Consider the following 72,089-nt stretch of genomic DNA (forward strand, 5'->3'; position numbering starts at 1 on the left):
CCTCTCCCACATACTCTCTACGCTTGCTCACCCACTTGGGATCTTAGAAAATAAGAAGGGTTAAGACTCAGCAATTTATAAAAACATAGAATAACGGAAAAATTAGAGGTGGGTTACGGAGCATAGACGAAATGAGCCACGGGTGAGTAAAGTGTCAAAAATAAAACCACGGGTGGGTAAATTAAATTCGGGCTAAACCACATGTGGATAATCTGTAACTATCCCAAAATAAAATAAAATAGAAGTGTGCTCTATTTTTTAAGGAACAACACATAAGAAAATTTTAAAATGGATCATAAAAGAGTTCAATTGTTTTAAATGTTATATATAGCTAAATTTCCACGGAATATCTAGCTTTATTTATTAAGAAACTAGCCATGGTCCTGCGCGATGCACGGATAATACTTTAAACTGTTATGTGAAAAACTTATATAGAATATTCAAAATATTTTAAAGTAATAACATGAGGTAATGTTGCAATAACATGAAGAGACATTTGTTAAATTAATGATTTAATACAAAATTAAGGGGATGGAGAATTTAAACTATAAAGAAGAAGTTACATAAATTAGAAATTAGTTATTATGTGGTGTAATATCTTCTCAAAAAAAAAAATGTGGTGTAATAAGTTGATTGTTTGTTTAATCATTTATTTTTTTGCTGAAATTTTTAATTGTGGGGCCCAATGATTTGAGGCCCTGGCCCGTTTATTCATTGGGGCCCAAGGCCCGAGTCGAGGAAGGTCATAGCCCAGGCTCGGTAATACGAGTCCAAAATAGTCTTGGGGCACAGCCGAGGACGATTTAGTCCTCGGCATGTCCGAGGTCTCACTGAAAGGAAGGGCAAAAACGGTGTAAGAGCAGCTTGGAAAAAATCTAAAAATATCTAGGTCAATAGAGAAGGATACGCTGGAAAGTGTAAACGATCAGGGAAAGCTGCCCTTACTGCCATTTAATACTCTGCACCTGACAGAACCATACTCTCCAGCTTTTACAACCACCCCCAACCACTCTGGATATGAGCTGATGGGATAAGTATCAGTCCTGGGAAAGTCGATCCTACACGTGGACGAAGGATAAGGAACATATGCTAGTATAAAAGGAAAGGTGGGCAATCCAGAAGGGCGGCGGGAAAAATGGCCAAAAATCAGAGCCTCCCAGCCCGCCTCCAGGAGAAAGACTCCTAGGGCGAAAACGACTTAATCATGTATGAACACCACGAAAAACCCACCGTTTGGTGACCAAGGCCTAGCCTTTCAAACCCACGCTCTATAAATGATATTGTTTGGGCCTTTTTACGTATAAACTCAACACTGTTACGGGTCGTTACGAATCGTGTCCTTACATTAATCATAATATTTTTTTTTTCTACATTGGCTTGGAGTTAGCATAAAAAATTTGTAATTTCATGTAAATGTTTATTTTTTTATTTTTTATTTTTTTGAGAAAAAAGTAAATGTTTAGTTGGCTTATGGAAATATCATCTAAAATTTATGATGTCACGTTTATGTTATTGAAGTATGATAGTGGTAAGTTAAACACTCAGTGAAAATAGTGATATCCTATTAATAGAATTCTATTATAATCCAAATATGTAAAGAAGTTGAGGTGTAAAGCTAAATGAAAAATTACTCTTACAAAGCGCCACATGACAGAATCGCATAGTTTCTCACATGATGTTTTTTCTTTCATATATTATTTTAAGAAAAAAACCATATAAAATTCTTATATATATATATATATATATATATATAATTAGTGCATACTTATAGATAATTAATGTGTATTCACTTCATTGACACATTCAATGAATTAAAAGTTTTACATAAATGTAAACTTTGAGAAGGTGGAAACTTAAATGAGAGAAACTCAACAAATGTGCCACTTGGCAAAACCTCATGTTCTCCCACATGAGGTCTCTGCTTTTATATATATATATATATATATATATATTGATGATTGATTGATGATTTGCCATCCAGAACTTTTTGCTAAATCCCTTTAGATCTTTACTTCCTCCCTGCTCATTTTCTTGGCCCTGACCATACAATAAGCTCGGCAAAATTTGCTCAACAGCATCTTTTCAGAAAAATATTAGATAAATAGCATGCGGCTGAAAGTATTTAGTAAGTTGGACTGTTTTTGGAACTCGAGTTCCAACCCAAAATCAAGCTTCCAAACTTGATTTACTCTTGGATAACACCTGATGTGGATTTAAAAAAAATAATAGTAAAAAAAATAAAAAAATAAAAACGTGGAACTCAAGTTTAGTAAACTCGAGTTCCATTTTTAAAAAATAACAGATACACTCGAGTTCCATCTGGGTTTTTTTTTTTTAAAGCATGGAACTCGAGTTCCACGTGGGTTTTTTTTTTTTTTTTTTTTAATTTAATTCCATGTTAGGTGTTATACAAGAGTAACTCGAGTTTGGGAAACTCGATTTTTTGTTGGAACTTGAGTTTGACAAACTCGAGTTCCAAAAACAATCCAACTTACCAAATAAGTTCAAACGCATACTAGTCACTGAATTTTTTCCAAAAAATGTACTATTTACCAAATTTTGGCCAATAAGCTCAGTTATACATATTTACATTTTAAGTTTTTGGAAAGTCAGGTATTATAATATTGAAAAGGCAGTTTTCATATAAAGTTATGAACATCTGGCTTTTTACATAAATGGGTCTCATACCCTCTTCTCTTTCAGATCACTTGATAGAAATTAAAAAGAGAAAAAAAAAAATCTACCTTTTATATAATTAATGACGTGTTCCGGATATTATAAATTATCTTTTTCTTTTCTTACAATAAGATTTCAACATAGAAGAAATAAAAATAGATTAATTCCTTAATCTATTTGAACCTTGGACCAAAGTGCATAAGCGCTAAAGATTTAATGACAAAAGATTCATTGGACAAGTGTTAGGTCCTGATGATGATAATAATAATAACTAGTCGCTAACCCGTGCGATGCACGGGAAAATTATTAGAAAATAATAAAGCATGCATATATTAAAAGACAATTTAAGTTCATGTGTGCTTGCAAGGGATACATACCTAAATAGTTCTTGCGGTAGAAATAAAAGCCTTATCTTTGAGATAAAGAACTGATGTAAACAAACTAACCTTACATAAAAAAAAAAAAAATAAAACTGATGTCACGGGAAATTCAGCCACATAGTAGTAATATATAAATCTCTTAAAACCTAAACCTAAACCTAAACGTAAGGACTAAATATTTATGCGCATTCTCTTGCTTTCCTGATGTATTTGGTTAAAAACATAAAACTGATGTCACGGAAAATTTAGCCACATAGTAGTAATATATAAATCTCTTAAAATCTAAACCTAAACCTAAACCTAAACGTAAGGACTAAATATATAAACAAACTAACCTTACAAAATCAGAACTTTATAAGCTAAAATCTATACCGTGAGTTGTAGATCTTGAATGCTATACCGTGCGTTTAAGGCTTCCTACATCTGGAGAGAGAGAGAGTTTGCAGAAATCAAAGAAAATCTCTCTATAGCTTAAGAAACACAATATAATAAAATCAAAGTGATAAAATTTTTAGAGGACAAAATATTATAGATAATTTAAAAGAATTTTGGTTTAATTCTTGAACACCGCAACTCCATAAAATTCATACTAATAATAATATTTTATGATAGTGCAGTTAGAATTTTGGTTTAATTCTTGAACACTGAATTGGAAATTGATTATATGAGTATTCAATAGTGAACAAAGTACTATGTATTAATTAATATATAAACAAAACTAACCTTACAAAAGCTGAACTTTATAAACTAAAATCTATACCGTGCATTGTAGATCTTGAATGCTTTAGGGCTTCCTACGTCGAGAGAGAGAGAGAGTTTGCAGAAACCGTGGCTTTATATTTCTTAACTTAAGAGAGGGGTAAGGTTGCTAGGGTTTTGATGAGTTATAATTTTTATTTATTTTTTATTTTTTAAATATTGTGCTGACGTGGAAAATTGTGGTGCCAGCAAAGGCTTCAGTTTTATATATATAACTAGTCGCTAACCCATGCGATGCACGGGAAAACTATTAGAAAATAATAAAGCATGCATATATTAAAAGACAATTTAAGTTCATGTGTGCTTGCAAGGGATACATACCTAAATAGTTCTTGCGGTAGAAATAAAAGCCTTATCTTTAAGATAAAGAACTGATGTAAACAAACTAACCTTACATGAAACAAATTAAAAAAAAAAAAAAAAAAAAAAAAAAAAAAACATAAAACTGATGTCACGGGAAATTCAGCCACATAGTAGTAATATATAAATCTCTTAAAACCTAAACCTAAACATAAGGACTAAATATATAAACAAACTAACCTTACAAAAGCTGAACTTTATAAGCTAAAATCTATACTTTGAGTTGTAGATCTTGAATGTTATACCGTGCGTTTAGGGCTTCCTACATCTGGAGAGAGAGAGAGTTTGCAGAAACCAAAGAAAATCTATTTATAACTTAAGAAACACAATATACTAAAATCAAAGAGATAAAATTTTTAGAGGACAAAATATTATAGATAAAATATTTTGGTTTAATTCTTGAACACTGCAACTCCATAAAATTTATATTAATAATAATATTTTATTATAGCGCAGTTAGAATTTTGGTTTAATTCTTGAACACTGAATTGGAAATTAATTATATGAGTATTCAATGGTGAACAAAGTACTATGTATTAATTAATATATAAACAAAACTAACCTTACAAAAGCTGAACTTTATAAGCTAAAATCTATACCGTGCATTGTAGATCTTGAATGCTTTAGGGCTTCCTACGTCTGGAGAGAGAGAGTTTGCAGAAACCGTGGCTTTATATTTCTTAACTTGAGAGAGGGGTAAGGTTGCTAGGGTTTTGTAGATCTTGAATGCTTTAGGGCTTCCTACGTCTGGAGAAAGAGAGAGTTTGCAGAAACCGTGGCTTTATATTTCTTAACTTGAGAGAGGGGTAAAGTTGCTAGGGTTTTGAGGAGTTATAATTTTTATTTATTTTTTAAATATTGTGCTGACGTGGAAAATTGTGGTGCCAGCAAAGGCTTCAGTTTTATATATATATATATATATATAGATAATATATATATAGATAATAATAGTGAAGGTGATTATTATGCTACAATGAAAAGAGACAAATGCACAAAAACAGATCCCTTGCGAATAAATATTGACCAAAAGAAGCAGAAGCATCAAATATTCTAATTGCATTGAAATACCAAATTATGCCTGCAATAAAAATGAGACATCTGCCTGGAAACAGAGATGTAGTTGTCGGACAATACTATAACAATTATTCACTTATATATATATATATATATATATATGCCTCTCAAGAGGACAAAAGTATTCAACTGCCAAAAGCCATGGATTCATCCAAGCACTTTTTCTTTTTTATTCTTCATCTTCTCTTCATCACAGTGCCATCAATACAAGCAGCCCCAGCAGAGTCAAAGCTCTTCAGAGATGAAAGATTAACTCAAGCTAATGGAGAAAAATTAATAATTAATTATAAAATACCTAGTGTTCACATATGTAATGATGGAGTTTGCTTTGAAAGCTCCTGAAGCAATTTCTGTCAAAGAAAACTCTTTATTAATTACTAAAGTAATTTCTGTATGCCATTTTTGGAAAATTACTCTGTCAATTAAACTTAAGAAATTCTGTCTATTGCCATCATCATCATCATCATCATCAAATTTTCTATCTGTGGGGTTAGAAAATTCTTTTAAATTTATTATTTCTGCAATATTTCGCTCATTTATGTCTGTGGAATTTTCTACTATAATTTCTTTAATTTCCTTTTTTCCCATTTTTGCTTCTGTCATTAAGTCTTGTAGAGCTACTGATTTTATTTCTACACCATCTTGTTTTATTTTCATTTTTTCCCTTTCTTTCTTGTCTTTTTCTTTCTTTTTACAATCCGTAACATGGTGTCCATATTTTCTACACCTAATACAAGCAATAGGTATTTCTATAGAGTCTTTCAATTTTAATAAGTATCTCCTGTATACCAATTGTATTCAGGGATACAACCCCAATCATGAATAAGGACTAAAATGTGTGCTGGCTGAGCTTCCATATAATAGCTATTATCCCAGGCTGGAAGAGTACTCCAGATTAGTATTTTCATATAATTAAGTCCTCCAATCTGTGCGGCTGCTTCTCGGATGACATTGAGAAATAAACTGATCTAATTTGCAGAAGTTATGGTTAATTTGCTGATAAACCTTGCTTCTAGCATTTCAGATAGCCACAAAGGATCACAAATTGCTGGATCTTCTATCTCTGTATTGATAAGTGATCCCGGATAGAGATTGTATCTGTCTCCTAGTTGACTACTTTTACTACACTATCTCTTTCTATTTCTTTAGTATCTAACTTCCTACGTATTATTTCATTATTTTGTCTTTCATACAATTCTTTTGAACTATCATTATTATATCTAGGACTATTATTTGTTTTTTCTAAACTATCATCTTTTTTCTCTTTCTTTGTCATGTTTCTTTGTTTTACTATGTTTTTTCCTATATCTAATTCTTTACGTAGAGTTTCATCTTTTGAATTGGTTTGTTGACTTTCTATTCTTTCTATCATTTTTTTCATCTCTTTTACCATTCCTTTTTTTATTATTTATTTATTATTATCTGTCAGCCATAATAGCACCATATGATGATGACTCTAGTCAGCCATATTACTTGGCTTTGTGGCGGAAGTATGGGTATCTAATAGACTATGTCAACTTTCAGTTCTATGCCTATGAGAAGGGGACAACTCTTCCTGAGTTTATTACACACTTTGAGACCCAGAACACCAATTACAAAGGTGGTAAAGTCTTGGTGAGCTTTGGTACGGATGGAAGTGGGGGTCTATCTCCTGATAATGGATTCTTTGAGGTTTGTAGCCAGCTTCAATCTCAAGGTAAACTTCATGGCATTTTTATTTGGTCTGCTGATGACTCCAAGAAGACCAATTTTTATTATGAAAGCAATCACAAACCTTTTTGGCAGCTCAAAATGATGGCCTCTAGTGCAGGATAAACAAGGGAAAAATAGGCCATGGCCTCAAGGGTTACTCCTCATGTGTTATTGTTGCAACCTTGTTTAATTTAGGTTATTTGATCATGGAAGGTATTAGTATAAATTAAGGGTCATGATTAAATTTCATTGCTTTGTACTCATCAAAAAAAAAAAAAAAAAAATTCATGGTTTTGTCTTTATATAAATAGAAAATTATGCAGTTACTGTAATAGCTTGTTTTTTACTATCAATAAAAAATTTTGTATTTATCTGGAAAGTTATATTAAGGACCTATGGACCCATGGTCTGCTTGATTAAATACCCAAGAAGAGGTTTAATTTACAATTGAAAGTAAATTTTTGTCTTATTACTGTCCTGACAACATCATTTGGTACTAGAGTTAGTCATACTGTGTCAATTGTGAAAAATCTAAGATTGACCCTATGTGTTAACTATCAGATTAATAACACATTAATTATTGCTTAAATCCAGAGTTAACAACTCACCAATTAATACATCACAGTAATCACCACAACCCAAAAGGCAATAAAGATCCAAAAAACACATTGATTTGGTGATGAAGTGGAAAAGTTTTGAAAAACTCTTCAAAAGAAAAACCACTCCGAGAAAACCAAACCTGTTAGAAATTTCATTATAGAAGAAACAAATGCAATCAATCTATACTTACATAACCTTTTACAGACTAGACTCAACTCAAAACCTCAGCAAGCAACCCATTTGCCTACTGCCGCAGTAGCTCCAAAACTCGGGAATCCTTCTCTAGAACTTCCTCCATGAACAATTTCGTCCACATCAACCCGAAACTCCAATGCTCCGAGGAACTCTCTGGTCTGTGGTTTGAAAAAACACTTACAAGGAGAAACTCTATAAGAAACTCTAAAGGAGTAACGCAAGGGAGATGATTTTTGAAGTTTAGTCTAAAGAAAATTACTAGCACGGCTGCCTCCCACCTCAAAAGCCATGCATCAAAGGATGTTCAAAGGTAGGTAAAAGTTTAGGTTAAATAAATCTTCAATTAGAATTAGAACTAAAAAATCCGTTATCTCACTTGAGTGAAGGTCGCACAAAGTCTTTGCCTGCTTTTGATGTTCACATGAACAAGGCCTGAGTTCGCTCAAGTGAGCCTTCTGAACTTTGTAATCTTCAAGTAGCTTTTTAGTGAAAACAACACCTAACTAAATTGCAATGATTAGAACCCTCATTAACACATGTTTTGATACATGGAATTTTCCAACACTAAGAAATAGGTATCAGACGTCAACCGCAACTTAAAAGCCAAGAGTTCATTGGCTTAACCAAGCAGAAGAGATGTTCTAAATGTAATGATGATGGAACTGCATAGAGACCTGAACAGGTAAGAGTTGAAGACAATATATTATCATACTAAGTGGCCCTCACAAATATAAATCTGGGTAAATTCTAGTCTGCTAGGCCAAACAGTTGGTCTATTCAAAAGTAAATAAGCCTGTAGAAAATCAAGAGGTGACAATAACTGAATTGAAATCATCTCCTGCATTTCATGTTACTACAATACTTACTGAATCAGGCAATAACATTAAAGCAAAACTAATGACATGGTACTTGTTTTGCCAAAACTGTGGAATTCCCATGGTATGAGGCAACACACACAATGGGAGGACCAAAAGACAACCCATAGACTACAAATTTAGACTCTTAAAGATTTCCCAATGATTGCCTAAAAACCAATAATTTACTCTGGACTCTGGAGATGTGAATTATCACATTGCCAATTACAAAAATTATTTCAAGAACCAGTACGCCATTAAGCAAGCAATTCTTACCATAAAAGATGATCCAAAGAATGCAAATGATATAGCAGTATCTGCATGTAGAGGTGATACCACTCCATACATGTTCCTTCCACTGATCAAGTTATGCCATAAAGAACATAATTCAATTGTATTTTCAATCCAGAGAGCACCCCCACCCATCGTCTCCCAACTTGGGAGGAAAAAGAGGTTGATATGCAGAGAGTGAATTCACACAGAAGAGACGTGCCCCTTCCATTTGCACTCCTTCACCGGCAACCTCTCCATTTTGCAGTGAGTTTCTAATCTGCTTGTTTAGATCTACTGAGTCTTGTTGTGCTTGTGAGCATTCCTAACTGGAATATTATAAAGGTCATACTTATTGCACAAAACTCCCACTTTTCCGGGTTCTTGGATAGGTCATGTTAGGCAACCTTATCCCTAATAATTTTTGGAGAGGCTTATTCCCGGACTCAAACCCTCAACCTCTTGCTTTTGGTGGAAGCACTTGTCATCGCATCAAGGCCGAACCTCTTTATCTGTTCTAAATTAGATTCAGGTTACTTTTATCTTATGGACTATTCATAAATTTTTATCCCCTTTTCTGTAATCAATTTCTGCTGCTATGGTCTCATCTCTTCTATTATAAGTTGTAGCGGTCCCCCATTTACAACGCTCGCGTCTTCAAAACACCTTTGGTTGTCACTCACTGCCTAGCAATCCCAGCAGCCAACCCCCACGGTGTCATAAACTTCAGAAACAGTCAGTACAGTTACACCTGTCACAAAATAAAAACAAAGCAAAAATTTCTACTTTACAGTCCAATTCGTCAGCATATTGGACCACTTAGCTCTCATGTACGACATAGAAGCCATTATGGACCCTATGATAAGTTTGTCCAGCATCCTCAAATAAACCTTCTTTGTCTTGTCCACAAGCCGGTGTACATCTTCTAAATGGTCTGCTATTTCCACCTTCCACAGCAATTACTTTCACAAATTTGAGCTACTCCCTTCTTCTTAAACAAGAACTATGGCTGCCACCAGCTTAAGCTTAATTGTAGCCTACACCAAAGAAAAAAAATAATAATTGGGATATTGGCCTCATGATAAAAGAGCAAATCATGCAGAGGTTATTGGTAATTATGTCAAATTTATCAGCAAAACTTGTAGCCTTATCTTGCACTTCGAAGATAAAAGAACCTACTAGCACCTTTGCAGCCCTCTCTTTTGCTTTATACCATTCAACATTAAAATGTATTCGCCATCCAGAATTTATTGCAAAAGCCCTTTGGATCTTTGCTTCCTCCCTGCTCATTTTCTTGGCTGAACACCCAATGCATTGAGCTCAGTCATACATATTTACATTTTTAAGTGTTAGGAAAGCCAGAGCTATCATAATACTGAAAGGAAGATTTCATATGAACATCCAACTTGAACATAATGGGTCTCATCCATTCATCTCACTCAAATCACTTGATAGAAAATAAAATAAAATCTTCCTTTCACATAATGAGTGTAATGTTGCCAATAGTAAAAAATATCTTTCTTTTTTTCCTTTCAATAAGATTTCAATCGTAAAGACAATGCTACCATCCTAGTCCTTATCAATTAATCATTGTGAAAATTAGACCAATGTTCTTTAAAAACATTTTCTTGTAAACATGTGTTCAAGTGGGACTTAGTCTCTCCAAAATTGCAGCCTTGTTCGCTGATTATTGCTAGATTACATAAGCACTTCATAGTTCATAAGTTTTTAACACACAACTTCACTCTTCACTCCATTCATATTAGTGAATTCAAGCCAGTACACTTTTTTTTCATTTTTATTATATTTTCCCTCTCATGGAAGCTTACGTGTAGATTTCCTTCTTTTTGATAGGTAATAGGAAGTTCTATTGAAAAAAAGTAGCTTATGTGTAGATTTCCATCAGATGAAACTATCAAAAATAAAGACATACACTCTCAGTCAAACAAATTATGCCATTCAACATAAGTTTCAATTCCCTTATATATTTTACATATAGAGATGATATCCAATACAGATTTCACTAATAAGACAATCACGAAAATCAAATTACTGAATTTTAGTTTGAGGCTATGCTCCATTAATTCCTTGATTTATTTAAACCTGGGACCAAAGTGCATAAGCACTCAAAATTTAATGATAACAGATTCATTGGACAAGTGCTAGGTCCTGAAAATAATAATATTGAAGGTGATTATGCTTCAATGAAAAAAGACAAATGCACAAAAACAGATCCTTGCAATACATGCTGACTGAAAGAAGCAAATACATCAGAATTCTGATTGCAATATATATATTAAAAAAACATTTATGAAATTAAGCTTCCAACAAAATGAGACATCTGCACAGAAACAAAGATGTTGACAGATAATATTATAACTATTATTCACTTAGATATATACCTTTCAAGAGGACACAAGATTCAACTGCTAGCCATGGATTCTTGCAAGATCCTTTTCTTTCTTATTCTTCATCACAGTTCCATCAATCCAAGCAGCCCCAGCAAAATCAAAGCTCTTCAGAGAATACATTGGAGCTGAGTTCCAGGATGTTACATTTTCAGATGTACCCATCAATCCTTATATTGAATTTCATTTCATTCTCTCCTTTGACATTGATTATTCATCATCTTCCCCTCCTTCCCCCACAAATGGTGACTTCATAGTCTACTGGGACACAAAAAACCTTACCCCTTCTAATGTTTCCTCCACCAAAGCCAATCATTCAAATGTCAAAGTAGGCTCTGAGTCTTGGAGGAGATACCATACAAGGACAAGATGTACACTTCGAACCTACATCAATTGACTCTTGGGTTACAAACGCTATTAAATCAATAACTCAGATAGTAAGAGTGTATAATTTGGATGGAATTGACATTGATTATGAACACTTCACTGCTGATCCCAATACATTTGCTGAGTGCATTGGAAGGCTTCTGTTAAACCTAAAACAAAGTAAGGTTGTGTCATTTGCATCAATAGCACCATATGATAATGACTCTGTTCAGCCATATTACTTGGCTTTGTGGCAGAAGTATGGGCATCTCATAGACTATGTCAACTTTCAGTTCTATGCGTACAAGAAGGGGATAACTATTTCTCAGTTTATTACACACTTTTGAGACCCAGAACACCAATTACAAAGGAGGAAAGGTCTTGGTGAGCTTTGGTATGGATGGAAGCGGGGGTCTATCTCCGATAATGGGTTCTTTGAGGCTTGTAGCAAGCTTCAACGTCAAGGCAAACTTCATGGAATTTTTATTTGGTCTGCTGACAGCTCCAAGAATACTGGTTTTCATTATGAGAAGCAATAACAAACCTTTCTGGCCAGTTCAAAATGATGGCTCTCTAATGCAGGACCAAAAAAGGAAAAAAGAGGTCATGGGTTCCTCCTTATGTGGTACTGTTGCAACCAAGTTTATTTCAGGTTATTGCATCATGGCTGGAATTAGTATAAACTAAGGGTCATGGTTAAATATTAATAGGGTTTCATGGCTTCATCTTTGAATAAATAGAAGATTATGCAGCTATTGTAATAGCTTATCTCTTATTATTGATAAAGATTTAGCATTTAGCTTGGAAGTTCTATTAAGAACCTATGATTTTCTTGATTAAATACTCAAGAAGAGGTTTTTCTTTTCTTTCCCTATAAGAAAGTTAGGTTTCAATGGACAATTGAAGTAAATTTTTGTCTTATTGCACTCCCAACCATGTGATGCAAGAGTAAGTCATACTATGTCAATTGATATAAGAGCAGAAATCAATCTTTTTTGTCAAAGGCGACTCAAAAATCAAGAGCTCCTAGACTTAATCAAGCATAAGAGATTTTATAAATGTAAATGATGATGAAACAACTTATGCAGAAGATGCAAGACCTGTTAGAGATCATACAAGAGCCCAAGTTGAAGGATCAGAAGTTGACAACCATTACTGTTGGAGAAAATATTATTTGAGCTAAAACTCAGTGGCAAACAAAAAAGAGAGAGTTGAAAAGCATTGTTTTGACAACTAGTGGATCGAGGAAAATCTAGTCCAAGCTTGAGAATCAGTTCTATCCAGCCCAAGGAGAACTGATGCCAGACAGAAAAATTATTTATATATTAAGTAAATATAAGTCATTAAAAAAGCACTGAAAGGGACTCCATCCTAGTACATTAAAATTAAACAAAAGAAGTGCTAAAAGAGAAATAAAATAATAAATGTACAAATCTAGAAATCATATCGTTTAGAAAATCCAATACGCAAAATGAAGAGAATGGCATCGTAATCAATGCCCATTTGCATAAGGTCTTGAGAAATAAAAGGCAGTGGTGAGACAGAATCTCCATGACGTAGGCCTCTATTACTATTAAAAATACCAATAGGAGTTCTGTAATCCAAAACTAGAAACAAACTATGGAAATAGAATATTCCATCCATCCCCTCCATTTTCTCCAAACCCACACCTCTACATAATGTACAACAAGACAGCCCAACTGAGGCTTTTTCCAAATTAATTTGAACATTACCCCCAAGTTCCCAAGCTTCTGTTGGCTGTCCAAGTATTCATTTGCTACAAGAGATGAATCCAGTATCTGGCTCCCATAATAAAACATTCTGACTATTGGAAACTACCTTTCCTAGCAGTACTTGCCTCCTCTTTTCGGACGAAGCTATTAAAATTAAAAAAGGGTCAAGTCTCACTGATCACATGCTAAATAATAGCAGCCTAGTTTATTTTAGGTTTCAATCTTATTTTTTTTTATTCATGGGTACTGCATTGTTTGGCCAAGAACCACCCAAGTTTTGAAGGGCAGGTTTCTATAGAAATAAAAGGATAAACAACCATAGGCTCAGCCTGGTTGGCCATGAAACATTCAATTTGTCAGAGATTATGGTTTTTGGGTGAACTAGTGACACTAGAGAGTCAATTTATCACTAACGCAACACAGTAAATACAAAAGTTATAGCTTGGAATCATTTACAAAAGCAACTGCTTGCTAGCATATAACATTTGATAATTCTAAAGCATAGATGCAGGCCAGCATTGTCCCCAAACCAGCAGAATCAATGGTCAGGTCCCAGCATTTACAGTTCAACTAGCCAGTCCAGTGGAAAAATAATAGACTTGAGACTACATAATTGAATAATGGTTTGGATCCAAATCCCAAACTTCTGAGATTTCATACACACTATTCAGTTTTACAATTGGAAGCAGCAACATGCAAAAAGGGCCCTGAATAATTTATCAGGCCTGGACCTGGACTCAATGGAAATGCCCAAGAAAACCGATCAAGCTGCGCCATCAACTATAGCTTGTCTTATAATGGATTACTCAATTAGAAAGAAACACTGGGACTCAGGCCAACTGCTAGCCAAATCCCAAGATAAAGCAAAGCAGGAAAAGCACAAAATAAGATTTATGATTATAAGAAAGGAGTACCTCTATCAGTTAATTTATGAGGTATAGTGGACTGCTTACTTATTAATCTGCTCATATTACTTCAATCCAAAATCTTTGAAAGAATGCCTCCTGGCTTCTGAGCCCAAGCAAACGCCTCTTCCTCCAAGTCCAAAATTTAAACAAGTCCTTGATCGTCCAATGTCATTAGTGCAAAAGTTTCACTCAGTTAATCACTTACACCGTATATAATCTTTTAAAGCTTTGAGGAAATCTCAACAGTGTGGAATAAAATAATCTGTGCCCTACAGAGAGGGTAAAGCATACAACAAAACAACATTGAGTTTGATATCTTTTATTGCTATCAAACGCTAAGTATACCCAGGAAAGCAATATTAAAGGTTTTAAGATGTAGCATAAAGTATGAACAAGAAAGGAAGCACTTTTGAGCATGACACTTTTGGAAAGGCATACACCAGTAAAAATGTAAAATAGATTTAGATTGGAAATAACAAAAATTAATGAAAACAAAACACTGGATGATCATTTTTGACATTTATTAATTGTGATGAATAAATAAACAGGGAAAAGTCTAAGACAATATAGTAGTATACCAAGTAGCCCTCACAAATATAAATCTAGGCAATCTTTCCTATGCTAGGCCAAACAGTTGGTCTGTTCAAAAGTACTTAAGCATGTAGAAAATCAAGTGGTGACAGTTACTCAATTGAAAGCATCTCCAAAATCTCATGTTATTACAATGCTTACCGAATCAGGCAATAACAATAGCACAAACCTAATGTCATGGTACTTGTTTTTCCAAAAACTGTGGAATGCCCATGGTATCACAAGTCACAACACACAATTGGAGGACTAAAAACCTACCCATAGACTCCTAATTTAGGCTCTCAAGATTTCCCAATGACTGAACTAAAAATCAATCATCCAATCACTCTGGAGTTGCAAATTATCACATTTCCAATTACATAGATTATTTCAAGAGTCAGCAAATCATTAAGTAAGCACTTCTTACCATAAAGATTATCCAAAGAATATTAATAATATAGCAGCATCTGCATGTACAAGTGCTACCACTCAATGCATGTTCCTTCCACCAATCAAGTTATGACATCAAGAACCTAATCCAATTGAATTTTCAATCCAGCTAGCCCCCTACCCACCATCTCCCAACATGGGGGAAGAAGAGGTTGATACAAGGACAGAATTCAAAGACAAGAGAAATACATGTTCCTTCCACCAATCAAGTTATAACACCAAGAACCTAACTCAATTGAATTTTCAATCCAAAGAGCCCCCCACCCACCATCTCCCAACATGGAGGGAAGAAGAGGTTGATATGAGGATAAAATTCAAAGAGAAGAGAAATGCATGTGCCTTCTACCAATCAAGTTATGACATCAAGAACCTGATTCAATTAGAGAGCCCCCACCCACCATCTCCCAACATGGGAGGAAGAAGAGGTTGATGTGAGAATAAAATTCAAAGAGAAGAGAAATGCATGAGTTGATGCAAAGAAACAGATGAACCTTCAGTGAATTGGGTATTGATATATAATTTATTTTCAAATGAAAATTAAAGATCTTCACTGGTGACCTCTCAGTCCTGTATAGCATTTACTAAATAAATAATGATGGTTTAAGGATTGATGGAAAAGCAGCAAAAAGGAATATATTTCTTTGCTCACTCTGCAACTATAGATTAGAGACTGCATTATTGGATAAATTGTATGCTGTTTTTTCTTTCTTCTTTTAACCAGGCATATAATGCATGCATTTAAGCTTTAGGGAAATTGTGCTACGGGTACAATGGCACAATCTAATCAAATATCAAGAAATTCAGAAAATGTAAAGAATAATTTGTGGAAGCACTATTCAACCATGAAAATAAAGAAGTCGGGCTCATAAATTTGTGAAATTTTCACTACTTTTTGACAGTTGAGTGTAAATACGTACAACTAAAGCTAACCAGCTGATTGTTTTGCTGATATTTGTACTGCTTTAGAGCAAAACTATATAGATTAGAGCACATTATTGTGAGTTTGCTTCTAGACAGACAAAGAGTGGTTAAATATCTCCATTGGTATTTTTGAATGAAGTTTCTTTATTTACTGGGGATTTGAGGATTCTCTGCAATGTGAAGTATACCTACAATTTGGTTGTTGGAAATAATGAAGATATACAAATGCTTGAATGTTCATGATGTCATAAACTGCATAATCATTTTTCCTTTCATAATATCTTGGAGATCACTGCTTCTACATATGTAGTAGCATTACAGTTTTGCAAAATCTCATGTACTAACCAGATATGTTGTGACCAATATTATCCAAAACGAATATGCATTAAAAGTGAGAAAAAAACCGGATAAAGGTTGAAGCTTAATAAGATAACAAAGCCCAAGACATCATACGATAATTTGAAGATGAAGCTATGAAACAAGTTCCCATAATTCCAGAACTTCGATAAACTTCTTTGCTATAAATCAGAAACCATTAAAACTAAAACATCTCAATGACAACATTACCTAAACTGACAATATCCATTTTTTGTAGTATTAAAAAGATAACCAAGCAACCAGATGCAGTTAGAACTTCCATCAGCATATAATGGCGAAACAGTCTCCAAAACGCCTAAACAATAACGTGTACAACATGGCACATAATGTAAGCATTAAATAGAACTTATAGCTCAAGTGAAGAACAACTTCCTCTAACAGACTATGTAGTAAAGGTGGCTTTGTATTTCACTATGCTAACATTAACATTCACATGCTCAATTCATCAATCATAACACTGTTATTATGTTATTCAATACACTAAAAAAACAGAAGAAATATAACATTAACCATAAAAAATATTTCATTTCAATCAAAAGCTACCAAGAAAAATATACTCTCAAACGTTACATCAAAAACATGATCCGATACTAAAATAAATTTACCCTTAAGAATCGATTGAGCCTACGAATTGCTTCGTAACGAAATCTCCACGGGTTTCCAAATACAACACCAATCAAGAATTGATTGCTAAAACACCTAATTAAGTCAAAATTAGCTCAACTCAACCAGTTTTCCTCCTCTTCTTCTTGTTCTTGCCATCCACTTCGACTTCAACCTCCTCGACACTCTTCCTCTTCTTGCTCTCCTCTTTTTTTACTTCTTCAATTCCAATATTATTCTCCTCCTCAGCTTCAATCACATTGTTCTCATAATCACCACCATCATTTTTCTTCTTCTTCTTCTTCTTTTTCTTGTTCTTTTTATTACTCTCTGGCTCTTCCTCAATTACCATTCTATCCCCACCACATTGAACATTTTCGATATTATCATCCTCATCCTTCGCCTTCGCCTTCGCCTTCTCCTCCTTCTTCTTCTTCTTCTTTTTGTGTTTTTTTCTATCACTCTCTATTTCCAAGCTAGTTTCCTGGTCTCCGTGACCCGACTCCACGTCCCGAACCGAATTCTCTACAACATCGACTTTCAGCTTACTCTCCACACCTCCGTTATCCGCAGGGGTCAGGTTCGTGCCAAAACTATCAATACTCTCCGGACGAAGTCGTTTTTTGGGTTTGTGACTCGGAGCTTGACTCACCTCGATACTCTGAATCCGTGACGAGTTAACGCCGACGGTATCACCCTCGCTGAGGAACTCCGATTTGGACCAATCGCTCGTCCGGTCGGAGCCCGGAGCTCTTAGCTCCTTCTCGTGCTGTCTCAACTCCTTGAATGCAGACAAGGCGCGTCGGAGGTAGGCGGAGATGACCGGCGACGCGCCGTTATCGGAGGCGACGAAGGTGGAGAGTGTAGTAGTCGCCTTCTTGAGAGAGATTGGCTTCGACGAGAGGACCCTCCCTGAGACCGTCTTCATCGTTGTTGAGGCCATGGGTTTAGGTTTTGGTCCTCCAGGGTTTGAGTCTCTGTGAAAAGAAAGGGAGAGATTGCTAGGGTTTCAGGATTTATGAGAAAATTAGGATGAAAAAATAACTTTTTTAATAGTTTAGAGATAGAAAAATAAACTTTTAACAAAGTTTAAGGATAAAAATAAAATATTTTCAATAGTTTATGAATGGAATATGAATTTTTTAATAGTTTAGAGACGAAAAATGAACTTCTTAAAATTTAAGAATTAAAAAAAAATTTATAAAATTTAGAAATCAAAATAGTATTTTACCCTTAAAATTAAAAAGATAATTATTGTTTACCAATAATAAAAAAAAGAGTATTATTTATTTATACTTTAAACAAATTGTGAAAAAAAAAATAGTAATAATCAATTAATTCAAATAAGTTGCAACAAAAATTGAAATTATAGAATAACTTATTAATATTGAAATTAGGTAACTAGCTTTTTATTTTATTAATTCAAGTCTCGAGCTAATGTAACCAACAACTTGTTAAAAGTTAACGAATGTCGTAAGGGCATTAGTTTAGAAAATATTTTTAAATAGTTTTTGTGACAAATTAAAAAATAATTGATTTTTTTGTCAGCTTTTTATACTTCTCATAAAAGTTATATCAAAACTTTTTTAAAATTGTCAAAATAAATGCCTAAGGACATCTATTAAATGGGAAAAAATATTTTATATTAAATGATATCATGTCATCCATATCAAAATTCAATAAACGAGAGACGTGTGCAAAAATAACTATACAATAAACAAAAGACATTGTTAGACTTTAAGGTTTTACAAAGTGACACCTCCCTTTGAAGTTTCTCTACAATCTTCCAACCTAATTACCTAAGTTTACGCCATGCCCCTCTCTCTTCTTTATGTCATTTAGCATTTCCACCATTTCAGCATTAAAAACCTAAAAGAATTAAGCATTAATAATTAATAACTAATGAGATTGAGATTGAGGATTTATGAGAAAGCCTTTGTCGCTTTTTCATATCTAAGGGAGGTGCCCTAAAGCAACTCATTTTTGTTGTCCTCATCTCAATTTTCAAAGATATTCAAGATAAATTTTGTAGTTGTTTTGGCCAATTGATTAGCATACCTAAATCCAAATTATTCTTTTCATCTAATCTTAAGCGCCAAGAAAAAGATCGTATATCTGGTATTTTAAGTGTGTCCACTATAAACCAAATAGGAACATGAGGTACCCCCATTTTTACATCAAGAAGACAAGCGAGTTTGTACCAATTTATTATTAATAAAATTAGAAAAAAAAGATTGAAGGATGGCAAACTAGGTACTTATCTGTAGTTGGGAGAGTTACAATGATTAAATCCACAGCAAATACAATTCCTATTAATTCCATTTGAACTACTTTACTTCCTGGAAAAACTTGTAAAGAGATAGATATATTAAATAGTGGTTTTTTGTGGGGAGACTCTACTCATCATCATCGCACTTGTCATACCATATCTTGGGAAGTGATCACAAAACCAAAGAGGGTGGAGGTCTTGGTATTATTAACACTAGACATAGGAACCTAGCTCTGCTTATAAAAAGCTTGGCATTTATGGACAAATACAGACTTTCTACGAGCCAAACTCCTTAAAGCCAAGTACTTTCCTAATAACACCCTAATGGATACCAACTCCTCTAGAAATTCATCTCATATTTGGAAAGCTATTCAGATAGGTGGTAAATGACTATTTAAAGGCATGAGAAGCATGATAATTGGATACTAGGGGGACCTCTCAACATTTCAGGTATCATATTATGGGCCTGTTATCCCATGTAGAAGACTGGTATGGGTCAAAGAATAGAATGTTCAACATTCTTAGAACCCAACCACAACCAAACCACAAAATTTGAGCTACTTGGCAACAATTAAACAAATGAAGAGAATATTTAGGTTCAAAATTACACAATGGGCTATTTACATCAATATTTGGAACACACCTGGATAAATTCAGCTTTGTTGGGAGTATATTAGTAGAGCATATCAGAGTAGTAAATCATGTCGAATTAATTTAATTTATGCCATGTCAATTAATAACCTAATTTAAAAAAAAAAAAATTAAAATAGATCTTGTAGGTGTAAATTCCCAAAGTCAACAACGGGCCTGGGGCCCCACACGAAACCCAACCATGACCTAAAGGGGAAAAGGGGACCAAAAGACTTCTGGCCCAATCCTGTTGAGCCCAGTTTGTTTTAAAAGACGTCCGAGGAGAAATGTCTCCTCGGACGAACAAATATGGGCCCAATGTGCGTCCCCTCCGCAATGAAGAACCATCCTAGATAAACGTGGGTAGTAGGATGAGCCTCACACAACAGGAAAGAGGAAAATGTAAGACATCCAGGGAGAAGCCACAACTGCCGCATTAAATGCAAGGAAGCTATTTTTTCAGCCGCATTAATGTGAAAAAGACAGGCGAACAGTGTTACATTGGCTAGTGCAACTCACAGAAAGATAAGGAAGATGTCCGATGGGACAGGCACTCAAGTGAAGGCCCAGATGGTTAACAAGTGTAAGGTCCTTATCAATTTAAGGAGGCTATATAAGAGAAGGAAATCCCCATGAAGAGGGGATCGGAGAATTTAGAGAAAATGGAGAGAGAGAGGTTAAAGAATTCTGTAGTCTGTAACCAGAGCAAGAGGTGCCCTTATACGTCTCCTCGGACCGGTATCCTGTAAACTTAAATAGATTATTCTCACGTTCAGACTATTGCATGGCATTCAACTAAATAACATTCACTTCGTCCAGCCCTAGTTCTGTAACCCGCTCTCTACAAATTCATTGTTTAGGGACTTTTGGGCCAGAACCACTTACTTGTTGGGCCTGGGACCCAGAAACCGCCCCTTACAGATCTCTAAAGTCTAAAAAATTACATAAACTACAAAAAATAAAAGATAACTTAAGAGTCAATTCCTAGGTTTGTTTGGAGTTAGCACAAAGCAAAGGAGAATCTCTACGAATCAACAATTAGAATTTGGCCAAAATTAGTACCAAATTATTAGGAGAATCTCAAGAGAAATTTTGATTCCATAAAAATAATCTATTTTGATAGGAATACAATATTATGATTATATAGGAAACCCTAATTCTAATTCTAATTCTAATTGACTAAACAAACATAGTTCAAAATGACTTGAAAAATCTCAATTATTAAATTACAAAAACACTTGAATCTAGAAATTAAATTACAATACTAATAAAATATAATTGGAAAAAATGCCCACACACCTCCTAAACTTTTAGGTAGTGACCATGACACCCCTTGAACTTTTATTTTAACCAATTTAATACCTGAACTTTACACATTAGCCAAATTGGTACTTCAGTTAGTCAGCTGTTTCTTAAGCTAACACTCTAGTCACCTGACAAGCACGTGGACAAAAAAATTCCTGCCAATTGCAAACGATTGAGAGGAGAGAGAAACTGGACTGGGTTTAGAGAGGCCGAAAGGAGAGAATAACGAAATAAATGGCACTGTTGGTAGTCTCACTGGAGATTGAGTTCGTGGTTCAACCGCCTATCGCGCCATTCATGATGTTGTCAGAAGGTTGAAGCCGAAGTCAGTTCTCTCTCTTTTGTGCAAGAGATAGAAATAGGTTGATTTCTACACAAACAACGATAAGGGATTTTCTGCATCCTAATTTTAATTTTAAGCTGATTTCTATCAATGATAAAAACACAAATTTTCACTGGCTTGATCTAATCAAAGATTAGTGAGCAACTTGATTTTTGTCCTCCGTTGAGCAATACAAGGCTAAATTAAAATTTTAATGTTTAATGCTCCATTTTTCAAAATTACTGGTATTGGCATGTCCTGAAACTTATGAAGTTAGAAATTTAATTTCTTTATGGTTCATTCTAGGATAAACTTGTTGTTTATATGTTTGACAAAAGAGCAATATATGATTGACCTGGTCTGGAAAAATTGATCTTCATGGATACCAAGAAAGGATGTGATTAGATCACCCAGAAGCTTCGCATGGATGTTTGGCCAGCTCTTTCAATTCATGGAGATAAAATCCAAGCAAAAAAAGCTATCCTCAACTCGAGTTCCAAAACACAGTCTCCAGTATCACAGACCCATACCCTTTCTCCCTAAACTTCCTCTGTATCTCTGATCCTCCTTTAAGTTCCCATTCACAACCACTTGCATATTAAAATCAAACACCTTTGAAAATCCGTGCTCATCCCCACTCCATCCTCCTCATGAAGAAACAAGATTCAAGAAATCAAACTGTTTCTCTCTCTTGCACAAAAAATATAAAATTGAACACCCATAACTCCAGCTCTGGTCGCCGATGAGACCATGAACAACTTGATCGGCTGCAGGACCATGAAGTCCAGTTCCAACAAGACCACAAACTGTGCCATCTAATGATTAAACTCAACCCAGGTTTGTCTCTCCTCAAAATAGATTCTAATCCGATCCTCAATCCCCTAGGTCTTTCTTTAAACTCAACCCAGGTTTGTCTCTCCTCTCAATCATCTCTGTATCGTTTTCAATTGGCTTTGAGAATTTTTTTTTTCCACACGCGTGTCACATGACTAAAACGTTAGCTTAACAAACAGCCGACTAATGAAAGTAACAATTTGGCTAATGTGAAAAGTTCAGGTATTAAATTGGCTAAAATAAAAGTTCAAGGAGTGTGATGGCCACTACTTAAAAGTTTAGGAGGGGGTGTGAGGGCATTTTTCCCAATATAATTAAATACCGATATCTAAAATATAATTAACCAACAAAAATACAAATGACTGTAAAACTAAAGAAACTAAATTAAAATTAATATTTCTTCATACTTCCTGCATAAAAAAACCTAGCAACATCATCATCCAACGATTATGGACTATAACCTTTATTTTCTAATGTGCAACCATGGCAAAGCCATAATGGAGCTCAAACAAAACCTCAAGGCATAGATTTGCATCATTAATCATTATACAATTTTCACTAGCTTCCAGGGCTCTCACCATAAACTGCTCTATATAACACTGCATCTTTCAGATATTCTTTTTTCTCTATAAAGAAAATCAGAAATCAAAATGGATTAAAGCAGAAAAAGACTCGGCTGACAAGCAAAAAAATTGTCATTTCTTATGTACACATGTGGTCTGGGCTTTTGTTTTTTTTTTTTTTTTTTTGACACGGGGAACAAACCTTTTAATTTGGATAATCACAAACAGTAATTTGCAACTGGGAAGTATCCTGCTCAGCAGCAAATTGTCTGATGAAGGCTCTTCTCCACCAAACTTCAAATGCCCTCTGAATATTGGGGCAGTCATCTCCTTTGTTAAGAAATCGATCAAACCAATTAAGCAAGATAGCCTGCTGCTGCGGCAATGGCAGCGTAAGAATTGTTTGGCTTAATCCATCTTCAACCAGTTTCTTATCAACTGATCTAGAAGCCCTTCTCATCCATCCAAAGTCTTCATAAAGGGCTTCCAGCCATGTGGACAGTAAAGAAAACCGGGTGTCTTTGGGCACCAAGATATGACCTCTCCCAATAGCAATACAAATTTGTGCAGTGATTCTGCTGATTTCATGCCTGTACATGATGGGAAGTTTTGAATGGAGAGTTGCAAGCTCCTTCTGATCTGCCCATAGTTTCACAAATTCATCTCCCATTTTTTTATCAATTAGAATATCCACGATCCATTGCATATTGTCAGCCTCTCGAGCTATTTCACCCATTAAAACCCCTCGATCTCGATTCTCATCCACAGCTGCAGCTTCAGATAGGCATAGGCTAAGAGAACTAAGACATCTATGGCAAAGATGATAAAGGACATCCTTTGAGACATCAAGCCTGTTGCTCTCACTGGTTGCATCTTCTCTTAGTAACCGAGAAATCAGAGATTTCATTTCTCGACGAGCTTTATCATCTTTTGCTAGCAGAACACCAGTCAGCAATCTCAAGAAGATGTCATCAGCTCTTGTAGAAGTAGAAGGTTCAGATGATACTCTCAGCAGAACTTCGGTGACAGAGTCATTAAGCTCAAGTTTATTGATGTGAGATATGACTTTTTCCTCTTCATCTTCAGACCATGGTATGGCTTCCAAATACTCTAAGCATGATATAATCCCAGCGTCAAACATGATAGCTGCAGATACCTACAAATATTTCACTACAACAAACTCAGTGAGGAAAAAACTAAAGAGAGATTTTACAGTCCCATATACAGATGATATGAACATGGTATAAGCAGGTTGAATTTGCAAAAGCAAAAGGCCAGTACCTTGCTTTCTTGTTTTTCTGAGAATCAATAAAAAGTTAAAATCTTATGGCCGGTACTTACTCTCTTCATAGCTACTGAAAAGAGAATACATAAAGCTTGAAGTTTATATACAGTAGTGTTTTAGTCTATGAACTGTTGAGACACAGAAATAAAGATTATAGGATGTTCCCACATTTCAAAATTATTCCTCTTCTCCTTTCCAAAATTATCAATGAAAATCACAAGTAATCTAAGTTTTGAATTGAATCTTCTATGTAGCTTTGCTTGGCAACAAGAAAAGGCTCAACATGAACATGCTAAGCCATTAAAATGAATCTAATTCATATTAATGAAGATTTTAGTCCCTGATGGATCCATAAAAGGTAAAATCCAACATTCCAAGTTAAAGATTCGTCCTTTCTGGTCCAGTACCAAATGAGAACCTTTCAATTCCCTTTTCTTCTTTTTGAGAGAGAGAAGGCGAAGTGATCGTATAACTTGAAGTGTCCTGATTTAACATTTCTTAAAGCCAAACCCTTAAACAAAGCTAGACCCAATTCCTTTAAAAAACAAAATGAAATCATCTACAAACAAGTAAATATCACTCTCTCATTTTCTTCAATTTCCAACAACAATATCAGCACACAAAACAAAGTATTAGAACCAATGCACCCATATCTAAATCATCGTTCACATCAAACTGAAAGTAGTGGACTCAACCTTGCCTCCCACAAACTGAATATGCTCTAGCTTCTTAATTCATATGACAGCATTTCACAACCACAAGGGGTTAGTCTAATGGTCCTTGTGTCTCAAGATTCCTACCATGAGGTATTGGGTCCTAACAATTACATGGTATATGTAAAACCAAACCATCCAAGGAATTTATCCCTGTAATTATTTGCTACCTTTGAGATGGATGGATTGCACATGTTCAAGTATTGGCCAAGTCACAACATGCTAAGTTACATACAAACCAAAAACCTCCACTTCATAAGACAGGTCTCTAGGCAATTCTAAGTGCTTGCCTCCTCTTGGAACAACCTAGGAAGCACGGACACTTCATTTAGGGTGCTATACCTATATCATACCGATGTCATATTGGTGTCGTACCAGCCATTTCATCTCATATTCTTTTTTTTCAAAAATAGCTCGTTGCTGTGTTGTACTGTACTCCACAAACATAGCACCCCCAAAATCATATATCCCTCCAGAAATTTACTCAGAAACCACATACAAAAGATAGGTACACAAAAATTTTCAATTTTTTTTTTTGTCTAGTTAATAAGTGTCCTTAAGGCATTTGTTAATGGATAATTTTAAGAAAGTTTTGATATTATTTTTATAGAAAATATAAAATGTTGTTGAAAAAATCAATTATCTTTTTCTTTTCCCATAAAAGGGAAAAAGATATCACCTAAATTAATGGCTTTAAGGCATCCATTAACTTTTCCTAATTTTTTTTACATTACACATGACAAATTGTGATTAAAATTACGTCACTTTCGTATAAGTTCACTATACCACTTTTATTAACACCAATCACACCATGCCAACTTAGCTACCACTTTTATTAACACCAATCACACCATGGACCATACCACCTTAGCAATTGATTATAACATATCTCACAACATACCACATTAGAATCCATAATAACATGGCAACTTAGCAATTATGAAATTTGTAGTTTTACTCTACAAAAACAGATTGTCGGGTCACTGATCATTAAAAAAAAATTCCAAATATTCTTTTATTATCTTATTGAAGTTGACATTAATTGTCACATCAATTTATAAACTATTTTTGTTTTTAGCATTAATATGAAAATGGTAATTGCAGTTAGTTAGTTAGTTAATATAATATGTTTGTACGATTGGTTACCTTGAGCAAAGCCAAAATCTTGGACACGTCCTCACCCATCAACCTCTTCTTCAAGTTGAACTCATCACAGTACATCAAGACTAGGGTTTCCACGTAGACTTCCACGTCATCGCAGTCGCTGATCTCGACGTAGTGGGCCACCCCTATCTTCTCGTCGAAGAATCGGCTCTTCTCTTCCAACACGCTCTTGTGCATTTCCATCGTCACTCGAAACCCGTCTCTCCCAACCACCGACACCTTCACGTCCCCGCCGCTCCCGATTTCTAAACCGAACCCCAAACCGTCCGTGCCGTTTCGGTCCCGGAACGACGTCGTCCTCGTCTGCGTTTCGTCCAGGATTTTCGAAACGCGGAGGTGGAGCTTGCGGCGTCTGTCGTCGGAGAGCTTCGATTCGCGGTGTTGCTCCTCCGACATCATCTCGTAGAGAGTTTGAGACTGAGATTGAGAGTAAGAATTAGTCGGAGGTGTTGGTTGTGGTTGTGGTTGTGGTTGGGGTGGTGGTGGAGAAGAGGAAGGAGAGTAAACCCTAGGAAAGGAATTTGTGGTTTGCGGTGGAGGCGGTAGTCTAGAAGGAGAAAACGAGAGCGTATGGTGGTCTGAGATGAAGCCTTGCTTTATCATCGCCGATACCTCTCTTGATTTCAATGCGTTCTCCGCCGCCGCCGCCGCCATTCAATCTTTATAGAGAGAGAGAGAGGGGGGGGGGGAAGCACCAGAGATTGGAATTTTCTCGGGAAAATGAATGAAACGAAAGTTTCTCGGAAATCAAACAGAGAGAGAGAGAGAGAGAGAGAGAGAGAGAGAAAGAGAGAGCAGAAGTGAGAGTTTTTTTGTTCAGAATTAAAGTGGGGAGGCAATGGAGGAGAAAGAAAAAGAAATTTTAGATCCAAGAAAAGTTTTTTCTTTTTTTCCCGGGAAAGTAGAGTGGAGAGGAAAATGGTATCCAAGAAAGTGCTTTTGTGTGGGGGTGGTTTGGACCTGTCAGAAGTGTGTTTGTTTTATAAAATAAAAAAAATGAAAATTTATTTTTATTATATTTACTGAGACTGGAAAAGGCAAAAAACACAGTTGTTTAGGAAAAAAGAAATGGAGGGAGAGACTGGACGATTACTTCCACGTGCATAACTACTGCAAAGATAGACCAGTCTTTGGATGCTTTTTATGGGTTTGGGATCTTTGTAAATAAGAAACTATTTTACACCATTTTATATTCACCAAAAAAAAAAAAAAAACAACTGAAACTGTCCAGAATTGTAATTTTAAGTCACGATTTTAGTTATTTTTTTGAGATTTGTATAAGATCGTGTTAAGCAGGTGATGTGCAACAAGATTTTCCCTTGTCTAGATTGCCATTTTTGTATATTTTAATTATATAATTACTTAATTAGATGATGTATCAAATTTTAACAGGGTTTTTGGGGAGGTTTAATTGTGGGATTAGGTTAGCTGTGTGCATTTGTGGAGTTGACACTGCTTATAGGGCTTGGTCCTAGCTGCTGTTGCACTTGCACGCCAATAATACTAATCTCCATCATGTGTTGCATCTTACCGGTGCGAGTGGTCTCCACCTTTGACCTACACAGCTGTCTTAACACTTTTGATTGGCCTACTGTAATCACTAATCACCAATCAGGATTCAGCAACTTCATTATCAGATAAGCGAAAAGGCGATGCGTAGGTCTTGGAGAACTAATAAGAATGGAGAGTGTGTATTTCACGGTTCAAATATGTATAAGAACTGTGACGTGATGTACAATTTTACACTCATAGATTTATAACATTTTTAATTTGAATCATGAAATGCATCCATGGTTGTCAAAATCCCGATCTGGACCTTACGATCCTACGATTTCACGATTCCACCTACTCAAAACGATCTAGATCTTTCAAGGATCTTAGCGATCATTCAGGATCGGTAGGATCGCATGATTTTAACGATCCTAAACAACTTTGGTTTCTTATAATCTTCTTTAACTTGACAGAAGGCTCAGTTGAACCCAAATGAAAAATAAAATCCCAATAGGCTAAGTTTTTCCACTCTAATGTAGAGAGAATGTCAGTTGGACTCAAATAAAAAAATCCTAATAGAGTGTCACATTTTGAAGTTTTTGGCCTCTTTAAATGATGTTGCAAATGGATGTAATGATGTATGGTAATTATATCAATGAATGTATAATTTATGTGATTATTTAACATACCAATGTGTATTTTTTGTTTTTTCCTTAAATAATGTAGGATCTTACGATCCACGATCCGATCCTACGATTCACGATCCCACATACCTCCAACGATCTTACATAGGATCCCGATTTTGACAACCTTGAATGCATCTATTTTCTAAAGGGGAGGAAATGTTTGATCTAACGCGCTAAAAATAATTGCAAAATTTGTGATTTTCTTGAGAGAATACTTGTGCAAGTTGATACCACAATGATTATGACACACTGCAAGATGACATGGGCGATCACATGGAACTAATATAGGGTGGTATTGTTGGGTTATGCAAATGTTAACTCTCGTGGCTCTGAAAAAGAAGATTTCAACCCTCATGACACCCCTCCCCTCTCTGAAGTATGAGGTGATATTGCCTGAGATGGTACGGCATGCTGCATTTACAAAGATTTTGACATGTGAAGCAGAGTTTGGATTGCATGATTTAGTGGGGAATTCAAACTGCCGACAAACTTGAAGAGGAAATCAAAGTACCACAAAAACAACAACAACAACCACAACCACGTACTAGAGTCATTAAATGATGTTCTGCTATACTAGAGTCATTAAATCATGTGACTATGTGAGAAGCTTTGCAAGAGACAAACTGCAATGATTTTCTAGGAGGCTTTTGAGGACAGAAGTAATACACTTCATTGAAGTGCATATAATATTTTGCAGCATTATTGAGTTTACAGGCATATATGGATGGACAAGGAATCTTTTTTCCTGAAGAAAAATGTTTTCACAGTTTTGGATAGGCCTATATTAATCATAACAAACCATGTACATACATTGATTCTCTTGGATGGCAGGCTGTATTTGAAACCATGATTTTTTGGACAAGTATTCAGGTTAGGAAAGTTCTCATTTTTATTTCTGCATGGTAGATAAATTGAGATGCGATGATTGATGAACAAACCAAAATACAATGAAGAATATATATATTGGCAAGGGAAAGCATGGGGGAGAGAGAGAGAGGTTGAATAATTCAATTTAGACAAAAAATTTTAGTTCAAACCAACTGGGATTAAATTACACTATGCATTAATTACATAGGACATAATTGAACCTTAATTCCCTCCTAATAGCTACTTCCAAACACTGGCTAATTAAAATCTAACTCCACCCCAATAGAACAAGGAGCCCTTGAGAACCTCTCTATTTGTGTTTCCATTCTTGAAGCAGATAACAAAGAACTTGTAATTAATAAGACCAACGAAAAATGGAGACACATTTATCATGAAATAGCACGGAGGAAACCTATTAAAAAACATTCGTCTGAAGGTCCTCTAATTCCGGATTCACAATTTTGGCTTCCTTCTCAGCTTCAGTTGTTCCAAAGAGTGGAGCATCAAGTTCAGGAGGGTTCTGGAAATATATATCTATGTTAGTAATTAAATCCTATCAAAGAAAAAAAAAAAAAAATGGAAATTAGAGAACAGCTAGCACTATCCAACATAGTTTAAAATCTCCTGAATCCATTAACCATCAGTTATACTTCATGCCTCTAAATGTTTATGATCTTACCATACAGCGAACTAGAGCCCAATTGACACCCCGGAAAAATGGGTGACGCTTAATTTCATCTGCTCCTTCCCGAGAACCCAATCTGTTTTTGGGATCTCTGTGCAACAATCGGTACATTAACTGCTTTGCATGGAAACTTACCTGCAATAGACCAAATTTCTCTCAACACCAAGCCTTAAATTTTGGTTTCTACCCATAGTATTTGTATGCACCTTAAGTTAGTTTCCACATTCATGCACAATGTCTATAGCTGGGAATGAAGTTTGGTAAAGAGAAATTTTTGCGGTAGACATCAAATAAAATGTATGTAGTGTGATGTTTTGGTTTCTTTGCATAACTCTGCTTCTACTAAATCAAATGCTCTCAATGATTTAGGAAGACTTCTCCAAATGCCCTGAAGCATATATAGGTATTTCTTTTTTTCTTTTATTAATTGTTTTCCTTGAAACCCCATTTTCTTTATCCTTTCCCAAAAGATTAATTTCACAATCATGCAAAGTATGTCATAAACTAGTCAAATTGACAATTATATCACAAGCTAAAACCCTGATGGATAAATATAATCCACATGCTAAAGCCAAATGATGACAGGAATAGGGGAATGGAGTAACCCACATAAAGGGCAAGAATTGAATATCCATAAAATTAATAGAAGATTTGAGCATTCTTCAAAGTCAGATAATCATGTTTTTTACTGTGCTAGTTTAGGTTTCTATACAGGTTCCTAGAGCACCTAGAATGAAACTTTAGGATCTTCATGCTTTGTCCTTATGTTTTAATTGTCCCTCTAACTGACACTCTTTAAGCATGGGACTTTAATGCAAACTGCTTTCTTTTCTTAGTCAAGGAAAAAGCACATGATATCCTTAATTGTATGTTTGAATAATTTCAAGATGGTGTTTTAGAAAGATGATATGCCAGTTCAATAATATTAAGCATTAATGGGGAGAGAATAGTAGCAAGATCTCACCTGTATTCTTCCTGGAAATTTAAGATCCTTTTGAAGAATATTTGCAAATGTCTTTTGCCTTGTCTTTCCCCTAAATGGTGTATATGCGTAGAACATTTCGTATAGAAGAATGCCTAAGAAAATGATGTCATTTGAAAAAGTCCATTAATATATCTCATATGTCAATTCTTTTTCTTGGTAAAATTTATGAAGAGTGCCATTAGTTTCTCACTTTAAGCTTTTACAATTGGATTTGGATTTTTTTTTTTTTTTTTTTTTTTTTTGCCATTTGTATTCTGATATTTTTCCCCCGAATCATAGTTATTTTAAAAAGAAAAAGCTGGTTGTATCTAGTAGGAAAAAATATTCTTGAAGCAAAATTATGCATTTATGATGTTGCCTCACTTCATTAATAAAATAACAAAATTACCAAGAGCCCACCAGTCCACCGCACTAGTATGGCCTGCCCCAGTTATGATTTCCTGCCAGAAAGTGAAAGGTAATGGTCATTCAATAACAGAAAATATGAACCTGGCACCTAAGTTGAGAAAAAAATGAAAATGATGATCCTCAAGAAAGAACTGTCTCAATAGGTTGGAGAAACAACACAATGTGGCAGAGGATGGTTGAAGGAAAAAAGAAAAAGCAGTGTAGTTTTCCCGGTGAGTTATTTCACATCTCTTCCGACATAAAATTTCTATACTTGAACTTCTAAAATAATTCAAAATGCAACAATAGATGCATATTCATTTTTGTCTGCAACAATTTGTGCAATTACTTCAAGATAAACATATGCAACATGCAAATCTTGAAATCCAGCAACCATAATAATATTAGAAACATTTATGCTCAAAGTTGACAAACCGGAGCTATGTACTCCTCAGTGCCAACAAAAGAATTTGATGCTCGCATAGGTTCAGCCATAAAAATTGGATTTGGTTGACCCTTCCGTTTCTTCTTCTTTTCAACTATAGCTGGAATCAAAAGCTGCAAAAAAACACAACCAATCCATCAGACTTATTCTAACGTGTCTCAAAACATATTGGATCTATGCAAATATTTTCCTTCGTTTCAAATATCTCTATTCCCCTTGTCCTGAGAAGATTTATGCTAAACAAGATTTGATAACTAGAATACCTGTGGTTTGCAAGATGTCAAACATGACAAATCAAAATCTGTCAAGGACACATGCCCATTGCTCTGGAGTAAAACATTTTCAGGCTTCAAATCCCTGTAAATTATCCCTGTAAGAAAATCAGAAAGAGACTCAGTAAAAGTATGAAGATGCAAGTATGCATTACTCGCACTTTTTAAAATCACAAATACTCGTGCATCAAAACTTGGATCAGAAACTGCATATAAAATATGCTGGCAAGCTTTCAGTAGCATAAATGGTAGTGACTATAATCATTTGTGTATCTGAAATATCATTACGCAGGTATGACTGAACGAGCAAAAACTTCAGGAAGCATCACAGAAAAGTTCACACAGTGATCAGTAGGTTCACGTTGACAGTCTCATGTGGAGAAGAAAAATACTCTGGATTATGGGATTTGAAAACTATTGGATGAAGTATTATTTTAGTCAACTGTCTCAGATAGAGTTACTTCAACAAATCCCTCGTTAACTGAGAATATGTTTTCCAATTTTCACTTATGGAAAATCATCACTTATACTGAAAAAGAAGATATACAAAATGAATAATAGCTTACCCAGACAATGAAGGTACTCCAATGCAATGACTACCTCTGCAGCATAAAATCTACGATCATCAATGATTTCATGTCAGTTAGAATAAAACTTAGCAACAAGTCATGGGAATAATGACCCTGATAGATTGACTAATGGGAAATAATGCAGAGAAAGAACTACCATGAGAATGAATTTGTTTACAAAAACAATTCTTCATTCTCATGTTTACACAACCATTCTTAAGTGTTCAGTACAAGGCATTTCTCAGAACAATTAGTTGCAACTTATAACAGTACTAATCAAAATCTGTTTGAATAGTTTTTAGGTATTATTTATAAATTTGAACATCATGATCAAGCTCAGAACATTAGTGTGTAAGTCTTACTTTCAAGATTACCATGAAGTTTCTGATGAAAGAGTGAATACATGCAAAAAAAATTGTTTTTATGCAAGCACATGATCAGCCAAATCAGAGTGGCCACACACACCACCAAAAAAATGTGTATATACATACTGAAATGAAGTTACCACCTTCTTTCATCATAATTAGAAATGATTCTCAGTCACTGCTGAATAAGAATTTCTCTCTCATTCATAAAACCCGGGCATCCAAATAAGACTATAGAATGGGGATCAAAAAGGGTTTGATTTTTCCTTGGTGTGGAAGAAAATTTTCTTATTGAAAAAGTAATTGGTGTTCATTGTTCATCAATGAATAGAATTGGAACCTTATAAATAAGCATTTTTGCAAAGGGTTTGGTGGCTTTTTCCCAAGAGTCCTCTCATATGAGGAATGGAGAAAACTTTTAGAAGAACAAGGAGTGGGTTTTTTCAAAGAGTAGTTTGAGTTTTTTTTTTTTTGTGTGTGCGTGTGTGTGTGAGAGTTACTGAGAGTATTAGGGCTTTGGGATTGTGTTTTTGTGAGTTAGTTTGTGTTTGTGAGAGATTTTTTTATGTTGTGAGTGTTTTCTTTGTGAATGTAAGTATGTGAGTTTACTTTGTGATTTTTGATTGAGAATAATTGATGGTGGATGTTGGTTGGTGTTGCCTGTTGATGTAGGCTTGGAGTTAGCCAAACCACATTAAATATTGTTATTTATGTGGTTGCTTCTGCTAGCCCAAAATCACAACAGGATCACTTTAGATACGGAAAGAAAATATGATCTTGAAGCAGTTTCCATATGACATATAAGCTAGGGAATAAGCTTAGAGAACCGATTACACAACTAGAAGAGCAATAATTTTAGTCTATTGTCATATTCTCATAGAAAGCTCTCAAACATCTGTGCACTATGATCAGCCCTTTCCTCTTTGTTTTATCTGGCTGTGAATGTTTTGCAATTATCTTTCAAATAATTTACCTCACTGCATCTTCCTTCAAGGCCTTTGTGGGTTGTCTGTCCAAAAGCATGAAGAGTTCTCCACCAGGGAAGTAATCAGTTATCAGACAAACATGTGTTTTGGTCTGCAAAGTAAATGCCATCAATAGAACTAATTTTCTATTACACTTGTTAGTATCTCAGCTTTTTATACCATTGCTGGCATTAGAATCAAGTTAACCAAATAATCAATTTAGCTCCTACAGCTCATAACAGTTTCCCCATTTAAAACAGTCTCATACAGTACTAAGAGTCATAGAGGACTTCTAACCTGAAATGAAGCATAGAGTGCCGGAAGAAAAGGGTGGTCTAACATGTCAAGGATTTCTCTCTCTGCACAAGCTCTATGCACCTGCGAAACATGAAGGAAGGGAGTTATGTAAAACATAAGGAAGAGTGCTGCGACTAAATGATCTATGAATTACTAATAAAAAATTACTCAGCATCTAGAGAAATACAGGGGAAAAAATTGATATCAGAATGCTGACTCATTTTTTGTTGTAAAATTCTCTGTCCCTTTGAACTGAAGCTATAAAAGTAAAAGAAAAGACCTGATGATATGGTAATATCTTCCAGTTCAATTATGTAATTACATGTAGATGCAATGGGATCATAAAAGAATGAATGACAGAATGTAGTGCATGTGTTAAGCTGAAAATTCAAAGTCTAATTCAATCAATTGGTAAGAAAAAAAAATGGGTCGAAGGAGAAGACCGCATAGCTAAAATAGTACATAATGTAAAACAGGATCTGGTGGGGCATGTTTAGTCACAGGCAGAAGTGATGACAAGTATGCTAGACTTCTAGCAAGAAAGAAAAAGAAATATGCATTTAATCAATTTTAATACCTTGTTTCGGTTGAGCATAACATCTTTATCCATTGCCTTCATGGCAAAATGCAAGCCAGTTCCACACAATTCCACCAAATGCACACTGTCAACCCAAAGAAGTTTGAGTTAAGATAAAAAAAAAAGAAAAAAAAAAAGGAAGCTCTTAGCAAGATTACCAAGCAATTTTGAGTTCAGCTTACATTTTCAGCAAAATTAGAAAAAATTTCATCCTCCTAATATCTTTAGGTAGCAGATAATTAACTCAAACTACTTAGATTTAGTTACTGAAACCAGCCAATTATACTCGCAACTTATAGCGTATAGCAACACCAGTTATGAACATCCACTAAATTGCCAGTAGTTGTTTCATGGTCGAAACAGTTGAGGTGATACTACTGACAGTGCTTTTGAAGTGAGAGTAAGATTTGATCTCATTCTAATAGCACAGTAAGTGCGGGTTAAGTCAAAGAACAATTCTGAATCAGAAATAAGTCAAGAAGTCAATATTGTGGTCTCAGGGGGGTTTATATATATCTTACTATTATTCTATGGCTTGTTGTAACTTGTAACAGTATACAGTCATACTAATTATAAGTCTTCAGGCATTAATATTCTACGACTCATATTATATATATACCAAGATTATTATTACTGCAAAACTAAGGGGGAGATTGGAAAAAGAGGATCAAACCTCCCAGTATCACCAGATCCCAAGGGTTTTATTGGCTGAAAATGTTTCAATCCTATCTGCTCTCCACTATCTAGAATCTGCAAAATAAGGGTTATGTAAGCAAACTATAAAAAAAATATACACGATATTCAAGAAAAGAGATGAACAGAAATTGAAATACTTAAGACAACAAGGAATGCAGAAAAAATTATCGCACATTCTTATCTTGTTAATCAACTGACTGCAAAGTGCAGATTGTGTGAAGTAAAATGTGCTGAATGTGATACATGCATGTACCTATAAATTACAAACGTTTCTAGCAAAATGATAGTATGCAGAATCAAACAGAAAATGTAGAAAATTTAAAGTATAGCTTCTAAATTTATAATTTATGGAGACAAGGGAGAACGTATATTCCAGATGAATTGTGGCATGTGCTATAAAGTGAAAAAAAAAAATAAAAGGAAAAGAAAAAAAAAAAATTGAGAAGCAGTGACTTGGTACTTTGTACTTTCTCAATTTCATTAGTTTGTGCCCTATATTTGTTAACACTAATGCTGAATTATTTTGAAGAAGTAAAAAAAATATAAAATAAAATAAAATAAAATAACTTTATAACTTTGCCATTATAAGATCAAATGACTCTATTTACAGGGATAAATACCTTTTGGATAGCACTCCAAGAGGTGGTGCCCTTCCTATGAGGTTTTGGATGAACTACCTTGGAATGGTTAATCCATAAATCTTCTGGTTTCTGCAGATAGCAAGATCTGTTCTCATAATTGTGCACCCAAAAGCTTTTCAGAACATGTGGTTTAAGTTTAGGACATTACCAAATTGGCATCTGGAAGTTCTCTCACTGCCTCATTAACATTTTCTGCAGTTGATATGACCTGAGGGCGGACGTCCAATATATTTGTTACAGCAAACCAACCAATTTCCAATAATTAGTAATTGACACTATATACAACGTGCATATTTGGCCATAAAAGAAATGTGAATCTCCATTCTTCCAAACAAAAGAAACAATATTATTAAACTAATATTCTGTATGCAGAAAACTTTCATATTCAATGCTAAAATATTAGACCTCTAAATTGACATTTATATAAGCTTGACACCTGAAAGAAATTCAAAAACATAAGAAAGAAAGAAAAAAAAAAGCATGTGAACAGAATAGAGACCAGTTTTTCACTCTCTTTTGCAGTGTCTTCCGGGATACAGTTGCGAAGTGGCTCAACATGCTGACTACCATCTAGTTGTACCCCAATAAAGTATTGTACTTCTCCCTGTTTAACAAGTACAGATTCCAATAAAAATTTGTCTCATAGACATCACATTATGCCTTGCGAAGAATATTTGAGGTTGTATGTACCTTTTGGTCACGCATAGGTTGCAAATGAAACAAATTCCAGAACTTTTTACCTGAATTGAGAGCGAAGGTGTTTATTAAGGAGGGGATAAAAGTTATTTAAGACAGTATTTCATATAAGGATTGTATATAGAGTATATAAATTGCAAAAATTTAGCACACCAGTCTTCGTGTAGTTAATGAGCTGGACAGTGACTTCTGTTTGGTTGTCTATGGCCTCTCTAATTTTCCTCACAGTTGCAGGATCAGTTTCAGGTCCTTGCAGAAACCTGTAAAATCCAAACAAAATATATATACATGTGGAATCTTCTTCGATTAAGAAAATGCAGTAAAGTGAAGAGTAACACTCCCTATTATTCCATTTTTAGAGTACGGTATTGGTACTGCTGAATAGATAATAACTTCTTCTTTTTTCTTTTTTTTTCATTTTCATATTTTGAAAACATAACATTAAACAGTTTTGTGGCGCACCTGCAATTTCTTCCCAGGATTTCTTCACGACTATATTCTGTAAGCTCTAGGAAGCTATCAGATGCAAAAATCTGAAGTTTTGAAAAATAAGAAACACTAAACGTTTTAAATCTTCATCTCCAATGTGCAAAATGAAATCCAAACAACATTATTAACAATAACGTAGTTGGAGCAAAAAAGAGAACACTTTTAATTAGGATTCTCACAATGGGATTATCAGGCAGCCTTGGATCAGTAATGACAAAGTTTTTCTCTATACGTTCGAGTGTAGTAGCAAGATCAATTCCCTTTCTCATCTCCTTCTTTCTGGTGTTGTCATCAACACTGTCACGACTCTCATCATCATCTTCATCACTCCAATCATCATGCTCAGCAAACTCAGAGTCAGAGATATCAGTGTTGGGTTGGCTTTTCTTAATTTTCCTGAATAATGGATAGAAGGCCAACATGAAAAAGAGCTCACAAGATATACAAAGGCAGTGATAAAAATGTGTAAGTTAAATATGAGAACACAATTTGCAATTATAGTAGTCATTCATAACAAGAGATTATACCCCATTAAAGAACGGCGACCAGATTTTTTCTCTTTCTTTTCAGGCAACTCACTGATACGCTGCATTGAAATTCTTGGACCACCCCCGAGTGAGTTCCTTCTAGGTGGAGCAAAACTCTCTGAATTTCTCCTTGCTATAACTTCAACTCTCTCCTCTCCCTCTTCCCTGCCACCTCCTGATTTTCGGAAGACGGGACGATTTGCTGATTCACTGAGTGCACGAGGTCTCTTCACCGCCTCCACAAGCTCAGTTACTGAACTAGTAGCTCTTTCTTTCTGACGAGCTGCAACAAACAGCATATTAGAGTATTCAATCAAGTCTAAAATCGTTGCACTTATTTTTTTAGAAGCATATCTTGAACAACCATGAAAAACTTATTACATCTTGAAACAAAACTGTCAAAATTATTATACCTTAGGAAGTATCATTACATTATGCCTTCCTTTTTACCCTTCATCTTGCTTCCTTTTTACCCTTCTTAGTCCTCTCATATTATGCCAATACTGGCAATCTTAAAATGCTTGTAGTATCTCATATTCTAATGAAAATGCTACTATTTCTTTGATGGTAATAAATCAATGCACAAACATTGAGCAATATAAAACAATAACAAGTTTGTTAACAGTTTGGTTGATCTCTACAATCAAACTGTTGCTTATTTCTTGGGCTACTGCTGGCTTACATATTAGGAAACCAAGTTAGAAAAATTGTTCTTGAAGTCACACTAATGCCATGTTTGTGGAGAAATCAAGGAAAACCAGTTGAGCAAATAAAATCTGTAGTTTTTCAGAATAGTTGAAGTTAGCTTGTGCTTTCATTTTGGGGGCTGCTTGTGGCCTTGTGTCCCATTTATCATATTCATGATTACAAACTCAAATGGATCCCTCCATTTCCCAAGATTCCATTTTTTAATTGAAACAAATGGAGTATTACACATCATGAGAGATCTCAAAATTCCTGTCATCAAGATTTAATCTCAGTTTAATCAAGTTTTTCTAGACTTGATTAACTGATTTCATTCAGTTCAGTATCTTTAAAAAAAATAAAAATAAAAAATGGTTGCTGTACGTAGTTCAGTCTTTAGTTTACACTAATTCTTGAGCTATAATAACCAACAGAGTTGTTGCATTATCTAACCATCTCTAGACTTATATATGGCCAGCCTTTTATTACAAAATGACTCATTAGACAAATGTGTGCTACTTTTCAGCGATCTATCAAAATAAGCATTATGTATATGGTAATTGATAATCCGAACCAAAACATTTTTTCTCTTGCAAGGTTATCGTCCATGGACTTTGTCATGAGTATCAATTTGGTAATTTAACTTTAAATTTGAAAAATTAACCTCCTAAACATTACATTTGTACAAATCAAACATTCTTTCATGGTCAAGTGATTTGAAACTAACTAAAACCTAATGTTGCAAAACCATTTTCACATAAAGTGATTAAATTCTTAAAATTTAATGAAAATATTAATAATAAAAAAATGATTTGTCACAATCCTAAAAACTAGGTGGTTGATTGTTCAATTAAAAGTCCAATAAACAAATTGACATTCATACAAAAATCAAAGGTGATATTTATAATTTTTTTTTCTTTTTTTGTACAAACTAAATTATGATCATGCAATGCATGACTTAATCAATAATCATTATAACAACTAAAAAAATCAATATTATAATTTCTTTTAATTTATTGACTAATGCATATCGTGAAAATCTAAGTTTTTATAGTATATATATGATAGATTAAAAATAAGTTAAATAAATAATTAATCCACTTTTAGATATCTTAAAATTTTTTATAATTGAGTTTTAACTAGATTAGCATTTTAATTGTTTTTTTAATTTTGGCAATAGAGTTTCACTTAAAATGACTATTTTAATTATTTTAATGTACTTATAATTGGTCACATGGCAACATTATGTCTACAACTTGTAATGCATGTAGTGAGTCACATAGTGTAAACATCACATGATGTTTACACCCAAAATTTATTACTAAAACAAAAAATTATGGTAGATTATGAAACTAATAAAATTATCTTAATTAAATTTCTAAAAATCTTGGTAATAGAATTTTAATCGGATTAGTACTTTATAAACTTTTTGAAACTTTAGCAATAAAGTTTGAGCATGTAAATTATTTTAATATATTTATATAATTTCACAACTCTTATATGATATACCAAATGTGTAATAAAACCATGGAAGTTTTTGTTGTTGTTTAGTATTTAGATATTTTTTAGTCACTACTTATATGAGTTTAATTTTAAAACATCTATCAATTTAGGTTTAATTTGAAAAAAAAAAAAAAAAAAACTCAAATAATAGGCGAATTATGTAATTAATTTATCAAAGTTTTTAATAAAATGTCATCATTTTTTTAGAATAATAATAATAAATTTTAGTCATTTAACACAGAGAAAAATAGACATTGCTCCATTTGTTTTGAAGTAAAATATTTTTCGAAAAATGTTTTCACATTTTTAGATGTTTGATGGCATATAAAATGTGGTTAAATTTGTAAAATATTTTCCGTGGACCTAAAATCCTTTATATGAATTTTGTACAATGTTTTATCACATTTTTAAAGATAAAACATTTTACAATTTTCTTATAAAACATGTTTTGTAAAATGTGGATAAGCTATCGATTTTTTTTTTTTTTTTGGGAAAAAATTTACTTATCATATCAAATACTTAAAAATATCTTACATATAAAATATTTTACGTTTGAAAATATTTTATTTCAAAACAAATAGTGAGTAAATATCAATATAGGTTTTTTTTTTTAGTGGGATCAATTTACGTTTTAAGTTTTAACTTTTATTATATGGAATATAATGTAACTTTTAATGATTTCTTAGATTTCATTAGACTAAGTGCCCCATTTTCCAACACTAAATTATGAGCTCAAATTAATTATAAGAAAGAAAGACTGCATGTATTGTTTTTTTCTGACTATAAGAAAGAAAGAAAGAAAGAAAGAGTAATGTAGAATAGGAATAGGACAGGTGCAGTACCATCATATCGAATCAATGACTCGGGCAATCCATTGGGACGCAACATCTTATCCTTGGCCCCTTCTGTATGCTTACTCACCTCCACTTGCATTCTGCCAAATCAGCAAACAAAAACAAAAACAAAGATAAGCATCTCAAAGCTTTATTACATAGAATTCTCTGTCCAATATTCCATCACCGCCGATCAAAGATTGGACGGTACTAGTAATAAGTGAAACGACCATCAAGCCAGGTACTCTAAAATAGGGCCACATTTGAAAATATTCAGCACAAACAAAGCATTGAATCTTGCAAATGGACAGTGACATAGAATGACCCAGTTGGCCAAAAAAGTCGTCCTCAATTATCGGGGTTGTGAGTGACATCTCTAACATTCATGGGACAAGTTGCCACTCCCCCATTTTTCTTAGGTCTAGTCAGTTCTCATGTGCTATGTTTCTGAAACAAATGCAGCAAAGTTAGTATGATGTTTTATTACTAGCACCATTTATCAATCATGCTAATCTTTGTCTGTAGATTTTCTGTCCAGCAATCTTTGTTGTCCAACCCTTTGGTGGTTTTCCCTCCACAGCTAGCCCACAGGTTTCTTTCATTTTGTTGATACACACAAAATCTATAGCCACGAAAATTTTCGCATAATGTTTCACTCTCACTTTGCTGTGTATTGTGAGTTGGTATTACCATTCATCGGATGTATATATCCCTCTTCTCACATGGGTGCATGGTAGATTTTCTCATATATGATAGTGGGCACATGAGGTGAATTATAAGGGTGTATGTGGATTTATTAATTAATAAATAAAAAAATTCGGTGCATATAGCAAGGCTTTATGAATATATATAAGTCTTATCATTAAAATATTAGTGATTTAGAGGGACAAAGAAAAGAAATATGAGTAGTTTCACAGCTAAAGATGTCCAAGTCCAACTCCTTGAAATCCAAAAATAAAATGTTACTAGACATTCTATAAATTGCATTAATTTTGGGAGACAATTTCAACTCATTTGTCACTAAGTAATATCACTTTTATTATACATCAATTGTAAAAGAGACTATATCATATTACTTATTTCAAAAGCTTAGATGGATTAAAAAGAGAAGCAACGTTAAGGACCAACTTTATTGACAATTTATTAAATTGATAAATTGTGATTGAATTAATTAACGACAATTTCATATGGGTTTATACGCCCCATAGTGATCCCTTTTTTTTTTTTATTCATCAATAACCATATATTACCTAAGTGGTTGTGAAAAAAATTAAAAAAAATTGTGGCAGTGAACTGATTGTATGAATATTTGTGGAAGTGACAATTCTAGCCAACAAGGAGGACGTGGCCGCCATGTTGCCCGGAAAAAGAAAATTCTTTTTTCAGTTTTTTAATCGCTGAGGAAAAAATCTAACCAAATTTGAACTGACAGTCTAACTGGAAGCCGGAGAGTAAGAACTAACAGTCTGACTCAGTAACACTAAACAACCCCACGCAAAAGGAAAAAAGTAAACCTTTTAAACTTCTTTTATATTTTCTTTTTATTAGCTTCTCTGCTATTTTCTTTTTATTAGATGTGAATTTTATAAATTTAACATTAGGTTGCATATTTTTATTATGACAAAGTTTAGGTTACAACTTTACTTAGTATCTTTTTATTAGAAGTGAATTTTGACAAATCCACCATTGAATTACATCTTCTTTTTATATCCTTCATCCTTCCAAAACTTCTAAAATAATTAAAGATTAATAGCTATATCATCAATAAATTATTTAAATTGAAAGTTTTTGTAGTTTATAGTTTTGCATAAAATATAAAATTATAGATCATATAGTATATAATATTCAATAGACACAAAATTTAACATGTGAATTAACTGTTAAGAACATAAAAAATATGCAATCTAATGGTTAGATTTTCAAAATTCACATATGTATAAGAGTAATTTGAAGTGTACATTGGAGAGAAACATTGTCTCATGCAAAATGTCAAGACTAATAACTCCCTCTTTTATCCATTATTATTATTTTATTACGTTAATTATTGTTGTATGTCGTAAGCATTGAGTTACACGCTAACATAGTGATGTAATTTTACACGGCATTTTACCTTCTTATTTTTTTTAATTCAATAGTTACACCAGAGTGTGTGAATTTAAATCATAAATATTTTAAATACATTGGGAGATGTAAACTAATTAAGCTACAAGATGGCAAACCAATGCTACTATGGTAAAAAGATAGAGCAAAAAACAATAAGAAAAAACAAAAAGAGAGAGTAAAAACAATAAGAAAGGAAAAGAAACTGACCCGATAAATTTAAGGACTTTGCCAGTATCGTCCTTGATGGGTGAAATGGTGAGTAAATTCCAAAAGGGAGTGCCATCCTTCTTGTAATTGAGCAATCTTCCACAGTAACTTGACCCTCTCTGCAACGCTTCCCTTATCTTAGCTACATCCTCTGGGTCCGTATCTGCACCCTGTAAAAACCGGCTGGACCACCCAATTTTGTGTCATTAACACCCTTTTCTACTACCGTTCTAACACTAAATTACATAACCCAGAATGTTTGGTAGCCTCGAAATCGAATATAGTGGTTGGTAGGTACCATACGTAACGGTTATTAATTAGGTTTTAGTATCCATATTAAGAAATTTTTATGGATAAAGGAAAAGTAATTTACTACTATTTTGACAGTTTTTTTAATTCTTTATAAAAACTTTCATAAAATGAATGGTTAATGTATACTTTAAAGACAAAAACACAAAAACATACATTAATCGAACTCTTATTAATTTAGTCCATACTTGTATAAATTTAGTCTCTTAGTTGGTTTTGTTTTTTTTTAAATAGAAAAATAAATATTGTACCATTAACATTTCTATTGGAAATATCAAAATTCAGTTAGGTTCCCAGTTTTTGAAATCAAAATCATTATGAAAAAAAAAAAATTAAAAAAAAAAGTCAAGGTCATTCATGAGTTTCCTTTCTATCTAAATTTTAACAAAGTTAATAGCTGAAATTAACTTGATTTCGAAAATTTTACACTTTTCACAATATCCCTTTAATGTATATTCCATTTACTAATTTATTAAAATATCAATGAAAGTGACATTTAAGGATGTAATTGACAAAGTTGAGAGTATATATTAAAACGATATTAATACTTGGTCGGTGGGAGAATAAATCGACACAATTAATACTTGAGGATCCAGATTGAACTCTACCCCCATAGTTAGACTACCAAGTTAATAATATTTAGTCAAGCAGTTAATTGCAAGTATATTAATTTCAGTGTTTTGTTTCTATTTATGAGAGAATATATAGTAAAGATCAAAACACTGTGAAACTACATATTTATAATTATAATAAAAAAAACAATTCTTAACCAAAGTTTAAAACAAAATATATAATAAAACCAATTCATTAAAAACAAAAAAAAATAAAAATAAAAAGTAAATTTCATTACGATGTTTAGACTAATGTTAACCAGATTTAAGACATTTTAAAACTGATTAATTAGATCCCTAAACCCAACTTATCCCCTAGAAGACAAAACTTTTTAGCAAGCCTAACAATATTTAAAGACTAAATTGACTTTAGAAATTAAATTAATAATTTTAAAATATCTTAGACTCTACCAGTATTAGGTCAAGTTAACGGGGTTTACCCAAAAAAATAAAAAAGTGAATCAACTACGTGGTTTGTGCGAAAGCAACACTAATCAGTAATCACTAATCAGCAATGGTAAGAAAAACAGTACCAGTTCCTTCCTACGATCTCTTTGGAAGTGTAACCGGTCATCTTGAAGAACCCGGCACTCGCGTACATTATCGGATAATCGGGTTTGGTGGCATCCGACACAACGAAAGTTTGTTGAAAAGCCGATAGTGCATCTTTTAAGTCCTCCGAAACTCTCGGAATGAAATTGTTCCCTCTCGGATCGTCCGATAACTCGCCCGAGCTACGCACCGAGTTGTTCGAGTTTCTTCTCGAAGTGCCCGCCTTATTATTATCATTATTATTATTCGCCTCCTCACTCGAACTCCTCACCGATACGCCTTGCGGCTTTCCGGTCTCTGTATCGGTTTTCAGCACCAATCCCCACTCGGCTGCTCTCTGTACCGCCGCCGTATCGGTAACCGCCGGTTCGCCCGATACCGAATTGTTTTCGTCGATGAATGCAGATAAGGTTTTCTGGGTCTGCGGCGGTTGTGACGGTGGTTGTGGAGTTGGGTCCTTGAGAGCCATCCATGAAGTGATTTCTTCGGCTCTGCCAGACTTGGAGGAGGAGAGCTGGTGGTCCGGTGGTTCCGGTATGCTGCCACGTGGCTCTTTCCAGTTCTGCCACGTGGGATGGGAGCTGAAGCCAGCTGGGTTGTTGTTGGTTGGCCTGGTTGTGGAGTAGGTTGAGGGATTGAACACCTCGAGCGAACCACGTGAGTCTCTTGTTAATGGTGGTATCAGAGTCGTTGGCTTATCTGATTCTTCTTCCATCTCTCTGCAAATAGTTCATAATAATTATGATAGTTTTACTTTACTAGTAAAGAACACGAAGAAGAGATGTGGTTGTAGAATAAGACTAAAAACGCGGAAAAGGTCTATTTTACAAGTAATGGTGTACAATCTTTTTATATGAATCTAATGGTGTACAATCTTTGTATATGATAGGCTAATGTCACAGGTCAGTTTTAAATGTCATGGGACTGAATACAGTTCAAAATTCATAATTAATATATTCTGAATCATGAAATAATTTATTACAGAGAGAGATATTATATACCTATCACAACATTAACATCTTGATAATTAAGGGTATATAAAAATAAAAAATAAAAAAAAAGAAGTGGGAGCTTTTGTTATTGATAGCGGTTTGAATTGAAATATCCGGGTCCAAATGGGTGTTTTATGTTAGACAGCAACTCTACATATTGATTGCATGATGGGTTTGTCTCATCTGACCCGTTTTGAAAGAATCCTAGCCAAGAGTAAAAGACGCCTATGTAAACATGTTATTGTGGGATGTGAATGGTGGGGCATTGCTAATATGCTATGAACTGGATTGGGGACTTTGGAAAGTGATGTTTTTTGGAAATGGAATGCGAAACTAATGAGCAACTGGATTAGGAAGTGAATATATTATTTCATGGGTGTTTTCGTCAGTTCATGCTTTTTTTTTCCTTCACTTAATTAGTAAGTTGTGTTGGTTGTAGTTTGGGGACAGGAAAGAAACCCTGAGCACCTCATATACTTGAGGGGGTAGTTTTGTCTAGAAAGATCAGTTGGTGGATTTTCAAGTTTCAACAAAGGGGGGACAAAGGAAGAGCACAAATTTCCATAACTTGTAACTAATGAGCAAAGACAAATATGTCTGGGTAGTTTTGTTTGCTAATTAAAGCAGTGCAAACTCAGTTCTTTACTGCCAGGAGAATAAGAGAAAATAGAACATACTATAAACACAAAGTTTCAGATTCTTGAAAGTCGTTTGGAACATGTACACAGATATTTTATAACTTGGATAATGATCTTTAGAGACCAAATGGTAAGAATAACTTGTCAGGAAGAAGTTTCAGAACTGAAGGGGTTGCAGTTTGAAGTTTATGACTAAAAATCAAAGGAAGTGAAAACAATATAAAGAGGTACCTGAAGCAAAGCTGAGTGATCTGCTGAAATATATCAGGGCTTGGTTTTTCACATGAACTGGAAACTTGGACTTTTTTTGACAAACAAATAAAGAAACTCAACGACAACAAGCTGATATGAAGGGTTATATACTCTTCCAAGTTTCGAAAAAGAAGAGCTAGCTATAAACTTTTAAAGAAAGCTAGTGAGAGAAGCGACGAGAAGATAATGAAAAGAAAGACTTTTTAATTGGAGAAAAGACTGAGAAAAGAAAGATTGTTAAAAAGATTTGGGCTTCCCATCCCTGTACAGCAAAAACCTCACATGGCTCTAGCGCGTATTCCCACGTGCCTTCTTCAACATACCCATCATCAATTATATGAAATTATTGAAAACAAATACAGGAAAACAAATAGTTGATTTCTTTCTCTACGTAAATCTCTTACCTCAAGTACTTGTTGTGATTTCGTTTCGTGTTTCTTTATTATACAGACTGGAAATGGATTGGCAAATAAGGAAAGGAACAAAAGAAGAAGCAGGAAGGACCAGAAGAGAATGATCTTGTCAAGTGAACCACGTTGGAAGTTGCTGGCTCTACCGACCGGTTACTCCCTAGCCAATGCTGCTTTGTGTGTCCGTGTCTCACTTAATGTTTTCGCCCAAAATCAAATCAGACAGGTGGAAAAGATAAATATAAGTTAATTGTGCATTTGGTAATAAAATGAAATGACTCTCTATAGGGATTTCTATGCTTATATTGAAGGCTTGCAAAAAGTATGGTCACTTGCAAGCGTGTCGTGACTCGTGAGTGGACACCTAGCACATGTAAAGCTGATGTTGGATGGCATTTTCTACCGTACACTTTTTATTTCGCAAATCATATCCTTAATCACTTATCATTTCGACTAATTGTCTCTAGCTATCAAGATTCCAACCTTTAACCTTCAATCTCTCTCTCTCTCTCTCCAAAAAAAAAAAAAAAGAAAACCTTTAGCTTGAATTAGTGAGAGGTAATTGGTGGCAATATCTCTAGAGTCACATCATAATTCACAAGTGTTTAAAGTGGAAAGTTGTTACTGTTGAACAAAAGCATTTCCATTTAGTCTTTTAAAAAAGTTAGGCTATTATAGAGGGTGTTGTAGATGAAAAGAGAAGCAAAGTCCCTCACATCTGGCCAGGGATGGGTCTTTGCCCCGCCCTTCGTCTTGCCCCATCCTCCATCCTCGTCCCTTAGGGCTCCATAAAGATCTGTTCCATCTCGTAAAACTCTACTTCTTATTAATTTGTCCATAACTATTACAATTATTTTTAATAAAACTTATTTCGTTAATAAAAATATACTTGAAATTACAAATAAATTTATTCCATCAAATCAAACTAATTTATAGCAAAAATTGAATAATATTATTAAAGTGTTTAACAAGACAATATCCTAACAAAAACAAAAATCTCATAATACAAAATCAATGATTCAATAGTATTTAAATTTTTTTTATAATAAAGACAAAAGAAAATGTCAAAATTGGTATCTTATTTCCAACCTTCCTAGAGAGGAAAAAAAAAAGTATGAAAAATAATAAGGTTTTGGGGTATGAAAATTTTACAATTTAACTCTTATCAATACGGGACGGGGCGAGTTGGGTCTAAAAAGTCTAAATCCATCCTCGCCCCGCCTCATGGTGCGGGACAAAAATCTTGCCCCATCCCCATCCCACCACCTTTACGGACGAAGAAAACCCGCATGGGACGAAGCAAAGAGGAGCGACTCAAGCGAGGCGGGGCAAAATTGTCATCCCCACATCTGGCTATGCATTTTGCAATTTCTACAATGGTCTTCTATTAGAAGACTAGATCTTGTAAAAAAAATTTAAATTGCTTCTTATTTAGTCAAACAACACTATCTCTCCTCTCTTGTTGTGGATCATTGGCAATTTGCTTTGGTGGGATAAATCACAATGGTGTTGATACAATGGTTCTTGCCAATGCGTGGTAATTCTTGACCATGGTGATTCTAGTGGTGATAAGTTGGTTGTTTGGCATCAAGGGTTACTCGATTGAGATTTGGCTATGGGATATGTTGGTTAGTTATGGATTCCTAGTTGTTGCCAGTGATTATTGGGTGTGGGTTGCGGTGGCGCTGTGTTGGGTTGGAGTGGTTGGGTTATTTGGGTTGTGCTGATCTTCATTTTGAGAGACCCCAAAAAAAAAAAAAAAAATTATATGGTGTGTTGTAAATTGGAGATTGAGATGTAGAGTGTATTGTTAAGGTGGTTATGTAAAGTAAATAAATTAACTTTTCTATAGTTGGTTGTAGTTGAGGAGGCAAGAGAGAGAAAAATGAGGAAGAGAACGAAAGAGAAAAGAAAGAAAAAAGAAAAAGGAAAGAAGAAGAGTTAAATATTCTATGCTTCCTTTGGTCAATTTCCAAACAGAAATGAAAGGAATATTTTTTTTTTAATGTCTGTTCTCCATATAATAAAGAGTCTGAATTTGGTAAGGATAGAATATAGAGCCCGTGTTTTATACAATTCAATTAAAAATTGTCACATTAGCTTTTTACTTAAAACCTGAAATATCTTACTACACCTAATAACATTGCATCAACCATTTACATAAAAATTAAAATATGGTGTTTATTGAGATGTTATACTGTGTGATCAAATGTATTTATGTTTTAGTAATATGATGATGTGTCATGTCTTTATTCAAAAGTATAAATCAAAGAGTTTACATCAAGTCCTTGTAGACTTTAATCTCTATAATAAATAGTAAAACACTTGTGATTTATGAGGGATATATTAGTAATTTTAAGATATAAAAGTCAAAATTCACCGAATTTCTCTCCCTCTTCCCCATTGTTATTTTGTTAGAGCATTCACAGCAAGAAGGTTGTATGCCAAATTTAAGCCTATTTTATCATTCAAGCCCAAAAAGACCCACTCCAACAGAATTTGTAAAGTTTAACTATTGCAAAAAAATTTGCGATTGTGCTACAGTGTGATTCTAAATGCAGAATCACACTATAGCTCAATTGTAAAAGAGATATTAATATTTTATGCATAAATATCAGTTCTCTCTCTCCACAGTCTCTCGTCTCTCTCTTTCTCTCCATCGCTGAAACTCTTTCTCACACCAAGCCTCTCTCTTCTCTCATCCCCTCTCTCTCTCACCATCGTTGCCAATTCACACACCCATCTCCAAATCCCTTTAATCTCAGGCTTTTCTCTCTCCACGGTCTCTCATCTCTCTCTCTCCATTGCTGAAACTCTGTAAGGTTGAATTTAATTAACCATTTTGTTGGCTTTATTCCGTACCAATTTGCTTGTAATTCAACATTTAGAAATTCTGTATTTAGGTGGGAATCATGTAAGGGTAGTGTGTGTGTGAGTCTGAAGAAAAGCTCAAGAGTGTGCACTCAGCAGGGCCTCGTGACTGGCAAGTCGCTAAAGGAGGCACACGTGTGAAGCATGCAGAGGAGCTAAAGAGTCACGCCAGTTAGAGCACTACAGGACAAAACTTCCAATATGACCAGGCAGTTAGCTCGCGACTTAGTTAAGTCGCGAGGTCAAGTCGCCAGACCACTCTGTTTGGGAAAAACTAACCTTTCACATTCCAAACACACACCAGTATAAATACCCCTTATACCCACGTATTGTAAAGTGTTTACAGAGAGAATTTTGAGAGAGAAACCCTAGAGAAAAACAAGATTGACTCATCCACAATCTTTATCCTTTGATTTTCCAAATTCCTCTATTCTCACCCTCTCCATTAATACATCCTTGAAAGGTACATTTAACCAAATTTTTTTCTCACCATACCCGTATCTGTGAAAAGGTTATTTGGTGCTTAGGAAGCAGTTAGGAAGTGACCAATTGATATTGGCTGATGCTAACGGCTATAGCGGAATCGGGTAAGCTAGAGAAGACAAAAGTTTGGCGTAACCTCGTTGGGGCAAGAAGTTTGGAGTGCTTAGGTATACTGGGTAGATTAGGCTTGGAGGGTCTTCTGCTGTTCATGTATCCCAACTTCATTCTCTAGTGGATTATTGACCGCTTGGAGGCGGCAGAGAGGTTTTACGCCGAGGACTTCGGTTTCCTCTTCGATAACACATTGCTGTTTTGTCTTTGTGTTTGCATTTCTCTTCCCTTAATCTTTGCCATTTAATTTCTGTTGTGGTTGTGATTTTATTTGGTTTAGATTATTTTATCAATTCTGTTTTAGTTTATTTTCATATTCCGCATATACATTGTTTGATAATAAGCTTGAATTAGTAATTTGTAATTTGGGGGTCTAAACGTTCAAGGTGTTTTACACACAATTTGAACATTCAAACTCTTTCACACTAAGCCTCTCTCTTCTCTCTGATCCTCTCTGGGTATTTTATTGGTATTTTTTGTGGTTTCTGGAGGTGGAGATCGACGAGTGATTTAGGTTTCTAGTGGTGGAGATCGACGAGTTGTGTGGGTTTCTGGCAATGGTGAGTTTCTGGTTTTGATTTTGGATTTTAATTTTTTATTTTGATTTGGATCAGAGATCGACAAGTGATTTGCTATGGATTTTGGATTTTGATTTTGATTTTGGATTTTGATTTGGATCGGAGATTGACGAGTGATTTGCTATGGATTTTGGATTTTGATTTTGGTTGGATTTTGTTATGGATTTTGCTCAGCGGAGGTGGGTGGTGCGATTGAGAAGCTAGATAGTGGTGGTGGTGGTCATGGGTGGTTGACAAAGTAAGAGAAATAGAGAGCAGAGAGAGAAGTGAGAAATATTTTTATATAATTTTATATTTCTTTTAATGTGTAGTATGGTAAAATAAAAGTTGAGGTGTTGGGTATATTGTAAAATGATATTGTATAATTGATAAAGTAGCTTTTTAAGATGGTAAAATATGATAGGATGACATGAACCATTGTGGATGCTCTTACAGCCTAATTTGAGTTCATAACAAAAAAGTAGGTCCCATGGGAATTATATTGCATCCTCCACGTCAACTCATTTTCTCTTCTCTCATTAAACCAAATCAAAGAAAACTAATCCTTTCCCTTCTCATATTTCTCTTCCCTCATTTTTTTTCTTTTCATCCAAACATGTAAATCTTTAATATTAGTGGCTTTTTGCAAATTCACCCTTAATTAATATTAAAAAAAAAAAACAACAACACCCAGATCATATGAACAAGTTTTTTAGTTTACACTCATACATTAAGATCTACTGAAAGAATTATTTTTCAAGAGAATGAGTAAGCTCATTGTCCACTCTTTTTATGTATCTGAAACTACACGTGAAAAGCACCTTGACAAAGACTAAGGTTTTGTTTGGTATGCAAGTTTAAACACATGTTTTCAGTTTTTAAATAATATTACATGTATTTTTATACATTTTTTTCACTCACACATATTTTCAAAAAAATTAAAAATTATTATTTAAACACATATACCAAACGGGTCCTAAATCTCTTCTATTAAATTGCCAAACAAAGTTTTTGAAGGTGGCTGGCATGACACTTGATATAAGAGGGATAATAAATAAGGTGGGCATGGCAGTGGTACGTTGATCTTCAAATGGTAGCTGCAAAATGGTTTGTTTGGCAAGTATTGTACGAAAATGTGTTTTCACAATAAAAATAGTAACGATACCAGGCTTTAAAATGAAGCGACTACACAGTAGTGACATAAAGCAGTTTTATAGGTAATACTGAAAAGAACCCCACACGTGGTCCACAAGCCACGTGAACCACTTTTGCAAAACCATCTTATCCGTTCACAGCTTTGAGGGGTCACATCCAACACTCCCTGTTGGTCTAAGTATTGCCCTTTTCCTGGTAGACCCCACCTGAAAATTTTAGAACCTATGCTGGTCCCACTTCAATGCAAGCATCAGAATCACATTCATATGTAGCCTCAATACTTATCAAAGGTGTTCACGTGTCACGACCCCTTTTGTTTTTGTTTTTACCCTCTCTCTCTCTCTCGATGAGCCTTTTTTTAGTGAAAAAGAGATATGTTGTGGCTCAATAGCATCGAATGAACAAAGCAACCCACGACCTTGGGCCTTGGAAATGGGCTTCTTCCTTGCCCCAAGATGTCCCTGTAATACATGATCACTTTTGTGTGGGAGAAATTATTTTGGACTCCCCCAATTGTTTTTTGTTGGGTTTTCTTTCTCTTTTGTTTTCGTTTTTTTTTTTTACTTTTTTTTTTTTTTAAGTTTAAACTACACTCTTAAAGTTAAAAGTATTTAGATTTTATATCCTAGAGTTTTAGAATTTGATTTTTACCTTCTAAGAGTAATAGCATCCAGGTTTTTAACATAGTCTCTGTTTTACTATCTAAAAAATTACTTTATCTATCATATCAATTTATTTTACAATTAACTCTACATCTCAGTTTCTATTCTTTAACCACCTTAGTTAAATATTCATTTTTTATTCTTTATTTATCATTTCTTTATTTTTATTTATTCTTTCTCTCTTATTCTTTTTGTACAATAACCACCACAAATCCTATCCAAAAAGAAAAAAGAACCATCACAAATCTATTGACACCATCACCAGTAGCAGCACCAGCCCACCATCATTGCACTACAAACTTGACACCACCACCACCACCGATCCACAAAAACTCACAATCCACCATCAACATTCAAAATAATAATTAAAAAAAAAAAAAAAAAAGCAACCCATAGTCTCTACCATCGTGAGCACAACCCAAATCCACAGCGAGCACACCCACGGCAGAAAACAGCAAGCACACCCACAATGAGCACACCACAGCAGCAAACAGCGAGAAAACCCACAGCAAACCCACACCACTCAAATCACAAGACGCAATCTATAACCCTTCAATCCATTGCCAAAAAATTGAGAGAGAGTGTGTCTAAGAAAGAATAGAGAAGAACTGCCTTTGTAATAACCAGATTCAAGCTAACGGGATTCTGTGGATTACTCTTTTTCCATTTGCGCTATGGTGTCTATGGAAGCATAGAAACAAAGTAGTTTTCAACAACTCTGTTAGTAATCCTAACCTCCATGCTGCGTGTATTAATATGGCTAGAGAATATTATTATTGCGTGGGGAAGGGGCAGCAACTAAAGAGACATATTGTGACTCCTATTTGTTGGCGCAAACCTAAACAAGGATGGTTCAAACTTAATTCTGATGGGGCTTCTCAAGGCAACCCGAGAAAGGCTGGGGGTGGAGGTCTCATTCGGGATCATCAGGGGATGTGGATCAAGAGATATATGAGGAGAATAGGTGTGGCGTTGAGCTTTGCTGCTGAGTGTTGGGCCTTGAGGGACGGGCTGCTACTTGCAATTCAATTGGGCATTAAATATTTAGCTGTTGAACTTGATGCTCTCACTGTTGCTAAACTTGTATCTGACAGTTCAACATCTAATAGATCATACTCCCTTATTCTAAATGATTGCAGGTTCCTCCTGAGACAGTTTCATCGCTTCAAGGTCAGCCATACCTTTAGAGAGGCAAACCGATGTGCTGACTTTCTTGCTCGTGCTGGCTGCTCACTGGATGAGGATTTTGTTGTATTAGATTTACCATCTAGTGATGTATTACTTAATATGTTAAGTTCAGATGCTACTGGTTTGTACTCTTTAAGGCTCACAGCCACGACTTCGCCATTTATGGCTTCCTAGTTTAATATATATATTCCTCTTAACCAAAAAAAAAAAAAAAAAGAATAGAGAAGAACGAAGATAGAGAAGAACGAAGATAGAGAGAAGAAACAGTGAAGAGTCAGACGAAGAGGCAGAAAAGAAGAAAAGAATAAGAGAAAAGAGGGAGTGGAGAGAGAAAATAATATTATTTTATTTATACATATTAACTACAGCAAGTTCTAAATACTCATACTTATTGTAGCTAGGATGGAAAAAAATATAAGTTTACATAGGGGGGGCCGGCTTTTACGGCTTTAGTGGGTAAAATAGTAACAGGGAGTTTTTACATCCTTCGATGCTAATGCTTTAAAGTTATATTCAATTTGCATCAACAGCCCATCCATCTATATTTTCTATTAAATGCTGCATAAACTATGAACATGGTTGGTTGATATAAACATAATATAATTTTATGATGTAAAATTCAAAACCCCCCAAATTTTAGAGGTTTAGTTTGTACTTTATCCTTTTTGTATGAGTGTAGCCACGTGTAGCTTTGTTAGGTTTGTATTTATTTTTAGGACTCAATCCCAAAACTTAACATCGGAAGACTGATTGTTGTTGACGCACCTCAAAATAACTCAATTGTATAAGGGAAACCAAGCCCAAAATCTTAGAAGCTAAACATGTGTGATAAGTGAGCTTAGGGGTTGTCAATGGGCCAAGTCGGCCCATTTTTACTTGGCCCGTGAGCACAATGGGTTGGGCATAGTGGCCTATTAACTAGTCAATAAACTAGGTCGAGCTGGGCTAAAAGAGAAAGCCCATAAGCAATGCCAATTTTATCTTTAGCGAGCTAGACTATTAGATTGGGCCTAATGGGCTACCTATGGGCTTGTGTTAGCATCTTATTTTATTATTTTTTATAAGGAAAGAATCAATTTTATTTAAAGGAAAGAATCAAAGAATTTAAACTTAATTCAAATTTTTTACGATCAAATCTATTTAATTTTTGTTTTGTTGATGGAAACCAATTTTATTTTTTTATTAAGGCTTTAAATGGTTTTTAATTTTTATCTTTAATAAAAAAAAATGTCAAATGGTTAAATAATTAAAGTAGCTAGACTACTAGAAAAATATATATTTAGTAAACTAAGTTTAACACAATCATTTTAAGTATTTCAGTGGTTGGGGGAGTTCTCTTAAGAAATTCCCACATAATGTCGCAAGATTAATCTTTCATACTCATCCTATATGTTTTTGTTATGAATTTTGAGTTATTAACCGCCCATTAGCCCAATGGACCACTGGGGTACTAGGTTAGGCCATGGACAATGGGCTATTTGGTGACCCCTATGAGCTTTGATTCTAGTAACTCCAAAAACACAAAAAATTCAAAACTATCAAGTTACTAATAGTAAATAAAAAAGTGTTAGTGATGGGTTTAAATGAGAATTAATAAAAACTTACCAACTCAATTATAATGAAAACTATTTTATAAAAACTTGCTAACTCAATTAAAAAAAATACACACGCATGTTTCTACTTAGTAAGCAACGGAACACATTCATAGTATTGCCAATAAAACTTGAATTATTTCCAGTTGAACAAGAAAATGGCATGAAAGCAAAATCATGCAAATTTGCTCTTCTTCTAATTTTATATATAGAGTTAGACATATGATTGGGATTTTTTTTTATGGCTCTAAAATATTAAACTCCTCATTTTTTACATTGAATTAACTAACTTAATATAAAAATTAAAAAAAAAATTAATTGGACACATGGCACAAATTAGACTCCAATTAAAATCTAACTTGGATTCTAATAGAATTTTTAATGTGCTTTAACTTAGGTTCATTTTTTAAGTTAGGTCGAATCTCACTCGTAGTTATTTTGCTGATTGAAAAATGCATAAATCTCATATATATATATATATATATATATAGACAAAGCTGAGAGAAAATTCAATTAGATTTCAAATTAGAATCTAATTTTGCGCAATATCTCCCATCTAAACTAAGCTTTAAAATTTTTGTGCTTAAGTGAGTTAATTCAATGTTAAAGTTAGATTTCAATTAGAATTAAATTTTGTGCCACATGTTCCACCTAATTTAAGTTTTTTAATTTTTGTACCAAGTGAGTTAATTTAGTGTAGAAAACAAGGAGTCCAATATAAATAAACCATAAAAAACCCTAATCATATGTCTAACTCTATATATAAACTAGCTTGTAACCTCATGCATATATATATGGATACACTTAAAGATATACAATAAGATGTATAATATAATTAATTCCTATATATATAATTTAAATATTATTGATAGTCATTTTTATATTTTGTTAACTCTTTAAAAAAATTTGTAAGGATATTATTAGGTATAAAATGTAAATTGTCCATATTTTTTTTTCTTTAAATTATTATGAAGCACTTTTTTTTTAATAATTTTTTTACGATTCATTTATTCTATACTCTTTGATTTTTGTACTTAATAACTCACTTAGATGAATATTTATAATATGATCCCACATTTTATTCTAAAATTAAGAAAAAAAACTCTTTAAAAATAAATAATATAGGACACATAGCGCAAAATTGGAACTCTAATTTGGAATTCTAATTTGAGTTTCTCTCAGTTTCACCTATTATTATACATACAGAAAAAATGAAAAAAGATTTTGAATGATTTTATATATATGAGCCATTTTTTGTGTAACTAAAAATAATTCAAATTTATAAGTTATTTGTGTAATATACCATGATTATGTACGGTCCATTACTAGCTAGGTTATATGGAAAACTACAACACACACATAGACACACACACACCAAAGGTTTGAGAAAATTCAATTAGAATCAAAATTGGATTCTGCTTTTGTTAGCTTTCCATAAAAATTAAATTATTTATATTTTTTTGTTATTTTCCTTTAAACTATTAAGCATATTTTTTTATACTGTTTCTATTCAGATATTTTGTATGCGAAGATCTTGAACCTAAAAAAGTGTAATTGAGCTAAACGATCCCATACACCTATCCTTATTCAATTTAAGAGATACTATTAGACCAATCTATTCTTTTTATTTAGTGTTGTATTTAGTAGAATTTCACGTATAATAATTGTGAATTGATATTTTATATGTAGTATCTAATTCTGATTTTCAAAATTATATAAATATATATATATATATATATAACAGCAATGTAATGAGAAACTTGGTGTAATTGATATTGTAGGGACATGTTTTGGAGCCCAAACCCAAAATGTAAAGGGATATTGGCCCAGTGAGCCCAATACAATAAATTTGTAGAGAGTGGATTAGAGAACTAGACCCTAATGAGTTGAACAACGGCCAGAATGGGTTTGAAAGATAATCAAACAAAAGCAAGAAGGATTGATCCAAATAAATTCACTCTTGGTACGGTCTGAGGAGGTAAGTTCTAATATAAATCAGTTGAACAGATTACTAATACAATTTTGATTGCTACCGTCCTTTTTCTCTCTATTTTCCGATCTCATTTCCATGAAGGGTCTCTTATATTATATAGTTTCCTTTTGATGATCTTAACCCTACACTTGTTGATCATTTAAGCCACTACTTGAGTGTTTGTCCCATCGGACACCCCCTCAGGCCTTCTGTGAGTTGAGGTAGCCAAAGCAGCACTGTTTAGGGGTCTTCTCCACATTAATGCAGCCAGTAAGTTAGCTGTAGAGAATTTAATGCGGTGGTAGCAGCTTTCCCTTAGATATTTCTGAGCTCCCATTCTTCCAGTACGTTCATAAGGCACGTCCTTCTCAATGGCATTTCTAGGAAGGTCACTTTGAGTGATAGAACATACATTCGATTCGTGTTTCGTTTGTTCGAGGAGACAATCCTCCTAGGACCACCTTTCTCAAACCTTTCCACTTGCACGTTACTCATGGGACTTTGAATTTAACACCCGCACAACTGCTTATTCGTTCTCAGACCAATCAATGTTCTCAGTCAAAGTTCAAGGCCCAATATATAATTTTGGGCCCTTATCCCTACAAATATTATGAAAATTTTAAGGAAAAATCATTTTAATAACCCAAGCTAACATTAATAACATCTCTTCAATTTATTATTCTTGTGTGTAACCACAAGTTACATGGGTCATTCTACAGTATCCACCTTTTTTTTTTTGGTGGGTACGGTACCCACTCATAAATCTAACCATTGATTTCATTTGTTTTGATCCTGGCCGTTTATGTGATTTTAATGAATTACCGGTTACCAGTCAAGCAGGTAACATATAAAATCAATCATAGGAAAGAAAAAAAAAGAGACTTTTCTTTTTTCTCTCTCGCCGTCTCGCGTTCTCTCTCTCTACTTCTCTGTTGCGTTCTTTTAATTCTGCTCCTTCTCATCATTCTTGGCCGATCTTCACCTCATCTTCATACAAATCTCAGGTAACTATTCTTCATACATTTTCCCTGAATTTATCGGCGAGATTTGGGTTTTTGAATGATGGGTTTAATGATTTATTTCAAGTGAAAGTGAGAGTAGGGTAGGCCTTTTCTTCATCCCTTCACCCTTTTCCTTGAATTTATCGTCAAGATTTGGGCCTATTTGGTTGGTGGTTTTTTTTTTTAAGGAATTTTGGAACACAAGCATTAGTAATGTTGTGAAATCTGAATTGAAATTTCGTAATAGGCAGATTAGAATTGCAAATCAAGCCACTTGCTTCGATTTTTCCCCCATGGAAACCCATGTGAAAATTTCCCATTGAAGAAAAACAAAGAAGAGAGGTTAGAAATCAACATGAACAGAGACAGTTCTCTTAAAGCAACTTCAAAATTTTCTGAGCAAAGTCAACTTCCTGTTATAAATGGTAAAGGTAATGGTCAATTGATGTATAAAAAGAAAGGGTCGAAGAAGACACAACATGATTCAAGTGTTAAAAATGGGAAGCCATCAAGTGTGTTTAAGAGGATAGTATTTTGCTTCTCAAAATCCTTTCCTGAGAATAGGGTAAGTTGTTAAAATTCATACTTCAATTTTGCAGTACAAGAACCATGGCCTTGGTATAATTATCACTATTTAGAAGTTCACTAATGTGCCTCTGGTTATGAATGTGTATGTTAAATTGTAAATGTAGAAGAAATGTACACTGGGTATTTTTAATAAATCTTGAAAATAGTATCTATGTCATTTGCAAAAAGAAAATTTGTGCTCTGAATAGGACTTGGAATGTGAAACATGAACTTGTAGTCTTGTGAACCTGCCTGAAAGCTGAAACTAAAGGTCTTTGGTTGCTATGTTAAGAATTCTATATTCAATGGTAGAGAACATATTGCTTTTATATTAAACAATTTGGGTTTGGATTAGGCTTCTGAGTTCTTTCCATTAACTTGAATTATATGTGAGGTTTGGTGAACTGAGTCAATTTAGCTTTGTTAAGAAATTGTTTGATGAAATGTCTGTGTGAGTTGTGTATTTTAATGCATGAGTTTTTTGTCTGAGATTTTGAGCAACTAAAATATTATTGTGAAATTTTATGTCTATTGCATTTTCTAGTACTATTATCTAGTTAGGGATTGAGGTCCTGATGAAGGTTGATGGGCAAAATGGCTTAAACATTGCAGTTTGGTTTTTCCGGAACCATCATTTTATTCTGCTGGGCAATCAAGTTGCTAGCTAGTTTTATTTTGTGTGAGTAGTTATGGATATGTGCTTTTAGAGCAGGCCATCTAGCCTTGGTCCTACTTGCCTATAGTAATTGAATTTGTTTCCCAATCTCTCTGAAGTATTGGAAGAAAGTTGGCTTTTTTACCTCTAGTAAATGGATCCAATAAGAGACTATTTTTATAGCTTATAGATATATAGATTTATCTTTATTTTCTATTTCTGTTTTCGTTTGTGGGCCGCAAACATAGGATCCCCTGCCTAGCATTGAACACCACCCCCCCCCCCCCCCCAATAAAAAATCCTCTCTTATCATATTCGTTGGATATTTGGAATTTGGTTCCGTTATGTTTGATGTTATTTGGCGAGAGTGAGATAGGCTAATGTTTGAGGATATGGAGAGTACAAGGAACTAGCTTCTAGCTTATTTTGTTGGGGACTCACAAATAGAGAGTCAATTCTAATGCTATTGAGTCTATCTTTTTGTACATAATCTTTTGTATTTTTTGTAATTCCTCAGGCTACTTCTTGCCTTTCTTTGCATGACGTAGTCTCTTTTTAATAAATTTTTATTACATATCAAAAATAATTGAGAAGCATGCATTTTTTTTTTTTGGTTAGTGGTTTGCTATTGGTTTGAAACACCCCTGTATGAGAAGAAAGAAACAAATAACTCTTAATTCATTCAAAAGAACAAAAAAATAGGATAGTTAGTCATGATTTCATTTGGCAAAATTGCTGCAATAAGGCTCACTGCCACTTAAAAAAGTTAGTGAATTACTAAATGTTGAAACTACATGTTCATGAAATCTTGACATTGATCTAACACGTCTCCTAACTTTCAGGGTATAGACCCATAATAGCTGCCATTAAAGACAATATGGATTCAAATGGTTTGTAAAATGAAGAGGAATGAATTTGTTAAAATGTGTCGATTAAAAGCATGCGAGATGAATGGACCTTTGCTCATTTTGCACATTTTCTTTTTGAATTAATCTTTAGGAATTGTGATATTTTTCGTATGATGTTCATGTTCTTTTTTATCGCAGCATTTGCACCCATGAATGGAGGATCTGCTTCTGAGTTACCTTATACAAACTCCTGGAAGCAACCATTTGATGCTCAAAGATACTTTTCACATAGTGAAAGTGACTGACAGGACTGTGTATACCTTTTTTTTTTTTTTTTTTTTTTTTTTGAGAATTGGACTGTGTATACCTAAATAAAGAAAAGGAGCAAGCTGAGACAATTTTCCCTCAGTTTTTCTCTCAATCTATTACTATTGGTGTCAATGCTTTAGCCAAGACAGCAGCTGGAGCCTGCCCCCTTACCGTAGCTGAATAGCCATAGCTTTTCTTCTTTTCTTTGTTGGATGTATGTGTAATTAGGTGTTATAGCTGTTCTTCTTTTCTTTTTCTTTTTTTCCTTTTTTGTTGATGGGTCTTCTTCTTTTCTTTGTTGGATGTATGTGGAATTATATTTTTTTGGGGTAGCTAGGGGGGGGTGGAATCTAATTGAAAACAAAAAGTTCTCAGTGAAAAAGAGAGAAGTATTATGACATTTAAACTTTTGTTTAGTTGAGAAGAAAAATGAGAATGTAGTAAATGTAATAATGTGTAAATTTATTTTTTTGCCTCTTTTACATAAAATTAATTTTTTAAATAGTATATAAGAAGTAATATTTCTTCAATTATTACATAAGAAGTAATATTTATTAAAAATAATGTTGTGAAAAAATATATATGAGAATTGCCTTGTCTGAAACCACGATTTAACTTAAGATTCTGCCAATGTGGCAGGAGATAACGGGACATAATGTACACTTGGAAACGATTTCAATAATATCACATTTTGTGCTAAAATTGTATTTTGAAAACATAATTTTTGTGTAAATGCATTCACTTTAAAGTCGTATTTTGGATAAATAAGTTTAGTACAAAATTTGAAAATTTGAATTTTACTTTGAAATTGTGTTTTGATATTTTAGCATAAAACAAGATTTGATTTTTAAGCTCACTTCATAAAAAGATGCAAGTGAAATGGTAATGTGGAGAGAGTAAGATGCAACCATCTCCTCTCTATCTCTAAAACTGTCTCTCGCAATCCTCCATAGCTAGAACTCACCTTGAGCTCTATCCAAGGTCGAGAGCCTAGAAACCTATAATTGTACATTAGATTTTTTGTAAAATCCTATATTGAAAACATGGTTCAAGGAGAATCTATTCACCATTTCTCCTAAATAATTTGTCCATAATGTTATTTTTAATAATTACTAGCATGTAACTTGTGCTTACACACATGAATGATGAATTCTAGTAGTGCTACTAGACACTACATATACAATATCAATTCACTATCACTATCCATGAAATTATACTAAATACAAAACAAAATAATATAACAAATTGGTTCAATAGTATCTCCTAAATTGAATAAGGATAAGTACATGGGATCATTTAGCTCAATTATAGTTTGTTACGTTCAATATCTTTACATACAAAATATCTAAATAGAAATAATATAAAAATATATATATTCATTAGTTTAGGGGTCTTTTGGTCATTCTTAGGTTACGGGGGTATTACGGTCAGTTTTTAGGTTCTAAAGATATTTTGATCATTTAGGTTCTGAGGGGATTTTGATAATTTTAGAGGGAATTGGGGGAATTTTGGTCATTTTTTAGGTTATGAGGGAATTTTGGTCCTTTTTAAGGTTTTCGGGGTTATTTCGGTCATTTTTTATGTAGTATGGTTATTTCGGTCATTTTCAAGTTTCTAAGGGTATTTTAAGACATTCTCTAGGTATAGGGGGCATTACCGTGATTTTCTCTTCTAAAGGTATTTTGGTCATATTTTAGGTTTCGTGGTTATTTTAGTCATTTTTTAGGTTTTATGGTAATTTCGGTCATTTTTTAAGTTTCAAGGCCTTGTGGTCATTTTTTTTGTCCTAAGGGTATTTTGGTCATTTTTTTAGGTTTCATCGTTATTTTGGTCATTTTTAAAGTTTCAAGGTCATTCAATCAATTTTTATTTGTTCTAATGGTATTTCAATTATTTTTTAGGTTTTATGGTAATTTTGGTAATTTTTTTTTAAGTGTTAGGTTGATTCGGTCATTTTTAGGTTTTAGAGGTATTATGGTAATCAGTGAGGGAAAAAAAAAAAAAAAAAAAACTATCGAATGTGCAAAAGTGCGCTTACATTTGAAGTTGGTAATGCCCATTGTGACAATGGAACTGTTGAATGTGAGAAAAAAACAAGGGTATAATCAAATGTGGCAAAAGTATAGTCAAGAATGATGTTGGTACTACTTAACGTGACAAATACAAATAAACAATGTATTAGCATGTGTTAGTGTAAAATACACAAGTGTATTAGCATGATTAAAATTACCTGTTCACAAAACATCAATTTTGACATATACTTGTCATTGTCCCCTATATATATTTTTAAACCATTTCAATGTGGGATTGCCATCTTCATCAATCATTTTTTGCTAGAAACATATATATAATAAGTAAGTAAAAAAATGACTTTAGTGGTGGGCCCAAATCTAAAATTACGATTAGATGTGATATTGGTACTACCCAATGTGACGATAAAATTGTCAAATGTGAGAAAAAAAAAAAGAGGATCACTAAATGTGACAAAAGTACGGTTAAATGTGATGTTGGTACTGCCGAATGTGACAATCAAATGTGAGAAAAAAGTAAAGGAACTACCAAATATGACAAAAGAACAATCACATATGATATTAGAACTGTACAATGTGAGGATGAAACCGTAAAATATGAGAAAAAATAAAGGAACCGCTAAATGTGACAAAAGTATAGTCACATGTGATGTTGGAATTGCATAATGTGAGGATGGAACTGTCAAGTGTGTGAAAAAGGTAAGGGAACCACCCAATGTGACAAAAGAACTGTCATATGTGATATTGGAACTGCACAATGTGAGAATAGAACCGTCAAATGTGAGAAAAAAAAGTGAGGGAACCACCAAATGTGAGAAAAGAGTTATCACATTTGATGTTGGAACCACACAATGTAAGGATAGAACCGTCAAATGTGAAAAAAAAGTAAATGAACTATCATATGTGAGAAAAGAACTGTTACATGTGATGTTGGAACTGCACAATATGAGGATGGAACCGTCAAATGTTAGAAAAAAAAAATAAAGGAACCACCAAATGTGAGAAAAAAACTATCACATATGATGTTGAAACTGCACAATGTGAAGATGAAACTGTCAAATGTGAGAAAAAAGTAAGGGAACCACCCAACGTGAGAAAAGAACTGTCACATGTGATGTTGGAACTGCACAATGTGAGGATAAAACCGTCAAATATGAGAAAAAAGTAAGAGAACCACCCAATGTGACAAAAAAATTGTCATATGTGATGTTGGAACTGTACGATGTGAGGATGAAATCGTCAAATGTGAGAAAAAATATAATGGAACCACCAAATGTGAGAAAAAAATATCATATGTGATGTTGAAACTGCACAATATGAGGTTGGAACTGTCAAATGTGAGAAAAAAGTAAGGGAATCACCAAATGTGAGAAAAGAACTGTCACATGTGATGTTGGATTGCACAATGTGAGAATGGAACCATCAAATATAAGAAAAAAGTAAGGGAACCACCCAATGTGATAAAAGAACTGTCATATGTGATGTTAGAACCGCACAATGTGAGGAACTACACAATGTGAGAAAAGGGTAAGGGAACCACCTAATGTGACAAAAGAACTGTCATATGTGATGTTGGAACTGCACAATGTGAGGATGGAACCGTCAAGTGAGAAAAAAAAAGTAAGGGAACTACCAAATGTGAAAAAAGAACTGTCACATGTGATGTTAGAAATGCACAATGTGAGGATGAAACCGTTAAATGTGAGAAAAAAAAGTAAGGGAACTATCAAATGTGAAACAAGAACTGTCACATGTGATATTGGAACTGCACAATATGAGAATGGAACTGTCAAATGTGAGAAAAACGTAAAGGAACCGCCAAATGTGAGAAAAGATCTGTTATATGTGATGTTGGAACTGCACAATGTGAGGATGAAACTATCAAATGTGAGAAAAATGTAAGAGAACCACCTAATGTGACAAAAGAACTGTCATATGTGATGTTGAAACTACACAATGTGAGGATAGAACCGTCAAATGTGAGAAAAAAAAGTAAGGGAACCACCAAATATGAGAAAAGAACTGTCACATGTGATGTTGGAACTACACAATGTGAGGATGGAACTGACAAATGTGAGAAAAAAGTAAGGGAACCACCAAATGTGAGAAAAGAACTGTCACATGTGATATTGGAACTGCACAATGTGAAGATGGAACCGTCAAATGTGAGAAAAAAATAACCTGATGTAACAGGTTACCTACTAGTGGGTACCGTACCCCCCCTTTTTTTGGGGGGGTACCGTAGAATTACTCCAAGTTACATATATATATATGCAATGCTTAGAGAAAGTCAAATTAAAATCCAATTTTGCATCATGTCACTAAATTTATGTTGGGACCACACCATAATTATCTTCCCAGGTGTTCAATTTAAAACTAAGAGAATATCCTATTAGATTCTCAATTGGATTCCTAATTTTGTTCCACATGTCCCATTTAAGGTTTTCAATTTTTGTACCAAGTGAGTTATTGTGTTAATTTAATTTCTTAGTTTTGCTGCGATATTTATCACACATTGCAAAAATCAAAGAGTCAAATTTTTGTTTTTAATAAATGCAATGGATTTGGCGCTCATGTGTGTGTGTGTGTATAGCCAAAGCTTAGATAAAATTTAATTAGATTCTATAATTGAAGTCCAATTTTGCACCATATATCCTACATTATTTATTTTTAGAGAATTTTATTTCTTAATTTTAGAGTCAAATGTAGGACCACATCATAAATATCCATTCAAGCAAGTTATTAAGTACAAAAACCAAAGAGTCTACAATCAATGAATCGTTAATAAATTAAAAAAAAAAAAAAAAAAAAAAAAGTGCTTCACACTATCAAATATTAAGAATTAATAAAAATAAAAAATTAAAGGTTTGGCACCTTGATGTCAGCTCTTCGTCACCTAGAGTTGTAGTATGTTCCAAGGGTTGGGTTGTTCGCCCATTAAAGTGGTACGTGAGCTGAATTCAAAATGTCATGAGAGAGTACACAAAAAATGGACAATTCACATTTTCTACTTAATAATATTCTTACAAGATTTTTTTTTTAAAAAAAAAATTAACAAAATATAAGAATGACTATATATCAATAGTATTTAAATTATATATGTAGGAATTATACTATGAGTATTAATGTCTTTTAAGTATATCCATGCATATGCATGGGGTTACAAGGTAGTCTATATATATATATATATATATATATATATATTGTGGGGGCCGGCCCAAAAATGATGGGCTATTCCAAACTCAGGCCCGTCCGAGGAGCGTACTATCCGAGGAAGAGCCTCGTATGCAGCATTACCCAATCCCAGCAGCTCCAAGGAAACCCGTCCGAAAAGTAATTCGTCCTCGGGCATCACGAAGCCCAGACGAGAAACTCTGCTCAGCCATTTCAGCTCACCTTCCCCAACATATAAAACGAATTAAATTCAAAATATCTCACGGAAGGCTACCACCACATTAATTGCGCCCCAACCACCCTCTTGGCCGCATTAATGAGGAAAAGACTCCTGAACAGTACCGCCTTGGCCTCTGCAACTCACAAAGGGTCTGATGAGGGCGTCTGATGGGATAGGTGCTCGAGTGGATGCTTGGATGACTAACAGGTGTAAGGCTGGGATGAAAAGAAGAAAAATATATAATGTAGTGAAGTCCCTCAAAGAAAGGGGGGGAGAATTGTAAGAGGAACAAGAGAAATAAAATCAGACTGGAGGAATCCTTCTTTACGTTCTTATTTTCTTTCTGCAAACAGTACATTATATGCATTAGACCTACTAGTTTCACTGAGGCCAAGCTCTTTAACCCATTCTCTACAAGTATTTATTGTGGGTTGTGCTTTGGGCCAAGGCCTGATCAACAGAAGTTGGGCCAGGAAAATCGTACAACCACAATTGGCGCCGTCTGTGGGAAGAGCTAGGGCATCAGCTAGTGCAACAGTCGAGCATGGAAGAACTAGATCCACACCAGGAGGATCCTCACCAAGCCAACTCCCAACGAACACAACCCGCCGAGTCCCAGAGGCAGAATAATCCAACCAACCCAGGCGGCAGGGGGAATCGTGAGGGGAGTGCGCATACCACCCGGACGAGCCAGAGTCACACTCAGACAGGAAGTCATGTGTCTCAGAGGCGAAATAGTCACCAGGCCATGCAGCGAGAGATAGATGACTTAAAAAGGAAGTTACGACGTGTACAACGAAGACGATCTCCCTCTGACTCAGGCGAGTCTTCTAATGCGGAGGACATGAGCTATAGACGAAGGTCAAGGACCCCCCCAAGCGAGACATTTTCATACGTAAAGGAACCACGCCCGGTACGGAAGTATGAGAGCCCACCCAGCAAAGGTTCGGGGAGCGACGCCATGAAGAAGGCGTTGGATCAGATCTCAAGTTCACCCTTTACGAGTAAAATCGAAGGGGCTAAGCTGCCAAGACGCTTCAACCAACCGGTATTCGCCATCTATACCGGCAGAACAGACCCGGTAGAGCACGTGAGTCAGTTCAACCAGAAGATGGCGATCTATTCGCAAAACGAAGCCCTGATGTGCAAGATCTTCCCATCCAGCTTGGGATCGATGGCAATGAGGTGGTTCAACAGCCTGAGGACAAACTCCGTAGGCTCCTACAAGCAGCTCACTCAAGCTTTTTGCTCCCGTTTTATTACAAATACCAGAGTCCCTCGACCTCTCAGTTCGCTGCTGTCCTTGTCTATGCATGAAGGAGAAACTCTGAAAGCATACTCGGATAGGTATTGGGAGGTGTATAACGATTTAGACGACGACCATGATAATGTTGCTATCAGCACGTTCAAAAGCGGCCTCCCTACCTGGCATGGCTTGAGGAAATCCCTCACCGGAAAACCAGTTACTGACGTCCAACAGTTAATGGATAGGATCGACAAGTACAAAAGGGTGGAGGAGGATCAGCTGCAAGGGAAGGGGAAGGAGAAGGTTGTCCCCTTTAAAGCAAATGATTTCAGGACGGAGCGTCACAATCCTGGTCAGCCGAGGAGAGATTTTCCGCGACAGGCTGGGCAGAGCACCCCGCAAACAGTGAATGCCGTATTCAGAGAGCCGGTGCAACAGATACTGGAGAAAGTAAGGGATGAACCCTATTTCAGATGGCCGGGAAAGATGGCTGGAAACCCCGACAATCGTAATCAGAACTTGTATTGCCAATATCATTAGGACCACGGGCATACTACTGAGGACTGCAGGAATTTGTGGAATCACCTGGATCAATTGGTCCGAGAAGGAAAGCTACGTCACCTGCTGCACCCATCGAGCGGCCATCCTGGCCAAGCGACACAAGAGCCTCGAAGGGACGTGTCTCTAAGACCCCCCACCGGGACGATACATGTCATCCTCGCTGCACCAGGAAGAACTGGGCCACCCATCCCCAGGGTATTGGCCGTGGACCACCTTCCCTCCGAGGGCAGACAAAGGGAACCCAAAAGGATAAAAAAGGGAAGCTCTTTGATACTGGGATTCTCGGATGAGGATAAGGGAGGAACAATTCAACCTCACGATGACGCCTTGGTGGTCACCTTGCGGATTGGGGGTTTCGATGTGAAAAGGGTATTAGTAGACTCTGGAAGTGCGGTGGAGATAATGTACCCCGACCTATACAAGGGGCTGAATCTGAAGCCAGAAGACTTGACAGCTTATGATTCCCCCCTCCTCAGCTTCGAGGGGAAGCTTGTAACGCCAAAGGGGCAAATCCGACTGCCCATACAGACCGGGGCGGAAGTGGTGGAGGTGAATTTCATTGTGGTTGACGCTTATTCACCCTACACCGCGATAGTCGCAAGGCCATGGATCCACAGCCTAGAGGCCGTGACCTCCACACTTCACCAGAAAGTGAAATACCCATCCAGAGGACGAGTGGAAGAGATCCGAGGAGATCAGGCCGTGGCCAGGAAGTGCGTGGTGGCCGCCATTTTACATCGGCCCTTGGTCGAGACCTCGGCCCCAAAGAGCTTATAACAGCCAACCTCCTCGGCAAAGCAAGACGAGGGGCGGGCCGAGGAGATAAGATGTGAAGGCCTAGATAAGATTGCTGTCAGTAATGACCCGGAGAAGTTCTTTCAGGTCGGCTCTGAATTGCCCTCTCAAGAAAAGGAGGAACTGGTCAGATTTCTTAGAGAAAACGTCGATGTATTCGCTTGGGACGCCTACGATGCCCCGGGAGTCGATCCCAGCCTTATTTGTCACCACTTGAACGTCAACCCCTCTTCCACTCCGAGGAAGCAGCCACCCCGACGCCCTTCAAAGGAGCACGCTAGTGCCGTGAGAGACGAGGTGGCAAAATTAAAAAGGGCAGGGGCTATCAAAGAGGTCTTTTATCCCGAGTGGTTGGCAAACACAGTGGTGGTAAGGAAGAAGACGGGGAAGTGGAGGGTCTGCGTAGACTTCACGGACCTGAACAAGGCGTGCCCCAAGGACCCATTCCCCCTACCCAAAATTGACCGATTGGTGGACGCGACCGTGGGGCACCCTCGAATGAGTTTCCTGGACGCCTTCCAGGGCTATCATCAGATACCCCTTGCGCTAGAGGACCAAGAGAAAACGGCTTTCATGACGCCCATCGGGAACTATCATTATAAGGTGATGCCGTTCGGACTAAAGAACGCGGGTTCGACATACCAAAGGATGATGACTCGGATGTTCGAGCCACAACTGGGCAAAATCATTGAGGTGTATATAGACGATATGGTCGTGAAGAGCAAAAGGGTGTCCGAACACGTGAAAGACCTTGGAACCATCTTCGCTATCTTGAGGGAGCACCGCTTGCGGCTAAATGCCTCCAAATGCTCATTCGGGGTCGGGTCTGGGAAATTCCTAGGGTACATGGTCACCCATAGAGGAATAGAAGTAAGTCCTGACCAAATCAAAGCCATTAACAGTCTACAGACTCCTCGGAACCCGAAGGAAGTGCAGAAGCTCACTGGCATGATTGCGGCATTAAGCCGGTTCATATCACGATCGGCGGATCGATGTCGACCTTTTTACCTCCTGATAAACAAGTGGAAAGAGTTTAAATGGTCGGAGGATTGCGTTCAGGCTTTCCAGCAGCTTAAGGACTACTTGTCCCGACCACCCATCATGTCCAGTCCGGAGGCAGACGAGGTGCTGTTTGCCTACATCGCCGTAGCTCCCCACGCCGTAAGCCTGGTATTAATACGGGATGATAATGGGGTGCAACGACCGGTGTACTATGTGAGCAAGTCACTACATGAAGCCGAGGTGCGATACCTACCCTTAGAGAAGGCAATTTTGGCGATAGTGCATGCAACCCGGAAGCTTCCTCATTACTTTCAGGCGCACACGGTCATCGTCCTGACTCAGCTTCCACTTCGAGCCGTGCTTCGAAGTGCTGACTACACAGGAAGGATCGCCATGTGGAGTGCTCTTCTGGGGGCTTTTGATATTAAATATATGCCCAGACCCTCCATCAAAGGACAGGTCCTCGCGGACTTGGTAGCAGAATTCGCTGAGCCCTCTATAGAAACGGTGACCGAGGAGAAAGACCCGTGCGGAAAACTGGTCGGCGCGATTTCGGCCGGGGAAACCATGCATTGGAAGGTCTACGTGGATGGTGCGGCCAACCAGAGAGGATCAGGAGTTGGGATAGTTTTAATATCGCCAGACGGCGCTGTCATTGAAAAGTCATTAAGGCTCGGATTCTCGGCTACGAACAATGAAGCCGAATACGAAGCCTTACTTCAAGGAATGGCAATGGTTCAAAGGTTGGGTGGAAGAGTAATAGAAGCCTTCTCGGACTCCAGATTAGTGGTCGGACAAGTGATGGAAGAGCTGGAAGCTCGAGATACTAGGATGCGAGAGTATCTGGGACAAGTCAAACGGCTACAGGAGAGCTTTGAATCCTTCAGTTTAACGCACATCTCCAGGAGCGTAAACACTCATGCAGACTCGCTGGCCACTCTTGCCACATCCTCGGCACATAATTTGCCACGAGTAATCCTAGTCGAAGATTTAGTTAAGGCCAGTCCCGTTAGTGGAAACCCGACCCAAGTCCATCAGATAAGACAAAGCCCTAGTTGGATGGACCCCCTAAGGAATTTCCTCCAAGATGAGATCCTACTGGAAGAAAGACTAGAAGCCGAGAAGATACGTAGAAATGCTCCTCGTTTTTGGCTATCAGAGGACCGCAAACTTTATCGGCGCTCATACTCTGGACCATACCTGCTCTGCGTACATCCAGAAGAGTCCGAGTCTCTTCTTGAAGAGTTGCATGAGGGAGTATGTGGAAGTCACACCGGAGGAAGATCGCTGGCGCACAGGGCACTCACCCAAGGATACTGGTGGCTGAACATGCAGAGACAAGCCCAGGAATACGCTAAGAAGTGCGATCAGTGCCAAAGATTCGCCCCAAATATCCACCAACCCGGAGGGGTTCTCAACCCACTCTCCAGTCCATGGCCGTTCGCGCAATGGGGTCTTGATATTGTCGGACCTTTCCCCAAGGCTGCGGGGAACAAGCGATACATAATAGTCGGAACCGATTACTTCACTAAATGGGTGGAGGCTGAGCCTTTGGCCAACATCAGGGACGTGGACGCCCAGAAATTCATCTGGAAGAACATTATCACCCGCTTCGGAACTCCGAGAACACTCATTTCCGACAATGGTCTTCAGTTTGACAGCAAGAATTTTAGGGAGTATTGCCGTGAGTTTGGGATCATTAATCGATATTCCACTCCCGCATACCCCCAAGGAAATGGGCAAGTCGAGGCCGTGAACAAGGTCATAGTGAACGGGTTGAAGAAAAGACTGGATGAGTCAAAGGGGAGATGGGTAGAAGAACTACCGCACGTCTTATGGACATATCGGACAACGCCGCGGCGTTCAACCGGTGAAACTCCTTTCTCAATGACTTACGGGGCAGAGGCTGTGCTTCCAATCGAGAACAACTTCCCCACGTTGAGGTCTAGTTCGTTTACCACAGGTGATAACGATGAGTTGTTAGGAAGCAGTCTGGACCTAGCCGAGGAAAGAAGGGAAAAGGCCACGATTCACATGGCCTATTATCACCAGAAGCTAAGACAAGGGTATGATG

General features: G+C 35.4%; 3 protein-coding genes and 1 pseudogene across 3 annotated transcripts; 1 reads left to right on the top strand and 3 right to left on the bottom strand.

Moving 5' to 3' along the window:
- Positions 1-6,233: 6,233 nt before the first annotated feature.
- LOC126703483 (chitinase 2-like) lies at positions 6,234-12,476 on the top strand (annotated as a pseudogene).
- A 4,618-nt stretch (positions 12,477-17,094) lies between these two features.
- Positions 17,095-18,232, bottom strand: LOC126732848 (uncharacterized). The gene has a single exon (XM_050435894.1). It carries the CDS (start codon positions 18,138-18,140, stop codon positions 17,319-17,321), a length of 822 nt encoding a protein of 273 aa, XP_050291851.1. The 5' UTR covers positions 18,141-18,232; the 3' UTR covers positions 17,095-17,318.
- A 4,823-nt stretch (positions 18,233-23,055) lies between these two features.
- LOC126732858 (BTB/POZ domain-containing protein At5g60050) lies at positions 23,056-27,332 on the bottom strand. Its single transcript, XM_050435905.1, has 2 exons — positions 26,265-27,332; positions 23,056-24,276 (listed from the first exon to the last, which is right to left on the bottom strand). Exons 1-2 carry the CDS (start codon positions 26,934-26,936, stop codon positions 23,326-23,328), a joined length of 1,623 nt encoding a protein of 540 aa, XP_050291862.1. The 5' UTR covers positions 26,937-27,332; the 3' UTR covers positions 23,056-23,325.
- A 2,121-nt stretch (positions 27,333-29,453) lies between these two features.
- On the bottom strand, positions 29,454-45,558 carry LOC126732868 (phototropin-1). The gene is made up of 22 exons (XM_050435917.1): positions 44,706-45,558; positions 43,253-43,435; positions 40,952-41,043; positions 37,923-38,205; positions 37,575-37,791; positions 37,369-37,439; positions 37,060-37,166; positions 36,901-36,950; positions 36,710-36,814; positions 36,359-36,418; positions 36,190-36,279; positions 35,547-35,623; positions 34,874-34,958; positions 34,297-34,377; positions 34,008-34,111; positions 32,667-32,716; positions 32,092-32,198; positions 31,819-31,941; positions 31,385-31,436; positions 30,976-31,088; positions 30,006-30,146; positions 29,454-29,846 (listed from the first exon to the last, which is right to left on the bottom strand). The coding sequence occupies exons 1-22, from the start codon at positions 45,437-45,439 to the stop codon at positions 29,742-29,744; spliced, it is 3,030 nt and encodes a 1,009-aa protein (XP_050291874.1). The 5' UTR covers positions 45,440-45,558; the 3' UTR covers positions 29,454-29,741.
- Positions 45,559-72,089: the final 26,531 nt, after the last annotated feature.

This window comes from Quercus robur, chromosome 1 (assembly GCF_932294415.1).
Source record: "Quercus robur chromosome 1, dhQueRobu3.1, whole genome shotgun sequence".
NCBI classification, from domain to species: domain Eukaryota; kingdom Viridiplantae; phylum Streptophyta; class Magnoliopsida; order Fagales; family Fagaceae; genus Quercus; species Quercus robur.

What these genes read in the sequence shown, in the direction of transcription:
- LOC126732868 (XM_050435917.1), bottom strand. Translation starts at nt 45,439, where the DNA reads ATGGAAGAAGAATCAGATAAGCCAACGACTCTGATACCACCATTAACA. An exon ending in CATTAACTACACGAAGACTG is followed by an intron (nt 36,951 to 37,059) that starts GTGTGCTAAATT and finishes CTCTCAATTCAG; the next exon opens with GTAAAAAGTTCTGGAATTTG. An exon ending in TTGAAGGAAGATGCAGTGAG is followed by an intron (nt 32,717 to 34,007) that starts GTAAATTATTTG and finishes TGATGATCGTAG; the next exon opens with ATTTTATGCTGCAGAGGTAG.
- LOC126732848 (XM_050435894.1), bottom strand. Translation starts at nt 18,140, where the DNA reads ATGGCCTCAACAACGATGAAGACGGTCTCAGGGAGGGTCCTCTCGTCG.
- LOC126732858 (XM_050435905.1), bottom strand. Translation starts at nt 26,936, where the DNA reads ATGGCGGCGGCGGCGGCGGAGAACGCATTGAAATCAAGAGAGGTATCG. An exon ending in AGATTTTGGCTTTGCTCAAG is followed by an intron (nt 24,277 to 26,264) that starts GTAACCAATCGT and finishes AAATATTTGTAG; the next exon opens with GTATCTGCAGCTATCATGTT.